The sequence below is a fragment of the Trachypithecus francoisi genome, unplaced genomic scaffold, assembly GCF_009764315.1.
Source record: "Trachypithecus francoisi isolate TF-2019V2 unplaced genomic scaffold, Tfra_2.0 Lachesis_group0, whole genome shotgun sequence".
Classification (NCBI taxonomy): Eukaryota; Metazoa; Chordata; class Mammalia; order Primates; family Cercopithecidae; genus Trachypithecus; species Trachypithecus francoisi.
The window spans coordinates 192,669,408-192,740,824 of record NW_022681453.1 but is presented as its reverse complement, the minus strand read 5'-3'; the positions used below and the strand labels follow the sequence as shown (position 1 = coordinate 192,740,824).

The 71,417-nt window shown below is 47.6% G+C and overlaps 1 long non-coding RNA gene across 2 annotated transcripts; it reads left to right on the top strand.

The window, feature by feature from the left end:
• Positions 1-33,090: 33,090 nt before the first annotated feature.
• On the top strand, positions 33,091-61,571 carry LOC117084403. Of its 2 annotated transcripts, none has more exons than XR_004437436.1 (3): positions 33,091-33,175; positions 52,021-52,103; positions 61,526-61,571. It is a non-coding gene; the product is annotated as an uncharacterized LOC117084403 (long non-coding RNA). The 2 variants fall into 2 exon arrangements; XR_004437435.1 differs by lacking the exon at positions 33,091-33,175 and adding an exon at positions 46,112-46,288 and having other exon boundaries at positions 61,526-61,570.
• The last annotated feature ends 9,846 nt before the right edge of the window (positions 61,572-71,417 follow it).

The following is a 71,417-nucleotide window of genomic DNA, read 5'->3' as shown; positions in this document are numbered from 1 at the left end:
CACATATTTGCATAAGATCTGGCTGGCACGTGCTCACCCGCCTCTGGACTTTTGGTTTTTCTTTCGCTCAATTTTGTATTATAGTCCCTGCAGGTGCAGGTGTGTCATCCTCGTCACTTTGCTGAGGACAGGATGTGGTACCTTCATCTCGGAATCCCCTGACATGCAGAGCAGTAGACGGCAGTCTGGACAGTACTGAACTAGTATCAGAGGGTGCGTTAGATCTTGGAGGAGTCACTTTGTCTCTCAGGTCCTCAGTTTTCACCTCTGTGAAGTGGATATAATGATGTGTATCCATCCTCCTTCCTAAGGTTTCAGAGACACCAGTTCCAGCTACGTACTCACACTAACTGGGTCTTTTCTTCCTCTCAGCCACCCTGTTACGGAGGTGAGACTGGCAATGTGGCCCCCGCGCCAGCAGCGTAATGTCACCTGGGGATATGTTTGAAATGCAGACTCTCAGGCCCCATACCAGAGCTGCTGAATCGGGGTCTGCATCTTTCCAAGCTCCCCAGGAAATTCGTGTGCACATTGAGAAGCACTTTTCTAGACTGGAAATTTGCACACATTTAACCTAAGTTGAGTGAATGAGTGTCAGCCTGTGATGTGGATCTCATTTGTTAAATGGGAGTAGTCATAGTTGTCCTTTCCTCTTGGAGGGATGCTTTGAGGATCAAGTAGTTTATAATTATAAAGGTATTTTATCCAGACACTCATTAATTTATGCAATAAACTTTGCCCAACAGCTACAACAAGACAGGTTTGGGGTTTGCAAAATATATTCTCTCTTTAGAAATAATTTGAAGTATTCTAGAAATCTGACGTTTAAAAGGGCTAAGTATAGTAAAACATGGCAAGTGCTGTCCAATAGCCACACTTAAAAGAGGAGATGATTAGAGAAAAAACAACTGTGATTGTGAAGTTCAGGGCTGTGTAGGCTATGGGAGGCTTCACTGAGGTGGTGGCATTGAGCTCATGCAGGAATGAATGAGGTAGAGAAGGTCCTTCTAGACAGAGAACAACATCAACAAAGGCTCTGAGGCATGGGATGGAGGGATTGGGGTGGCTGCTAGTCCAGGGTCTAACAAGAACAAACGGAGTGACAGTATATTCCCAGGTGGCCTCATAACATGACTAGTAAGTACAGACCAGAGAGGTCTTCTGCCTGTTTCGTTTATTTGGGGCTCATTGCCCGGGTTATTTTGGTTCCAGTCCTGTGGTTGGAGCCATCAGTCCAAAAGTCATTGCTGTGCTTACACTGCCAACCACCTGAGAGTTTGGTTTGTTTGTTTTTGTTCTTCATGTGCTCTGGTGGGTGAGGTTTATTGCCACCACCAATGTCTTACTTCCTAAGATTTTAACATCGGTCGAGTTAAGGAGGGGAAGTCAATTTCCAGGTAGGTCATTTGTTTTATCAACCAGTTGGAAAGGCGAGTTGGCCCCTGTAGTGACTGAAAATGGACATGTCTGCGTATTTAAAAGATGGCTAGAGCCCTTGTCCAGCACCATCTGAGATCTGTCACTGTCTGCTCCCCTCTGGTTGCCTGAGCATGTCCACAGCAGTGGTGGACACAGGCTTGGGGCATGTGGTGCTCAGCCAATGGGCAGACAACAGCAGTGAAGATGCCACTGAGGGCCCAGAGAACAGACACTTTGGTACATCTGGGAGAGGCCACTCCCCTCCTGAGCCAGCCAGCAGAGTGGGAGCTGTTCCTCTTGAAAGCCATCATGATGTGGCATCTCTGCCTGGTCACAGTGGGTGAGACCAAAAGTGGGGGTGGGTGGCACCCATAGGAGTATGTGCAGTAGCAAAATCACTTCCTGGAATGGCTGTCTGAGCAGGCAGAGGGTGCGAACACAGCCCTGCACCTTAGGGAATCTTTAGTTTGATGTGAGGACTGTGCTCTCCCTTGCTTCTCCAGGCTGCGGAGGCGTTGTGCTGCCTTATTGCAATGCTGTAATGGTGAGGGAAAGGGACTCTGCACCCGGGGGTATGGGAGGACCGCAGGAGGGTAGACGCTTAGTTCTGAGCTCCCAAACTAAAGCCAAGGACTTTGTCTTGCTTGTATTGAACAGCGCCCTTGGGTGCTGAGTTAATATTTTCCCAGCTTGCAAATAAGGGTTATCTGTTTGTCTCTGGCAAGGGCATGGGGGCAAATGGCTTTCTGCACCGCCGCTCTTGGTATGAGTGCTCAGTCTCTACGGGCAAAGGAAAGGGAAGAGATGGAGCCTTATCACCGCTCTTTTTTAGTTCGTTCATGGAGGTGGCTAACTTTCTGCAAAATGATCCCAGGGGACTGTGGCCCTGGGTGAATCTTTACTCTGAACTTAGGAAGCAGCTTGATGCAGTAGAAATAACCTGAGATTTGCAGTCAGCTAGGAGTGCATTCGAATTTCTCCACTTCCTAGTTGTGGTACTTCGGGCAGTACCTTCGCCTCTTAAAGCTTCAGTTTCCCCATCAGTGTGGCAGGCATGAACTGTTCTCGTTGCTGGGTCATGAGGTATGAAGGGGACAGTGCAGTGATGGCTCCTGTGATTGCTGGTTGGCTCTGAGTTTAGATGTGACACAGCTCTCAGTAGTCTAGAGATTGAGAATCGAAAAGCTTTCGGTTCATGAAAAACCATCTCAACGTCAGAGCTGGGGGCAAGCAGAGGAAGCCAGGGTCAACCCCTTCATTGGCCAGAAGAGGAAACTACATGCTGCCCTGCAGGGCCCTGTGGCCACCACACCTGTCCTCAAACTTGCACGAACACCACAGAATGGGGACTCCCAGTGCCCCCAGGCTTTCCGGACCTGTCCTCAGCATCCTCCTCCCCACCACCTGACCTGGCACTTACTCTCCCGGCTACATTTCGCCTTTCCTTTCGGACTTGGCCCTTGCTAGTTCCCAGCTCTGGCCTCAGGTCCACTCAGCAGTGACTCTGATCACATGCGTGGTGCCTTGCTGCTGGCTACCTCGGGTGCACACACCTCGCATTGCAGTGGGGTCAGGAGCTTAGTGCTTCAGAAGAAGGCTTTCCTCTCTCCCCTCTTTTCCTGGGTGATGTGTTGGTTTCTCTCCTCCCTCTCTCTCTCCTTTTGATTGCTTTTATAGTTATGGGGAGCAGTCTTTAAACATTGTTGGTGAACACACCATACGCCTGCTTCATCAAGCAGTAGGTATCTGCCAGAAGAAAATGATGTCCTTGATGTGAAAAAATAAAAAAAAGAGCTCTCAGCCCCTCCTTCAGTAGGCAGAGGGAAGACTCAGGCCAGCTCCTGATAGCACTGACTGAGTCTGGCTCCTCTAGACACTGTGGAGTGTCTTGAAGAATTCATCTCCCTATCCCAGCCTTAGTTTCCTTTTTTGTAAAATGGGGGTAATAATGATTCTAATCCAGGCAACCTCATTGAGTTGCTTTGGGACCACAGCAGACACTGGATATGAAAATAATACGTGGTAAACTCATGGCCATTTTCAGCTCCCTTCTGGGCTGAGGCCTGTCTATCTTCAACTGGATGGGTCAGAGTTGTGTGAAATAGCTTCCTGTGAAGGCCCCTCAGTTTCCAGGACTAGAGAAGAACAGCAACTAGTTGCCTCGGATTCCCTCTCCCCAGGCCCTTCTCTCTGGACTGTGCCTTGTGGGTGGTGGAGAGGCTCAAGGGATCCTCCAGCGTCACTTTGCTGGGAATGTGACTCTCCTGATGGCAGACACACCCGATCCAAGAGCCCCAACTCCCAGAATCTTCAGTTACAGGTGGCAGGGAGAGGTGGTGTCCAGGGAGAGGTGGTGTCCAGGGAGCGGTGGTGTCCAGGGAGAGGTGTGGGGCTTGCATGGGTGACATTGCATTCCTGGATAGGCAGGGAGAAAAGTCATAAAGGACAGCCATCCCTACTGTTCAGGTGTAACGGGGCCACCAGTGGCATCTGTATAAAGCATTTACATTCACCTTAAAGGTACCAGGAGACTTGTCTAGGCTTTCCCGAGGGAGTGCAGCTCCAGTTCGGATGTATTTACTAGTCCATTCATTTGTTCACAGATTTGTTTGGCTATTTCTTTAGTCATGGCATATTTATCAAGTACTTACGATGTATCGGAGCCATGCAAAGGCTCCTGCATACATCATGTCTTGTATTAGAATAGGTTAGGTAATGCTGTGGTAACAAACAATCTCAGAATCTCAGTGGCTGGAGGCAACAGGCATTTGTCTCTCACTGATGTTACATCCTCTGAACAGCTCTTCAGGAGAGGGATGTGCTGATGGCTGCCAATCCAAAGGGTGCTGTACCATCTGACGATGCCACCTTCTCAATACGGGAGCTGTTTTCTTTCCTGGCTGTTGCTGCAGCCAGGAAAGAGAGCACAGGAACTGTGCACCAACTCTGAAATGCTTCTGCCTGGAGGTGACACTCGTGACTTCTGCTCACATGGCCAGAGGATGTCACATGAGCTCACCTAACTTCAAGCGGGACAGAGAAGTGTAATATTTCCTTGGGACGGGAAAGGACATCCGGGAATGATGTGAACCCCACGAATCTCTATCACATTGTAATCCCTACAACAAACTTGCCATGTGGTTATGATCCTGATGTGATACACGAAGAAACTGAGGATAAGCAGCTCCTTCACACTCACACAGCTGGTAAGAGGGAGAGGTGGGATTTAACCTTGGGAAAGTCTGACTGCCAAGCTTTTGCTATTTCCCTGGTATCACCCTTGCCATGCTCACAAAATGGCTGTATCGTAAGGCAGAAAAACTGCAGCCTATCAGTCGAAGAAGGATGGATAACGTGTTGTGTAGTTTTAGAGGAGGAGAGATCACCCCCAGTTAGAGACATCCAGGAAGACTTCATTGAGGAGTAGCTATTGCCTCTGGATCTTGAAGAATAGGACAGATTTGGACATTCAGAGATGCTGATTCTTTCGATCTGTCAGTTATTCCTTCTGTGTGCAAGGTGGGTGGCTTCTGACGTCTGGAAAATCATTTGCAAAGTCCATTTAGTTCAGGCTTTTAGTTTAGTTCACACTCTTCCCTCACTAGAGAAGTCCTAGCGTGATGGTGAGAGGGAAGGGAAGTAGTTATGAACTGGGTTTCACCAAGGAGCTTTCCTGGAAGAGGCCCTGGGGAGAAATCTGAGGCAGTGGGCCGAATAAGAATGGAGTTTTATTGCAGATTTATTGCAGCCTTCCTTCCTTTCTCCCTCCCTTCCTCCCCTCTTCCTTCTCCTTTCCCTTCCATTCCTGCCTCCCTCTCTCCGTCATTTCCTTAGTGCCTGCTGTCTGCCTGGGGCAATGCTGAGTGCTGGGGCAGGGGAGGAGGGAGACCAAGCTTTTGGCTCCCTGGGACTCTCACACAGTTTAATGATGGGAGGGATAAGGTTGCAGGGCCCCAGAGCCCCAGTGTTTGCCTAGAAACTCAGGAAGAAACCTCCAGTGAGAGGCAGAGTGACCCCATTGAGGTGTGTAGGTCACTGGCGCAAAAAAAAAAAAAAAAAAAAAAGCCAGCCACACGGAGTACAGAGTCCCCACTGCCCTGTGGTCAGTGAGCACTGCTCCCTAGCTTGGGCTGGGCAGCTGGACCCTCTGGACTCACTCAGGCCGACTGCACCTGGCCTTGCTCACAGCTGTGCTCCACTGAGCTGGTCCACACCAGCCAGCAACCAGTTCTTATCAGTGCAGCTAGAGCAGACCGTGGCTGCCTGCCTGATTCTCCTCCATCTCTTCTCCCCAACCCAGGGAGAACTTGCAGTCTGGGGACAGAATCTGTACATCAGGGATGGTTTTGACAAACTGAGGAGGGAGAGGAGCTGGAAGACATCCTTGCACCCATGCTGAGGCCTGCCTGTACACGTTTCCCTTCCAGAATTCACAGGCTGCCAGCAAAGAGCTTAAGGTTTCAGCTCTGTGGAAACTATTATGAAGTGCCTTTTTGGGGTCCCGGGATCAATGCACCCCCATTTAACCATGTCTGTGTATCTTCTACCTTTAGATCTCTGTTCCTACTCACAGGACCAGAGTATTTCAGTGCTAGAAGTGATCTCCCAGTGTATTTAGGCCAGTGGTTGCTAAACCTGATTGTCCTCCGGGAAGCTTTTAAAAATACACATTCCTAGGCTCTGAGCCCAGAAGTTCTGACTCCGTAGGTCTGGCCCTTGTCCCTTCCAGTTATTGATTCTGCAGGTCCCACGCTCAGAGGGGGTAGGCCCCCCGGGCCAAGGAAGCCGGGGGAGTGCGTCAGTTGCTTTTGCTTGGCGACCACCTTTCCTCGTGTGAATTTATTATTCTCATTAAGGAGATGGGTCCCCAAACTTGCTGAGAGGACCCACACTTGTGTATTGTGCTCTGTGAGTGTCTGTGGGCTCCCTGAATGCAGGTCTGGGTTTCTGTGCTGGCTCTGTTCCATTTCATCAAGGAGAAGGAGCCCTTCCCAGGGGCGGGTGAGCATTGTTTTCAAGCCACGGTTGCCCTCCCAAGGCTTCCCCGGAGCCAGGGGAACTGATCAGCCAAGAAGGCGCTCACTAGGGCTCAGGTCTGCTCTGGCTGCCTGATGGAGAGGAGGGGCTGCAGGGGAACACTGCTGACCTATACACACACACACACACACACACACACACACACACACAGACACCAGACCTGGCTGAAGAGCACACTGTCACCTGGAGGGACTGAGAACCTGGGCATTTCTCTGGGAAAGCACCTTTCATTTCCAAATTCCAAGAAGTGCTTCCAAAAAAGATAATAGTTTTGCTGTGTGTCCAAGACTTTGCAGGATCTCACGTGCTCCTTGCAGCTGCCCCGGGAGGTGGAGAGGACAGGGCTTATCCTTCTTGTGCTCTAACTGAGCAAACTGAGCTTGGAAAGGACATCTGATGCTGAGTATTTAGCACTAGAGGGCTATGCTGTGTGAAATGTATCCTCAAATTGTTCAGGAAATAATTCTGTACGTGTGTAGTCAGAGAGTGCATGATGCACACACAACGGATAAATCACATGGGGTAAAATGGGAGCAATAGTGAATCATCTGGGTAAAACATATACAGGTGTTCTTTGTACTATTTTTATTTTTGTAATTTTTTGAAATTTAAAATATATTTCCAAATAAAACAATGTTAAGGGGGTATGGTTTATTCGAGGACATGGAGCAGGTTCCTTGTCTGTGGAAGGCCGACTTTTCACTTCTTACCATCTCTAGACTTCTTTCTTTCTCCTTCCTTCCTTCCTTCCTTCCTTCCTTCCTTCCTTCCTTCCTCCCTCCTCCCTCTCTCTCTTTCTCTCTTTCTCTCTTTCTTTCTTGACAAAGTTTTGCTCTTATTGCCCAGACTGGAGTACAGTAGTGTGATCTCGGCTCACTGCAACCTCCACCTCCTGGGCTCCAGCAGTTCTTCTGCCTCAGCCTCCTGAGTAGCTGGGATTACAGGTGCATGTCACTATGCCTGGCTGATTTTTGTATTTTTAGTAGGGACGGCGTTTCACCATGTTGGCCAGGCTGGCCTCGAACTCCTGACCTCAGGTGATCTGCCCGCCTTGGCCTCCCAAAGTGCTGGATCAGGTGTGAGCCACCACGCTCGGCCGATTGATATATTTCTTAGTCTCAGTTTAAATGCCAGTTTCTTTGCTCCACCTTCCCTGGCCTCTTACACTAGATCATGTGCCCTGATCGCATGTACTTTTCCTTCCACTTATCCCTACAGGTGGGACTGAATTATTTAAAATTTAATGTCAGTTTCTCCTGCTGGACTGTAAGCTCTATGAAGGCAGGACCTCTACTGTCTTGCTCCTGGATGTATCCCAAGGGCGTAGCACAGTGACTGGAACGTAGTAGGTGCTCAGTGAACGTCTTCTGAAGGAGTTAATGAATGGAGTGGATGCATGCCAGTGCACGGGCCACAGATGCTCACAGGGGACACACTCATGCACACGTGCTCGTGCTCTGTTTTCTTAGTGAGATTGCTCTGCCACAGGCAGGCTGGGGATGCCAAAATTTGGAGGACAGCTGGCGGGGTGGCATCATGCCTCTGGAAATGACATTCTGGGAACAAATGACATCCTTTGGGAAGCTAGAATGATGCCCCTTCCCAGCCAGTGCTCCCCTCCCCTCCCCACCTCAGGCCCAGAGGCTCTTCCGGGGGAGAAATGATGCTCTTGCAGCAGGTGGCGAAGGGATCCCAGAGCCAGTGGGCTGTCAGTGGGGGCAGGGATGCTGAGTGGAAACTGCTGTCTTTCCGGAGACAAAAGGGCCCTTTAGAGTCACTTGATATCATGTCTTCCTGCCTGGGCCTCTGCCAAGCCTCCCTCTTCCTACTGTGGAACAGCAGGAACAACAGCGAACTGACCTGTTCCTGCTCCTTCTGGGGCACTGCCATGGGGAGCCAGGGCAAGCGCTGAGCAGGGACAGAGGTGCCTGGGCAGGCTACACGTGCCAAGGTGTGCCCATTAACTGAACTTCTGATTTTAATTTTTGAATAAGTGATACATCCACATATTCACAATTCAAAAAGTGTAAACATACATGCTATGAAAGGTCTTCCTCCCAACCCGCCCTCCATCCATCCAGTTTCCCCGCCAATGTTCTGTTTCTTAAGAATCCTACAGATAGTCTGTGCCTGTATCGCCCAATATGTATATTTCCTGTAGTGGCAGAATTCCATATACACTGTTTGTATCTTGCCTTTTTCACTTTGTGATATGTCTTGGTGCTCTTTCTATGGGTCCATAAAAGAGTGTCCTTGGTGTTTTGGTGTTTAGCTACATGGCATTCCATGGCGTCAATGTTTCATGTGTCTAAGGAGCATTTTGTGGGAACCTTTTGTTCCTGTAGGAAGTGAAGAGTATTGAGGAGTGATAGAGATGCCAAAAACCTGAGGCCTGCACTACCCAGTACAGGAACCCCTGCCTCCAAATGGCTACTGAGCACTTGAAATGCGGCTAACCAGGCTGGGTGCAGTGGCTCACGCCTGTATGCCCAGTACTTTGGGAGGTCAAGGAGGGTGGATCACCTGAGGTCAGGAGTTAAAGACCATCCTGGGCAACACGGTGAAACCCTGTCTCTACTAAAATACAAAAATAAGCTGGGTATGGTGACATGCACCTGTAGTCCCAGCTACTTGGGAGACTGAGGCAGGAATTGCTTGAACCCGGGAGACGGAGTTTGCAATGATCAGAGATCGCACCATTGCACTCTGGCCTGGGGGACACAGCAAAACTCTGTCTCAAAAAAAAAAAAAAGTGACTAACTGAATGGAGTCATGCTCTAAAGGCAAAATAGGCACTGGGATTTGAAGATTTAGTTCAAACATATAAAATATATTATTAATTAATAATCGTTATTACAAGTTGGAATGATAATATTTGGAATATGTGGGTTAAATAAAATATATCATTGAAATGAATTTCACATGTTTCTATTTCATTTTTAAAAAATGTGGCCAGTAGGAAATGTGAAATGCTCATGTGACTTGCATTTGTGCCCAGTATATTTCTTTTTTGAGACGGAGTCTCACTCTGTCACCCAGGCTGGAGTGCAGTGGCCGCGATCTCGGCTCACTGCAACATTTGCCTCCCCGGTTCAAGCAATTTTCCTGCCTCAGCCTCCCGAGATTACAGGCGCACGCTACCACGCCCAGCTAATTTTTGTATTTTTAGTAGAGACGGGGTTTCACCATCTTGGCCAGGCTGATCTTGAACTCCTGACCTTGTGATCCACCTACCTCGGGCTCCCAAAGTGCTGAGATTACAGGCGTGAGCCACCGCGCCCGGCCTGTGGCCAGTGTATTTCAATTGGAGCATGTTTCCCTAGAGACTTGGAGCCCAGGGATGGAGTTGACGGTGGGAGGGGTTAAACAGAGCAGGAAGGGAGAAGACAGAAAAGCAGGAAGGAGGCAGCAGCGGTGGCCTGGCCATGCTCAGCAGGCTGGCTGTCGGGAGGACTAGGTCCCCGCCTGCCTCACACTGCCACGCTGGGGGATCCTAGGACCAGCCCCCTTCCTTCTCAGCCTCATTTCCTCTTGCGTGCAAGACAAGCAATAGGATTAGAGGCTGTGGCCTTCAGGGCGTCTGCTCTGTTCATGCCTCTGTGCCTACAGCATGGTGCACAGAGTCGATGCTCGCCGGGTGAATGAAGGAAAGTAGAAAATGAAATGGAAAATGAGAGGTTTTCTTTCCGGTAAAGTGTTAGACTCCATCTAAGTACCAGGACTTAGATCCTACAGATCGCAGGCTGCCTCTCACTACGAAGCCAAGACTCCGAATGCAGACATGGCTTGCCCAAGGTCACTTTGGGTGTGGATGGCAGAACCAGGGCCACCTATAGTTTTTTTCACGCCCATGATCAAAGAGCCACCCAGAAAAAAAATGCTGTTGTAGATTAGCATCCACTCTTGGAAATGCCCACTCCAAGCGCAGCGTGGCCACATCAGCCCTCCTTCCCTCCCACCTCTATGAGGGCACATGGTGACATTTCTGTCCAGCGCGTCCTGCTCCCACGGGGCAGAAAGCCTGAGGGAGGGTGGGCCCAACAGCAACCCAGCAAACCAAGGGCTCAGCGTTTCCCAAGGCCCTTGCTCCACCCGAGAGCCCTAGGCAGAGGCCCGCTCATCTCCCTCCGCCTCCGGGCTCAAGGGCCCCTCTTCCACCCTGGGACGGGGACGAGCCGGCAGGCTGGACTTAGTGCTGAGTGGTCTCTAAATCACTCCTGCCGAGGTGGGAGAGGCCGTGGCGCTGGAGGGGATTTTCATAGATTATACTGAAAGAATTACAATGGTGAGGGAAAGGGGTCCGGTTCCCACAGTGTACGGTCACTCCTATGGGGGGCTGCGGGAGCCGGCCCTGGCCGCCTCTTTCTCCCTGGGCAGCAGCACACACAGTTTTTAATAATTAAGTAACTTTAATTGTCCTGGGAAAGCCGAGCTCGCCTTGGGGCACACTGCACAAACTCATAATTAATGTTACCAACAGAGATTAGCAAAGGAGAACTGAGAAATGATTCACTTTTTAAAAAGCGCCTCACTGTTAAGACTTATTATCCTAAGTTTGGAACCTCATTTATCTGCGTTGAAGAAGAAAAAAAAAAAAAAAAGACCCAAGACCCAGAAACAAATGCATGTGAAATTAAAACTCCATGCCTTTTAATGTAGTTTAAAAACATCAGACAGGAAAATGTTGCCGTTTATCGATTCCGCCCTGGTGACTGAGGGAAGATTTCAGACAGAGGAATATAATTAATAAATAATAATAATACATTAATAGAAACTCAAGCTTTTTACTGCCATCTTGTTGCTTAGAAGTTATTTCATTTTAGGATTCTTTAGAGTAACTTTTCCTTTTTAGTTCTTATGAAGGATATACCAAACTGTGCAATTTTCAATGATTATTCATATGCAGTGACACTAGTAAAGCGTCTCGCGTGGGAGTGCTCAGTAAACATCTGATTAATTAATAAACACATCAATAAGCGAGGGAAGGACCTCAAAAAGGAAAGAGTATCCCAGCATAAATATGCGTGGTCAATATGAAGGCAAGCCCAGTCCGGCCTGGAAGAGATTTGTGATGGTGCCAGAAGGAGGGTGGACAGAAAAATGGGGAATAAGGGCCCAGCGCAGCGACTGTAATCCCAGTACTTTGGGAGGCCGAGGTGGGCAGATCACCTGAGGTCAGGAGTTCAAGACCAGACTGACGAACATGCTGAATGAAACCCTGCCTCTACTGAAAAAAAAAAAAGAAAAGCTGGGCGTGGTGGCACACGCCGGTAATCCCTGCTACTTAGGGGGCTGAGGCAGGAGAAACGCTTGAATCCAGGGGGTGGAGGTTGCAGTGAGCCGAGATCACACCATTACACTCCAGCCTGGGTGACACAGGAAGACTCTGTCTCAAAAAGAAAAAGAAAGATGGGGAATTAAAATATGGTGGTGGTGGTGATATGGCTGGGAGAGGGAGGTGGGAGGGAGAAGCCTTGAGACTTAGGAGAGGATGTCAGAGTAAGACAGTGAAACAAAGCAAAGAACTCGGGCCGAGTGTGATCCTCATGTATCATTAATCGTCTATAAACAATATTACCTGATTACCTTAAACTAGTGGGTGTGTTTCCTCAGAACGTCCTAGTGTCCCCATAGCACTGCCCTGTTCTTTCTTCCATGCAGACAACAAATCTTTATATCCTAAATCATGAGGGTCCCAATCTTTCCAAGCACCATAGTAGATTTTCCTCCATGTAGTCAACTCACATTGACTGGATGCTGCTACTAGTAGTTCCAGATGCCAGTTGACACGGACATGGATGGAAACAGCTGGAATGCAGGCAGGACACTTGGGCTCTAAACCGAGGTACATAATTCCTTTCTCCTCTCTGAGCCTGTTTCCTGGTCCGTACGATGGAAACATGTGCATAGATGTGAACTCCTTGGGAGGTGAAAAATGATATTAGGAGTTCCTAAAGCAACTTTTCCAGGTGACTTGAGGGATGGTGGATGGACTCAGTCCTACCCAGGGGCGCTGTTCTCACCACAGGTCGACCAGATATGGCTCAGATGGTTCCTCCTCCCTGGGCCCAGGGAGCAGTTTGTCCCCTGCAGCCGTCTGGAGGGCAGGCGAGCAATCCGGCCCTGTCCTGAGATCTTTGCTGTTCCCTGGGTGTGAGTTAATACCCAAGGAGGGGCTGGTGGGTAAATAATGAGGTGGTGACTGATTGAGCTCAAGGTGTGATTCCTCTCAGGGGTCTTTATGTGTGAGCAGACAACTCACAAAGAATGGGAACTTTAAGACACAGAGGCATGAAGCATTTTCTTTCTGGGGCTGTCCCTTTGTGACCTCAGGCAAGCTTCGAAGCTGGGCCTCCGTTGTCTGACACTAGGGGAAGGGGGAGTAGGGGGTACCAAGGGGCCCCTCCCAGAGCTTTGCTTACACAGAGGTTCCTGAGCACCTGGACATTCAGGCATGGAGATGCACCGGGGTGGAGGAGGGCTACAGGGAAACGGGGCTGGCCAGGCTCAGTGGCCACGAGTTACAGGCACTCTTGGAAGCTCGACTCGGCACGGGTTGGAAAATGCGCTCTGATAATAACTCGCATGGCTAGTGCCAGTCCTTGCACCCCTTTGGAACACTAAGTGTTAGGGAGTATGTGTGTGTGTCCCTCCACATGGTAGTGCACCATACGTACTGTCTCCATAAGTGCTTTCTTGCTCTTAAAAACCATTTAAGAGCATTTTGGGAGGCTGAGGCAGGTGGATCACCTGAGATCAGGAGTTCAAGACCAGCCTGGCCAACATGGTGAAACCCCGTCTCTACTAAAAATACAAAAATTAGCTGGGCATGGTGGAGCACGCCTGTAATCCCAGCTACCTGGGAGGCTGAGGCAGAGAATCGCTTGAACCTGGGAGGCGGAGGTTGCAGTGAACCAAGATCACACCATTGCACTCCTGCCTGGATGACAAGACCGAAACTCCATCTCAACAATGGAAAGCAAATAATAATAACAACAACAACAGCAGCAACAGAACGCATATCCTGGAGATAGCTCCATATCGGAATGTAAAGCGGTAACAATCTTTTTTAGATGGATGGTTAGCATTTCATTTTATTTGACCACAATTTTCTAAAGTACTTGCTTGCTGCTGGACAATGGGTAGTTTTCACTATGTTGCCATTCACAGTCAAGCCTTTAACATTACCTATTAATGTAATTTGGTGCAGTGAAAATTGCCGGGGACAAAAAACTGAGATGAAATTCTATCCTAAGTCTGTTTGCATTAGGTTTGACTCTAGGCAAGTGTCACTGCCTTTGTGGGCCTCGGTTTTAGCACCTGTCATATAGGGACATAAGACTCTATCTAGTACCTGGTGTCCCTCCCAGGATGTCTATCTCTGACGCCTTGAGTCTCCCCAAACCGCAGAAGCAGCAGAGCAGCCCACAGAGGGTCAGCCCCAGCTGGGGCTGTGGGTGAGGTCAGCAGAGCCTAGTGGCTGGGCAAGCCTCTCCTTCGCAGATCTCGGTGATGCAATGTTGTACTCAGGCAAGTTTGGCCTTGCCCTCCCCTGGACCCAGCATGACTCAGGGCCTGTAGCGCGGCTTCCCCCTCCAGCAAATGAGCTGCAAGACACCTTTCTTGGCAATGGGCTTAACGAGGGCTCCCGGAATGTCTGATTACTCATCTGTTTTGCAACGGCAGCAAACTCCCAGTGAGAAGAGGCAGCTAGCGTGGCTTCCTTCCTGAATTAATGACTTAAGCATTATGAATGACTAATCAGTTCAGCCCTGAGCAGAATTGGGTGGTTAAGTTGGGGTTGGGGGTGGCAGTGAGGCAGATGCTGCTGGTGTGTGGTGTGCTTTCACCTCTGCTTGAATGCTTCCGGGCCTTGATGCTCTCCTTTTGGGAGTCAGAATTGGGGCTGGATGTCCCCTCCAGACACTGACCTCCCGCTTCTCCTAGGGCCTGTCTACCTGCCACTCCTCACTGTCAGCTGATGACTAGCTTCCCTTCCAGCCTAAGGTTGGGTCATGCAGAAGGAAATCTAAATGCTTATAGGGAAATCCCAGAGTGAAACCCAGGGTGAGAGGGCCAAATGCATTTTGTATGCTATACTCTGCTGTGTACCCAAGAGGGATTTTTGAAATTAGTCTTTTATTTTATTTTAATTCATTAATTTATTTATTTTGAGACGGAGTTTCACTCTGTCTCCTAGGCTGGAGTAAAAGTAGCATGATCTCGGCTCACTGCAACCTCTGCCTCCCAGGTTGAAGCGATTCTCCTGCCTCAGTCTCCTGAGTAGCCGGGACTACAGGCGTTGCCACTATGCCTGGCTAATTTTTGTATTTTTAGTAGAGATGGGGTTTCACCATATTGGCCAGTCTGGTCTCGATCTCCTGACCTCAGGCAATCCACCCACCTCAGCCTCCCAAAGTGCTGGGATTACAGGCGTGAGCCACCCCGCCCGACTGAAATTAGTCTTTTACTGGGAGAAAGGCATAAAGGTGGTGGGCAGCTTTCTTTCATTGCCACACATTTGGGATAAGAACTACAGATCAAGAACTTCCAGGAATTTTGCAGCTCTTCTCTGGCTGATTTCTTTGTCCCTCTTATCTCAGACAGCTTATTGCAGACTCTAGGATTAGTGGGGAGCAGGAGGGAATGTGTCTCCTTTAAGGCAAAGTCTCTGGTTTCACTTCCCAAACATCTGCCTCGCTCTTGGGGAGGTCCTCTCTGACCCTCTCTGAGCATATAAAGTTAATTTGTTCAGGGATTCCTGGAGAAAGGCCAACTAGAGTGAATTATTAATGATTCTGTCTTAAGAGATGATTTCCACAGAGGCCGACCCTATCCCCATCTCTTAGGTTGGGAAGCTGATGACCTTGTAAGCAACAAGGCCCCTCTGAAGAGATGCCCCTCTTTACTACCATTGTTCCAAAGAAGGTTTTCCTGCCTCCCTCTGTTTCTTTTCTCAAGGTTCCCCTTTCGGGTCTGCCCCAGCCCGGCCCTCTGCTTTCCAGCAATTAGGCGGCAATTCTTTGTGGTGGCTTGAGGGCATGTCCAGATGGTCACTGTGCAGCGCAAGTCTCACCTGGGCCTCATGCCGCTGGCCTCACTTGGTCCCTGTCCCAGAGACCCTGACACAAATGCCTTTGTTCTGGGCGCTGGGTCCCACCAGGCATTCCCTCCCCTTGGCCCAGGCTCAGGTGAAGAGCTCTCCCCGTGTCCCCAGCTCCTCAGAGAAGAGGGTCCTTTCCTGTTGGCTCCTTCCCCATGGCTTCATTTGGAAACTGCTCTCCTGATGGACACGTGGGATGTGCTGCCTCAGCCTGTGCCATTTTGGGCTTGGCCCAGAGGAAGTTCTCTGAGCACCCAGGGTGTCCTGGACTACCTGCCTCCACCACCACGTGCTGGGCCTTGCCTCTGGGGTTGGTATTGAGATGCTTTCATGGCTCCACCATGGTCAGTCCACTCACACTCACCGTGGGCTCTCCGAATTTCCTGAGCTTCCCATCGTGTCTCCTTTCCAGGGCTTTGTGGGCTTACACGCCCTCTCGAGGTTGAAGGGAATCGCCATTTAATACAGGGCTCTGGCCAACATAAACATTCAGTTGTTGAATGGATGGATGGGTGCATGGCTGTTATCTTGGGCATGCCCACATTGTCTTAAGAACTTTAAAATTGCCTTTTGCTACATCTGCCTGGACCAGCCCCTCAATCCTCAATGGCTTTCCTGGGCACAGGTTCGCCTTCTTTGGAACAGTGGGAGCAAAGTTCATCTCATCAGAGGGCCCTTACTGCTTACAAGGTCATCAGCTTCCCAACCTGAGAGAGGAGAATAGAGTTGGCCTTTGTGGAAATCGTCTCTTAAGACAGAAACTTTAATGATTCAGGACAAGTCGCCCTGGTTGGCTTTTCTCCAGGAATTCTTTCATAAATTTACTTTTAATGCTCAGAGCAGATCAGAGAGGGCCTCCCCAAGAGTGAGGTAGATCTTTGGGAAGCAGGACTTCCCAAATATGAGGTCAAATGTATTTTTTCTCTTCCAAATTCAGAGTCCCTTAGCATCGGGATAAAACTAAGTCCCAGTGTAAAATGCTCCAAAGAGAGAAACCCTGTGTTTCTCTCCTCTGCCCAATGCTTCTCTGGGCCTTGGGCTTTTGCCCCTTTCCCCATTTACTATCCCCCAATCCACGGCCTAGGGGAGCACAGGCTCTGCTCTTAGTGCAGAAATCATGCCTTTTTAAGCAGAGCATGAACACGTCTGTTTCTGGAGACTAGAGACAAAGCTAATGCACTGTCCACTTTAAGATCAACAATCTATTTGACTAAAGAGGATTTTTTTCTTTTCTGTTCTTTACCCTATCACCTTCCTTTGGGTGCTTTTCACACTAAGTGCCTGAAATCACAGGGCATGGGCAGTATTTTTCTCTTTAGAAATCCTTTTCAGGCAACTATGTCAAGAATGCTTTCCCACTTTGGCCTGGATGGGGGTGGGGAGCAGAAGAAAGAGGATTAATCCCCCACCATGGGTATTTCTCTGAAAACAGACATGCAAATGTTGGGCTTGTCAGACTCTAAAATGTTTTCTTTATTCTTGAGAATTATGGCATCCCGCCTGCTGAGCCTGGGAGGCCTGACACACTGAGCACAGGAGCCCCAGTAGCAAAGCAGCAGAGTGTGGGAACTGGAGGCAGAGGCACGCGCTGGGTAATCGGGACAGGGAGGGACAACTGCCTTCCACATCAAGCCACCCCTCCCTTGCACCGTGAGGTTGTAGCTGCCCTTCCAGGAACCGGAGATGGGGAACGGGGAACTGTCAGATGCCAGTTCACAGACATCCTCATGATCACTCTGTAGGTTGGGGACCAGCTGGTGTCACTTGGATCCTTGGGCCAGCTGGCTGAAGCTTATTCCTGTCAACTTGAGTATAACAATAGAACCTTCCAGAGACTGTCTTTCATGGGATAGCCACCTGAGACTTCTGGAGAGGACTCTGTAGGGTTCTCTCCCACTAAAAGACTGGGATAGGTGAGGGAGTTGGATTTAGGAAGTGCTTCCCAAGGGCTGCTAAATAATTGCAAAGTTCCTCCCTAGGTCTTGCTCTGGGGGCCTCCTGAGTAAGACCCGCTACCCCTAGGTGATGAGTTCACAGCTTTGTGGGAGAGAGAGACAGGAAAACATGGAGCTAACAGCCTGGGCTAAATGCAAAAAGAGAAGCGCAAACACGCTCCTCACCCTCCTCCACCCCCAAATATGGTGAAAACGTTTATACCAGGTGAGAACACGGGATAAATATGTTACTGCATCTGCAGTGCTAGAGAAGAGCCATTTAATTGTGTGTGTGTGTCTTTTTTTTTTTTTTTTTTTAGTTTTTGTTTTCTTATTCTTAACCCGAAAGGATGGAAACAGAACAGGAGGTGACCTGCTGTGCATGACTGAGGTGCTTGGATTGGGCACAGGGTTTCACTGTGGGCACAAGAAGGCCCATGGAGGGGCTGCTCTCTGCCCCATCCCTGGATTGTTGTTGTGAGGATCAAGTCGAATAAGGGTTATGCTTAACTTTATATGTTACAAATCAATAAATAACTAAAACGTAGCATTATTTTCTTGAGAATTGCAGGCTTGAGAGCTCAAAAGATGTTTTCAATTTATTGCATACCTGTGTTCCCGGGACTGCCTATGGACTTCCCACATGTTAGACCCAACTAAAATCCAAGCTTGATGAGGGTAGGGAGTTAGCCTTGTGCCAGTCACAGCTGGTGAGACTTCAACAATTTTTTTCTAAATGGTAGAAAAAGTGATTTCTAATCCTGACTGCCCCCGAGGGCATTAGCCTTGCTGTACAGATGGGAGTATGGAGGCTCAGAACGGTTGAGTGACCTGCTCTAGGTCTCATCACTAGCTAGTTAGCGAGTTGGGGCAGGAGCTCAACTTCTCCTTCTGTGAACTTCAGGCTCTTCCCATGATGCCCAAGCTGACCTGGAGCTTTACTGGGCTTAGATGTCCTTGACAGAGCAGGCTGCTGTGCCCGGAGCATGTGGGATCCTAGGGACAGTTTCAGGGACAAGCAGGTTCTCCCTTCCTGGCTCCAAGGACAGTGTAAAAAGTCAACCCTGATTAACTGTGTATATGATGAGCTCTTCTTTTCAAAGAAGGGCAGAACAGTATCTGTGGCAGGCAGAATAATGGTAACTAAAAAGACATCCACATCCCAATCCCTACAACTGATGAATATGTTATGTTATGTTATTGGCAAAAAGGAATTAAGATTGCAGGCAGAATTAAGTTGGCTAATCAGCTGACCTCGAGATGGGGAAACTATCCTGGATTATTAAGGTGGCCCAATGTAATCACAAGGGTCCTTATAATAAAAGAGGGAGGCAGAAGAGGCAGAGTGATGTAATGTGAGAAAGACGCAAGTGGCCATTGCTGGCTTTGAAGACAGAGAAAGGGGCCACAAACCAAGAAGTGCGGGCAGCTTCTAGAGGCTGGAAAAGGCAAGAAAACAGATTCTTTCCTGGATCCTCCAGAAAGGAAATACAGCCTGGCCAATACCTTAATTTTAGCGCAGTGAGACCTGTGTTGGACTTCTGACCCCAGTACTGTAGAATAATATATTAATGTTGTTTTAAGCCACTGATTTTCTGGTAATTTCTTAAAGCAGCAATCAGAAACTAATACAGATTTGGCAAGCAGCAGGTCTCACGCAGGCTTAGCCTGTGCCCTGGACTCCAGGGAGAGACATGGTAGAAGCAGACACAACACTCCAAAGCTTTCTGGAAAGCCCCTCTTCAGGCTGCCTCTTACTCCAGCCAGAATACAGAACCCAGGGGGTCACAGACTTTGAATAGCTTCACGGATGTGCAGTGGCAGCACCTTAACCTGGGCCCGTACTGCATACCTCTCACTTCCTGTCTGGGCCTTTCTGCCCCTATGACATTGACACCACTGTGCATCCTAGAACTGTGCAGTGTTATCATCCATGGAGCCACCCTTGACCAACAGAGGGCAGGAACCGATGACCAAGTGCTTTCCTCTTTCAACTGACGAGTGGGCAGTTCTGAGGTGTGTTCCACACGTTCTTTAGAAGCTTCCAAGGAATTGAGCACTTGTTTCTCCTGTGGTAGCTACATCAGGAATGCATCCTTTTATTGGCTCTCCCTTCTTCCTGGTTTCCTCTTAAACTGTAACTCACTCCTGCTCCTTGGGGTCACCACCTGAATAAACACCCCCTGTAAGTGAACCTTTGCCTCCAGCCCTCCTTTAGGAGGAAGCCGTGCTTGAGTACAACAGCTGCTCATCTAGTAGTTGCCTGAAACGATATCCCCTGTCCATTCTCACATTGCTGTGGGAAGCTCACGAGGGGTTCTGGTGGCAGTGAGCCCTCGGGCTTGTGAAGAGCTGCACGTCCCTGAACGAGCTTCCGTCCTGAGGTCTTGGCTGAGGGCTCAGAGGAGACTTGCTGGTCTAGTTCAAGATGGTTGGATAAGGTCCCAAGGGGTAGTTTTGAGGCTCTTGGGAACATCAAGAGTCCTGGTTGCTTAGTCACCCAAGTCCCCCGACTGGCGAGCTTCTCTCAGAGTATACCCATACTTCTCTCAGAACAGTGTGCCTATCATTCAGAACAGATGCTTTCTGATGAACTTAATTGCATCATTAGCAGCCAGGCTACAAAATGGGTGATTTGAGTGTTGCTGGGAAGCGGGGAGCCTCCTGGCCCCACGGCTGGGCAGCTGTTCCCAGGACTGGCTGAACATGCCTTTGCAGTGGGCTCTTACCCTGCCCCCTCCCTGGGCTGGCCTTTCGAATCCTGAGGCTTTCTCACCAGCCGTGCCCAGAGCAGATGGAAACAGATCTCTTGGGCATCTCCAGCTGATGTGGATTTCACAGCAGGCGGAAGAGAGTGAGGGCAGCAGACAGCCCAGCCCTTCCCACGGCCACTTGGGAGGCCACACTGGTTGTCCAGCTGTCCACCCTCACTCCTTGTGAAAGGGGTAGGACTGGGGGATCCGTTGCAGGTGGCAGGGAAAAGGACTAGAAATACAAAATGTTCCAGTTCCTTACAGTTTTTAAACCTGAGCTCCACGGAGCTGGGGGCGGGAGGGTGGGGGCGGAGGGCACAGAACAAGGTAGCAGGGACCCTTAGCATTAATGCTTCGGCCAGAGCAGAGCTTCTTCCCAGCTTCTTGTACAGCAGTGCTGCTGTGTAAAAGGCTGGACTTGTCCCTGTCCCCAGACACCTCCTCTCCTTCCCTCCACTTCCTGCCCGCCAGCCTCTGCTCTTTGCTCTCATCCCAGTCTCCTTTCTACATAGGCACATCCACCCGATCCCTCCAGGCCTGCCTCAGATGCTCCACTTTCTCCAGGAAGCTGTCCCCTCCTGCTTCCTCCCCTACTAATTTTAGCAGTGACCCATCCCTTTTCTCTGAAGTTTCCAAGGGCTCCATCTGCATTGCTCAAATGGAACAGATCACTTTATGTCTGGAGTTATAATTACTTCTGTACTTGGTCATTTCTCACACTGTGTTGGTTCCCCCTGAGAGCAGAGACTGACTCTTTCTTGGTCCCGTAGTTCCCATGGGAAGTACTTGGTAAAATCTCTTTTTTTGGTTTTTAAAAAAATCTTTAATGAGTGCGTGTGAAAAAGCTGATGTCAAAAACTGCTGCTTTCAAAGATTCTAGTTTAGTTAGCTCAGGCTGTTGTAACAAAATATCCTAGCTTAAACAGCAAACATTTATTTCTGATGGTTCTGGAGGCAAGAAGGTCCCAGATCAAGGTGCTAATTTGGTGTTGGAGGAGGGGTCTCTTCCTGGTGTGCAGAAAGCTGCGTTCTTACTGTGTCCTCACATAGCAGAGAGACGGAGGGTCTGGTCTCTTCCTCCTCTTATAAGAGCACTCACCCTATCGCGGGAGCTCTAGCCTCAAGAACTCATTTAAACCTGGCAACCTCCCAAAGGCCCCGCCTGCAAATGTCATCTCACTGGGGATTAGGCTTCAACATATGAGGGGGACATAAACATTCAGTCCATAGGAAACTCCATCTTATGATCATAACAACCTCTGAATTAAATGTTAGGGATTTGGTTCAAAACAACCTTCTTTTGGGCACCTGCTGTGTGACTGGCATTCAGCTGGGAGTTGGAGGGAGGGAGGTATTCAATGATAGGTAAAGCCAGTCTCTGTGCCCTGGGAGCTCACAGTCTAGCAGAGCTGCTGTGCACAAGCCTTGTCATCAGTGCCAGGGTGGGGGCTACTCAGGGGTGTGCACGCCAGGGTGTGCTGGAGGGGGAGAGGCATCCCTGTGGGGGCACGGGTGGCTACCTCAGGGTAGGCTCTACCACCAGCTCTGGGCAGATGCTAATAGACTTTGAAAATACAGTCCTGGGTGGTCTCCAAGTGAGAGTGAGGAGGCCTCTTCCTCTTTTGAGTTGGTTTGTCTGTTGTCTTATTTAGATTTTTCAAGGCTTTATCAAGTCCCCAAATACCTTAAGTTTTACACATTTTTTTTTAGATGATGAGGATGAGTTTAGAGCTATGGTGTCTGTCACAGTGGCAACCAGAAGACACGTGCAGCCGTTTAAATTTGTTTAAATTAGTTAGAATGTAATAAAATGAATTCAATTCTTCAGCGGCAGTAGCCATAGCCATATTCCAAGCGCCCTGTAGCCACCTAGCTACCCTAGGGCTGGTAATCCTTACCCTCTTGTCCCTCAAGCCACTGTGAGAGCAAATGAAAGGGTTTTAAGCCGGCCAGATGAAAAAGTGGCCAAGAGGCCAAGGTAATAATGGTCTTTTTGTACCTAGGGAAAGCCTGTCCTTCCCCAGGATGGGTCACACTAACTGGTGCTTCTTCCTCATGTAGAGGATGCAAAGGAAGCCCAGGTTTTTGGGAGCCAGCTTCTTGAGTCCAGCCCAATGCTATAAAACACAGCACCTATCCAATGAGAGAGAACACCAAGATAAGCTTCTCCTTACTTATAAGCATATTATTGTGATAGTAAATTTATATTATACTTTTCCTCTAGATAAGTGTAATTCCCTTTTCCCATTTACTAGTATCTTTATCTTTCTGATATTCCAAGAGTGATGGGGGCCTCTTTGCTGTGACAGCCAATGCAGCGTACGGGCCATTTTGCACACGTGCCACGTGCATGCAACACCCCTGCTGTACCATGTGGAGAATGTCACTCATCTCAGGGTATCGGAGTGCCACACTGACAGGCGTTCTGGGGGCAGTCACTATATACACCAGCCCCTATGCTGAGGGCCAGGTGACAGACCCAGGAGGAAGACCTCAGTGTGTGACATCATCCATTCCTTCCCTCAAACTTCATTGGTGTGTACACCCTGTCACTGTGCTAGTAGTAGGCATAAAGAGATGATAGAACTGTGTTCTTGTCCTCCGGGAGTAGAACTCATTACCTAGAACTCAGGGAAGGGACTGGTTTGCTGAAATAAAACTCTCAGGTTTATGCGAAAGTGATGCACTGAGGCACCCAGTGAGAACAAGCTTCCTTCTCCCTGCCGTATCGTTAAAGTCAGATGTTGGCTTAATAAACATTCACTGAACTCCTCTTGTGTGGGGCCCAGGCTTGCTGCTGGCCCTGGGAGGGATGCCGGGATCATCAGCGAGGGCCGTGGTCCAGGGAGTTCCCAGTCTATGGTGGACAAGTGGCTTGCATTCATTTGCAAAGCAGACTGTGCTCAGCCCTCTGAGTTGAGCCCCACAGACAAGTACCACAGGGGAAGGATGCAGACTCGCCAAAGTACCATCGGGGCAGAGCTGGCAAAGCGCCTCTGGGGGTTTCCTCTCTCCAGTGGGTTGGTCTGACCTTCTCCGAGTGGCCTTCATTGCTGGTATTTCATAGGCATGGGTGGGGAGGCCACTTCTGCTCACTTGGTACTCTATGTTCCTCTGTTTCCTGGGTCAGAAGAAAAAACCGTTTCTCATGGTCTCAGTGAATGCCAGCCCTGGAAACGGCTCCAGAGTAGGTTTAGTACAATTTCCCTCATTTAGGGAAACTGAGGCCCTTGGAAGGAAGGCGGCCCCCTTTAGAGCCCCATGCAGCCAAGCATTGACTCGGCCTGTCATGTAGACCCCAGGCTTTGCATTCAAGTTCTTAAGGTATCCGAAGAAGAACAGAGAGGGAGGGGTGCCCTGCTGCCTACACCACATTCACAGAGATAATCTGTCAAGGGAAGGAAGAAAAAAACTCAACGGCAAACAAGCCATCTATTCTTGTCTGCGCCATTTTCCCATGTCAGGGGCAGACTGTGCTGAAAAATTTAGGTTTCTCCTTTCATGTTTCCTTTCACTGCACTCTGGACAAAATGCCTTTCTTCTCCCGCTTTTCTTTGGCAGGATCCTGACCAAGGCTGTAGAAAAAGAATCTTTTAAGAACATATATATCTATCTATCGATATACATTCAGCCCCTGACAGTGACACGGAACTGTAGTGCCTCTTAATTACCCAGGAAGTGACAGGGTCAAGAGGTGTCTGAAAGCTGCCTTGTGGTTCTGGGCATTGATTTCTCACCATTGTCGCTCCTTCACAGGCTGGAGTGGGAGCCACGGTTGCCTTGTTTTTGTCCACTGTTTGGATTTCTTCCTTTCTTCCTCCCTCACGCTCTCTCTCCCCCTCTTTTTAATTTGAAAAGAAACTTCTGGCATTTTGGGTATTGATTGGAAATTCATAAAAGCCGGACACATTTTTGGTTGGCTGACCACTCTTAATTGCTGCTTGGGCACTGGGGGAAGAGAACCAGTTCTTGCAGAGATGCCCTCCCGTGTGCCCCCATTCTCTGGCTACTTTTCTGCTTTCTTCCTATAATCTGTGAATTTGTGAGGGGAAAGTAACAATCTAAAAAACTGTTTAGTGCCCATGAGTAGTTGCTAGCTGCATTTATGATGCATAGGTAACCTGTGCCCTTTGTTATTCAGAGTTTCGAGACAGATATTAGTTTTTTTTTCTCTTTTTCTTTTTCGAGACGGAGTTTTACTCTTTTTTTTTTTTTGAGACGGAGTCTGGCTGTGTCGCCCAGGCTGGAGTGCAGTGGTGTGATCTCGGCTCACTGCAAGCTCCGCCTCTCGGGTTCATGCCATTCTCCCGCCTCAGCCTCCGAGTAGCTGGGACTACAGGCACCTGCCACCACGCCCGGCTAATTTTTTGTATTTTTAGTAGAGACGGGGTTTCACCATGTTAGCCAAGATGGTCTCGATCTCCTGACCTCGTGATCCGCCCGTCTCGGCCTCCCAAAGTGCTGGGATTACAGACTTGAGCCACCGCGCCCGGCCGGAGTTTTACTCTTGTTGCCCAGGCTGGAGTGCAGTGGCATGATCTGGGCTTACTGCAACCTCTGCCTCCCGGGTTCAAGCGATTCTCCCGAGTAGCGCGGATTTCAGGGGCCCGCCACCATGCCCGACTAATTTTTGCATTTTTGATAGAGACGCGGTTTCACCATGTTGGCCAGACTGGTCTCAAACTCCTGATTTCAGGTGATCCACCCCGTTCGGCCTCCCAAAGTGCTGGGATTACAGGCGGGAGCCACTGTGCCTAGGCTGATAATGGTATTTTTTAAAGGAGTAAGCTAAGGTTTTGAACCATGGTCATCAAGAAATTATAATACACAAACAGAACCGTAGGTATTTCTGGAAACCTTGGATCAAAGAAATTTTAGAAATTTCTGGAAAGTGTTTTTGAGTTGTATTTTGGGACAGAGAAGTCAGAGCTAGGGTGTCAGATAAATTAGTCGTGCACAGAGGTTTTGTGGGCATTTTGTTCTTCCATAAATCTGTGGAAAGTAGTTACATCAGCAGAGCAGAGAAAGGGTTAATTCTTGGTTTGGTGCTAGAGGAGTTCTTCAAGCTGTTGCCACGAGAGGAGTTCTTCAAGCTGTTGCCACGTCCTACCGGACCTTAGAAGTTTTGCTAAGAAGGGAAGTCAGAACCAACACCACAAAAGTCTTCAATTCTTCTTTTCCCAAATCAAAGCAGAGCTAACTGTGGAAATACAATTCTAGAATGTTCCAGAGGCCCTTGGAAGGAGTCAGGGGCATAGCGGTTTTCTCTTCATTGTACAAATGAGACCTTGGAACGTGAAGGTCTTATACGTAATGATGTAAAACAAAGAAAGAATCTATAATACAGAAATCTTACCTCTCTCCAGAGAAGTCTTGGATTTTCTTCCCAACTTCTCTGCTTTTCATCAAAGTTTGAAACATATCTATAATGGATAAGCCAGCTCTTTGACTTTAAGTTTTAAGGTGTCAAGGACAGAGCAAGGAGTTGAGAGTCAAAACCCAGAGTTTTAATCTCCCTCTACCTCTGACCTTGGGCAAGCCACATTCCCTCTCCAGACCTTGCTCTCCTCTTCTGAAATATGAGCAGTTGGACTAGTTGACCTTCCACTCAGCTGGGAACCAAAAAACAGAAACAAGAAATATATTGACGTCCACTTTTGAATACTAGTAAAAACTCACCAGGCTTCACCTTGGGAACAAATTAAAATGTATTTAGCTCTTCGTTATCCATAAACATTGACTGAACACGATTTAGGATTGAGCCTGAATTAAATATTCCCAAATGCCTGTCCACTGCATCAGACATAGATTGGGGATGGATGGAAAAGAAAAAAAAAAACTACTGAATAAACATTGAACAAGTAAATATATTAACACGATGCTGAAACTCCAAGTATGAGTATGTCTTATATAATAGCTCTAGAAAATGTTGCCTGCCTGTTATCTATCTATTCACTCAACAATTCATATACATTTCATGCATGTGTGGCTGAGTCTATCCATCCATCCATCCCTCCATCCCTCCACCCATTCATCCATCCCTCCATCCCTCCATTCCTCCAACCATTCACCCATCCCTCCCTCTATCCAGCTACCCATCAACTCAACAACTTCCCAGCCTATGTACAAGGGAGGGAGACAGGGATGGTGTCACAACAAAGAGGCTTAGAAAAGTGGCATAGGGCTCAGAGGAGGGGAGAGCACACTTCTCACGGGAGACATGGGGAAGGCTTCATGGAGGAGCTGGCCTTTGAGCTGAGTTCTGAAGGGCAGATACTGTGTGAAGGATAAGGGGATACGGGGCAGACAGCAGGAGCAACGCACAGAGACAAGAAAGTACTGTTTCCAGTTCCCCGGTACTGTTGCCTGGGGAACACCGAAGAGTCAAACAAGAAGGACAGGTCGGGTGTGTTGGCTCATGTCTGTAATTCCAGCACTTTGGGAGGCTGAGGCAGGAGGATCCTTTGAGCTAGGAGTTCGAGACCAGCCTGGGCAACCTAGTACAACCCTGTCTCTACAAAAAAAATAAAAAGATTAGCCAGATGTGGTGGCATGCTCCTGTAGTCCTAGCTACTCATGAGCTCTAAGGTGGGGGGATCACGTGAGCCCAGGACGTCCAGGCTATAGTGAGCTATGATGGCACCACTGCACTCCCGCCTGGGCAGCAGAGTGAGACCCTGCCTCAAATAAGAAGACTGAAGGCACATTAACTCTGAGGAGCAAGGCAATTAAGGAGAGCGGCTCGAAATGTTTTGGAGGGCCTTGGAAGCAGCCATTTTTCTGGCAGAAAGTGTGAAGGAGAATGAAGTTACGGGGGTGGGAGGAGTGGGGAGCGGCTGGAGAATGACTGGCACATGTTGTTACAGGAAAGTGTGTGTGAATAAAATACGGAAAGGCAAAAGGAAACTCTGTGTATTATGTGAAGTTTTATAAGTGCCTCACACTTGGTCTCCAAGAGTTCCACAAGTAATTCTTTATAAAACTTTGAAAAGTCAAGGAGACTTTATGTTCATAAGAGACTAATTAAAGGGTGGGAGGTAGAAGGGTGTGAAAGGAATTTTACTGTTTTTGTGTGAGACAACAGCCTTTCGACCTTCCTGCACCTGGCCCTCTGTGCTATTTTTCTAGAATTGCAGAGATGGAAACGTGAGTAGGTGGAGTCCGCTGCAGTGCCCTGGGCCAGCTGGCTTTCCACCTGGGAAAGCACCGAGCTGAGTAAAGAGCAGAGACCCAGGCTGGGATCCTGGCTTTGCTCCTCATTCCGTGCAGGACTTGGGAGAGCGGCACCCCTTCTTTAGAATGGCCTGAAAATGCTTATAGTGACGATTAATTACAATAAAATATAAAAAGAGAAACTAGCCATAAACTTGAAATCCCTCAAACTGGCTGATGTTTTCACAGGTTCTCGTTTTATCCCTAAAATAGACTGCTGAGAATTATTTCCCTTGTTTTGCACATTTAAAAAAAGTGAGGCTCGGAGAGTGAGTAAGTGAAAGTCAACACACGAGGTAACCTTTGACAAGTTACTAACCCATTTTTGTGCTTGAGTGACTAGCAGAACTCTTGGAATCAGGGGTTCCTGACTGCCCTGGGCTATTAAATCATTAGCATATCGCTCTTTAAGGGTATTTAAGTAGAAGAGGGATGGAAGGTTGTGGATGAGGGTAGAAGGAGTGGAGGAAAACAGGAGAAACTGAAGGTAACTGGGGACGGAGTAACTTTGCAAGTTTCTCAAAAATGGCTTCCTCGACAATAGAGGAGAGGATGGAGGAATGAGAGTGGGCTGTGGGCAGGACCAGGCCAGGCTGACCTCAGTGCCCTCTGCCTGCTCAGCCCATACTCTGTCCTGTGGCTGGAGACCTGGTAACCACAGTGGCCAAGAAAGCAAATAATGCTTTGTTGGTTTTGCTAAAAGAAAGTAAGAGGAATACAGCTTACTCCCTGAGCCCATGGGCTGAAGCAGTGGTTTTGCAGTCCCTAAGCTGGTCTGTGATCCTCTGCTTCTAAGTTATCTTGAGTATCCAAGTAAAGGGAAATCCAGGTTTTTTAGGTGTGATGCCTTTTTCTTTTACACGCATAATTTATATACAGGGAAATGCTCCGATCGTAAGGATTCCATTTGGATCAAGGCATATTAAGGCCCAGAACATTTCTATCACCTCAGAAAGTCCTTCTTTCCCAGTCAACGCCCACCACCACCCGGCAACCATGATCTGGTTTCTATCACCATTGGTTAGTTTCAGCTATTCCAGGTTTCCTATAAAGACAAACGGGACGCGCTTCTCATGTTTGCCTTCCGTCACACAGCTTGGCATTTTTGAGATTCACCTGAGTTGCTGCATGCCTCCGTAGATCCTTCACTCCTGTTGCTAAGTAGTATCCCATTGTGCAAATATATCTGTTCTCTTGTGATGGTCACCTAGGTTGTTTCCAGTTTGGAGCTATGAGTAAAGCTGCTACAAACATTCTTGTAGGAGACGTTTTGTGGACATGTGCTTTCATTTCTCTTAGGTAAATGCCTATGAATCAGTAGGTTGCTAGGTTGTGGAGCAGATATAATGGTGTGCTGGAGTGGACCAGGACAAGTGAGGAAGAGCCACTTGTGATCATCTCTTCCCAGTGCTGCAAAATCAGGCTTTGTAGCATTTGCTTTTCTTCTGGAGAGTCCATTAGTATTTTATTTTATTTATTTTACTTTATTTTTTAGTCAGGGTTTCCCTCTGTCACCTGGCTGGAGTACAGTGGCATAATCACAGCTCACTACAGCCTCAACTTCCCTGTGGAGAGGTCATTGTTAAAAATTTACCAGTATCCCACTGGGTCAGTATATATTCACCTTTTAAAGAAACTCTCAGTTTTCTAAAGTGACTGTACCATTTAACACTCTTATTAGTGAGGTATGAGAGTTCCAGTTGCTCCACATTCTCTCCAATACCTGGCGTTGTCAGTTTTTAATTCTAGCCATTCTAGCAGGTGTGTAGGGGTGTCTTGTAGTTTTAATTTGCATTCTCTGGTGACTGATGATGTTGAGTGCTTCACATGTGCTTATTGCGGTTATTTGTATATCTTCTTTTGTAAAGTGTCTTTTCAGTCTTTGGCTGTTAAAAAAAAACTAGATTGTCTTCTACTATTGAGTGACAGAAGTTCTTTATATGTTTTATATGTATGCCCTTTGTCAGACACATGTTTTGTGAATATTTTCTCCTGGTTTATGGTTTATCTGTTTGTTTTCTTGATGGTGTATTTTTTGCAAGCAGACATTTTACATTTTGATGACATAAAATTCTCAGTTTTTAATTTACGGTTCATGTTTTCTGTGTCCTTTCTAAGGTGTTGTATTGTGTTTCCTCTACTTGCAGTGACCTTCCCCATTACCTTCATCTGGAGAACTATTCATTCTCCAAGGGTGCCATAGTTTCAATGTGTTCCCCAGAAAGCATGTGTTGGAAACTAAATCCCAAAGCCAACAGTGTTGGGAAGTGGGCCTAATGAGAGGTAATGAGGCCATGAAGGTGGAGTGAATGGATTAATGCTATTATCACTGGAGTAGGTTTGTTACAAATGGCGAAGTTCAGCCCCCTTTTATCCTCTCTTTCTCTCTCTCTCTCCCTCCCCTCTTCCTCCTCTCTTTGCCCTTCTGACATGGGATGATGCAGCAAGAGGGCCCTCGGCAGATGTCAGCTCCTGGATCTTGGACTTCCCAGCCTCTAGAACTATGAGTCAATAAATTCCTACTTATTAAATTATCCAAAGCAGGTGGGGTGTAGTGGCTCACTCCAGTAATCCCAGCACTTTTGGAGGCCGAGACAGATGCATCACCTGAGGTCAGGAGTTCCAGACCAGCCTGGCCAACATGGTGAAACCCCCTCTCTACTAAAAATACAAATACTCTGGGTGTGGTGGCGTGTGCCTGTAATCCCAGCTACTTGTGAGGCTGAGGCAGAAGAATCGCTTGAACCCAGGAGGTGGATACTGCAGTGAGCCAAGATCGCACCACTGTACTCCAGCCTGGGCAACAGAGTGAGACTCCATCTCAAAAAACAAAAAAAATTATCCAAAGCAGGGCATGGTATTGCATGCCTGTGGTTCCAGGCTCAGGAGTTTGAGGCTGTGGTGAGCTATGAATGTGCCTGTGAATGGTCACTGCACTCCAGCCTGGGCAACACAGTGGGACTCTGTCATTAAAAATAAGTAAATATTTTTTCTGAAAGATTTTATGTATAAATAAATAAATAAAATTGATAGATACCCAGTCTGTGATATTCTGTTATAAGAGCACAAAATGAACTAAGATAAAGACCCAACATAAATGTCATCTGTTTAGAGAACCCTTCCTCTAGGTGCATTCTCATCTCTATTCTGCCACTTCGTTTATTTGTCTCTTAGCAGACTATGATCTAATTGTCTCTTTATGAATCTTTCCAATCCGAGTGATTGGGAGCCCCAAGTGGGGCATGTGGGTCTTCTGGATTGTTTTATCCTTTTTATCTCCTCTACATCCTTCTCTTTTCCTAGTCCCCTTTCTCATCTCCATGAGCACCCATGTTATGTGTCTGGTAATAGTAGGTTCACAGTGAATGCTAATCGACTGAGTTACCTTGAATGTGACCAGCTGGTCATGAATCTCCAGGGCTGACATCTTTGTCTTTTGATTATGTTGTAATGATTGGAGAACATATTGATTATGGAGTCAGAGGGTGGAGGTAGTTTACTTCACAGACCAAAAGTGAGTTTGAAAAGTTCTACCAGGTTCTACCAAAGTCAGAGCCATTGAGGATCCAAGTGAGATTCTCTTAATACTTGGAGAAAGTAAAGGTCGGGCAGGTCTGTGTGTGTGCATGTGCTATGAGGGGGTGAGAGGAGAGGGTGTGTATGCGGAATGTAATCTGAATTACATCTAAACTTTGAGACCTGGTTGACAAAGCACTGGCTGGTGGTTAGGCAAACGTGAGGTCAAGTACATTTATAGCTCTGTGACCTCAGGCAAGTGATTTCACCTCTTCAAATCTCAGTACTCTTAGCTATAAGCCAGGGCAATAATACCACCCATCTCATTAGGGTGTTGTGAGAATGAAAGGCAATGAATGTAAGGCAGTTCCTACATCACAGTGTTTCTAGAGCCCTTCCTGTGCCCTGGGGTCTGGGCAGCTTCTTTGCGGGATGATTTGCCGGTTCCTCGGTTTGTGGGATTTGGAGTGAAGAGTCCTCGTTTCAGTGTAGTCTCTGCCCTGGGCAGTTAGATGCAGTAATGGAGTGGAAGGTCCTGAGGAGTCACACAAAAACCCAAGGGAAGCAGAATACAGGAATGGTGCCATCTCATAGGAACAGATCTCCACCCCAGAATCAGAAGGTCTATTTTCTTTTAAAAGCAGTTTTCAAATTGTTTTTGTTTCTGTCAAATGGTTGCCAGAATGGGCTTTGATCAAGGTTTCCATTGCCCGTCAGTGAACGGAGAGTTGTGGGGAGGAGTCCTGCCAGAGACTGGCAAACGCCCTCATCACAGACTCGGAGGCGAATGGGTGATTTCTGAGCACAGGTGATGCTCCCTCACACCAGGCTGTGGGCTGGAGTCCAGGCATGAGTGCTGTCTTGACTCCCGCTGGGCCTGCCACGGCCAGTGGTGGAAGGGGGGATGATGGGGAATGTCCCCCCTTCCCCATCTCTTTGACGGCTCCTATCTGAATCTAGAAGTGCAAAGCCACCCCTATCAAGCCACTTCTCCTAGTCGTTTTCCCCATTGTAAACTGCGGGTGCTAACATCCCTCCTCATTCAGGGTCCTTTCAAGAATGTACAGAGTGGCCAGGCACAGTGGCTCACGCCTGTAATCCCAGCACTTTGAGAGGCTGAGGTAGGCGAATGACCTGACAGGGTCAGGAGTTGGAGACCAGCCTGGCCAACATGGCGAAACCCCGTCTCTACTGAAAATATAAAAATTAGCCGGGCGTGGTGGTGGGAGCCTGGCACGAGAATCGCTTGAACCCAGGAGGCAGAGGTTGCAGTGATCGCGCCACTGCACTCCAGCCTGGGCGACAGAGAGCCTCTGTCTCAAAAAACAACAGCAAAGAATGTATAGAGTGGGAGTCAGGAGCTTTGGAACGTGTATTGGCCAGTTGTTGCATAGGTACATTGTGTGAGCGTGCCAGGAAGGGCTCCCTATAGCATGTGTGTGCGCGTCCGTTCATTTGTTCATTCATTCATGCATGCATGCATGCATTCATTCGTGCATTCGACATTTATTCAGCACCTGGGTGAGACACACGCTGAGATTCAATAAACTGCTGCTCAAAGTTGTGCCTAGACGTCCAAGGGTTAAGCCGCCGGCGCGGGCCCCTCTGCGTCCTCCTCCGCCCCCGCCGGGCGTGGGGAAGGCGGGAAGGCGGCGCGGCGGGTGCCAAAGTCGGAACCTGCTCGTCGGCAGCTCCCGGCGCTGCCTTGACTCGCGGCCAGGCCTGGCGCGGCCGCCGGCTGTGGAATGTGTGAGCGCCATGTGTCACCGCCCCAGACTGTGGGAAAACGTTGCTCCGCTCACCTCCCAGCAGCTGCCCCGCGCCCGCCCGGGCGGGAGCCGGGAAACAGGAGCCGCCTGCCGCGGAGGCCGCCCGGGGGCACTTCCGAGCGCGCGCCGCGTCTCCCCGCCCACACCCCGCTGCCACCCGGCCCCGGGCGCCACCCGCGGAGCAGGCTGCGGGAGGGACAGCCCGGCACGGCCCCTTTCCTGCCCTTCACACCCCTTCTGCTTCTCAGGGGACGCTCGTTCACAGACCGAGGCCCCGTTGCGCGCCGCCGCCTTCGGAGCGCCGCCCTCCTCCCGAAACGGGCCGGGGCGAGTGGCTGCAAGAAGCTGCGGTTTGGCCCGCGGGAGAGGGGGGCTTCCCCACTGGGGTTGACTGACGCGAACGCCTTCCTGGCCCCAGCCGGGGCCCCTGAGGTCAGGCCCAGTGGTGAGAGAGCTCTGAACAGGAGGCCCCACGCTGCCTGCTCCCCCAAATCAGAAGTAGTCTCCCCCGGGGCGAGGCAAGGGATCTGCACCACCCCACGCGCTCCCGCCTGCCGGCTGCCTAGAGCCTGGTGTGAGCGGGAATCACGTGTGTTCATACATCACGCAGGCAAGGTCTTTGAAGCCCAGCCATGTGGGCAGATGTATTCAAGGTCACCCTGCTGGGTGGCGGCAGAGCTCCTGTTGGAATCCACGCTCAGCGCACCTTCTGCCGAGTCCCAGCCCCAAAGGCATGGTGCCCTTTCTCTGCAGCCTGGTGCCCCTCGTTAAGTTCCTGCCTCACAGAGAAGTTGGGAATGGGGCAGACGGGGGTGGGGGCAAATCATGGGTCCTGGGACCTCGATAGCTTTACCTAAACTCAGCCTCATGCTGCGAGAGGTCCCAGTGCGTCACCTCAGCCTGATTTTCTGAGGGTGCCCCGCCTGAGAGGTCTGGTTAGTGAAGCCCCCATTGTATCCAGCCCTCTACCAGCACCTGTCATTTGTGCACCTTGTTCCGGCTTGCCACCTCCTCTGTGGAAGCCTCAGATTGGCCCAATCATTGCTTCCCGGTTCTCCGGCAGCCTTTGACTGTGGTTCCTGTTTATGGCACTTGTGGCCCCCTGTAACTCATGGCCTACTTGTCCTCTCCTCCCTCCCGGAGTTTCCTGAGGACAGAGACTGTGTTGCTCTCCTTTTTATATTCCACAGAAATAGTAATTTGAGGGCTCTGCTTGAGGCGGCTGCTCTGTTTGTTGGCTGAAGGTTATGCAATTTACCACTGGCTAGGAATCTCACCAGATGTGTGACCTTGGGCAAGTTACTTAATCTAAGCTTCAGTTTTCTCATCTGTAAAATGGAGATCAACTGCTATTGCGTCTAAAGTGACTTGTATAGTGGCTGGCACAAAGCAGATGCTGTGTGTGTGTGTGTGGTGTGTGTGTGTGTGTATGAATGATTGCTAAAGTTCCGTAGACTGGTGACTTAAACAACAGTCATTTATTTTCTCCTGACTCTGGAGGCTGGGAAATCCAAGATCAAGATGATGGTGGATTAGGTTGTTAGTGAGGGTGCTCTTCCTGGCTTGCAGAAGGCTGTCTGCTCACTGTGTTGCCGTGTGACCACAGAGAGAGAGCAAGTCTGTTCTTATGAAGACACGAATCCTATCAGATTAGGACCCCACCCTTATGATCTGTTAACCTTTATTACTTCTATAAAGGCCATGTCTCCAAATACAGTCACACGGGGAGCTAGGGCTTCAACCTATGGCTTTTGGGGGGCACAGTTCAGTCCATAGCAGTAGGGGGAAAGGATGTGACTCAGCCTCGGGAGACTCAAGGAGGGAATGCTTAGATAGGAGCGTGGAGGGCGTGCCTGGTGAAGGGAACAGCATTGCACAGCTTCAGAGGCAGGGGTGAGCCAGCAGCAAGAGGCTGGGTATGGCCGGTACAAAAAGCATGTGCTGGGTAGGAAATAGGTGTGAGAAGCTTGTGGGTATCGCCAGATTATGGAGGATTCTGAATGCTGGGTGTGTCTGAAGGGTTTTGAATGCTGAGTTTTTACTTGATGTGCCTGGAAGTAGTTGCTGAAGGTGGCTTGGGAGTGGAGGAATACATCCTTTAAAAAACAATTTAATTTATTTTAATTTTTAATTTTTGGGGCTACATAGTAGGTGGTATATATTTATGGAGTACATGAGGTATTTTGATACAGGCATGCAATGCATAATAATCACATCAGGGTAAATGGAGTATTCATCACAGCAAGCATTTCGCCTTTGTGTTAGAAACAATCCAATTATACTCTTTTAGTTATTTTTAAATGTATGATTAAATTATTTTTTACGAGACCAGGGTGGTGACTCAGGCGTGTAATCCCAACGCTTTGGGAGGCCAAGGTGGGCGAATCACCTGAGGTTGGGAGTTCAAGACCAGTCTGACCAACATGGAGAAACCCTGTCTCTACTAAAAATACAAAATTAGCCGGGCATGGTGGTGCATGCCTGTAATCCCAGCCACTCCGGAGGCTCAGGCAGGAGAATTTCTTGAACCTGGGAGGCGGAGACTGCAGTGAGCTGAGATTGTGCCATTGCACTCCAGCCTGGGCAACAAGTGCAAAACTCCATCTCAAAAAAAAAAAAAAAAAAAAAAATATATATATATATATATATAGTCACTCTGTTATGCTCACAGATACTAGGTATTATTCATTCTTCCTATTCTTTTGTACCCATGAACCATCCCCACTCTCCTATCAACACCCTCATTACCCTTTTCAGCCTCTAATAACTATCTGTATATTTTCTCTCTCTATGAGTTCAATTATTTTAAATTTTAGCTCCCACAAATAAGTGAGAATGTGAAGTTTGTCTTTCTGTGCCTGGCTTATTTCACTTAACATAATGTCCTCCAGTTCCATTCATGTTGCTGGAAATGACAGGATCTCTTTCTTTTTCACGGCAGAATAGTATTCGGTTGCATATATGTGCCATATTTTGTTTATCCATTTAGCCATGACGGACACTTAGGTTGCCTCCAAAGCTTAGCTATTGTAACTAGTGCTGCAATAAACATGTGCGTGCAGATGTCTCTTTGATAGACTTATTTCCTTTATTTTGGGTACATACCTAAGAGTGGGATTGCTGAATCATATAATAGCTCTATTTTTAGCTTTTTGAGGAACCTAAACTGTTGTCCAAAGTAGTTGTACTAATTTACATTCCCACAAACAGTGTACTAAGATTCCCTTTTCTCCACATCCTCGCCAGCATTTGTTATTGCCTGACTTTTGGATAAAAGCCAATTTAACTGGGGTGAGATGAAATCTCATTGTAGTCTTGATTTGTTCCTTTGCTGTGCAGAAGCTTTTAATGTGATGTGATTCCATTTGTCCATTTTTGCTTTGGTTGCCTTGTTTGTGAGGTATTAGTCAAGAAATCTTTGCCCAGTCCAGTGTCTTGGAGAGCTTCCCCCATGTTTCCTTTTGGTAGTTTCATAGTTTGAGGCCTTAGATTTAAGTCTTTAATCCATTTTGTTTGATTTTTGTATATGGTAAGAGACAAGGGTCTAGTTTCTTTTGCATATGGATGTCCAGTTTTCCCAGCACCATTTATTGAAGAGAATATCCTTTCCCTAATGTATGTTCTTAGCACCTTTGTCAAAAATGAGTTCACTGTGTATGTATGGATTTGTTTCTGGGTTCTCTGTTCTGTTCCATTGGTCTATGTGTGTCTGTTTTTAGGCCAGTACCATGCTGTTTTGGTTAATATAGCTCTGTAGTATAATTTAAAGTCAGGTAAAGTTACTCCTCCAGTTTAGTTCTTTTTGCTAAGGATAGCTTTGGCTATTCTGGGTCTTTTGTGGTTCCATATAAATTTTAGAATTGTTCTTTCTGTTTCTGCAAAGAATGTCATTGGTATGTTTATAGGGATTGTCTTAAGTCTGTAGATTGCTTCGGATAGTATGGACATTTTAACAATATAGAGTCTTCCCATCAACGAACATGGAATATCTTTCCATTTTTTGTGTGTCTTCTTCAATTTCTTGCATCAATGTTTTACAGTTTTCATTATAGAGATCTTTCACTACTTTAGTTAATTCCTAGGTGTTTTATTTTATTTGTAGCTATTGTAAATGGGATTACTTTCTTGATTTTTTTTTCAAATTGTTTCCTGTTGGCATATAGAAATATTACTGATTTTTGCATGTTGATTTTGTATCCTGCCACTTTACTAAATTTGTTGATCAGTTCTAAAAGTTTTTTGATGGAGTCTTCAGTTTTTCCAAATATAAGATCATATCTGCAAACAGGGATGGTTTGACATGATCCCTTCCAATTGGAAACTCTATATTTCTTCCTTCTGTCTGATTGATCTAGCTAACACTTCCAGGGCTATGTTGAATAACAGTAGTGAAAGTGGGTATCCTTGTCATGTTCCCAATCTTAGAGGGAAGGCTCTCAGTTTCTTCCCATTCAGTGTGGGTCTGTTGTGTACGGTTTTTATTATGTTGAAGTATGTTCCTTCTACACCCAGTTTTTTGTGTTTTTTTTTTTTGAGGGTTTTTATCATGAAGAGATGTTGAATTTTATCAAATGATTTTTCAGTACCAGTTGAAATGATTGCATGGCTTTTGTCCTTCTTTCTGGTGATACATGATGTATCACATTAATGGATTTGTGTATGTTGAACCATCCTTGCATCCCAGAGATAAATCCCACTTGGTCATCATGAATGATATTTTTAATTTGTTGTTGAATTTGCTTTTCTAGTATTTTGTTAAGGATTTTTACACCAATATTCATCAGAAATATTGGTCTTCTGTTTTCTTTTTTCAATGTGTTTTTGTCTGGCTTTTGGTATCAGGGTTATACTGGCCTCACAGAATGAGTTTGGAAGTATTCCCCCCTCCCCTATTTTTTGGAATAGTTTGAGTAGGAATGGTATTAGTTCTTCTTTAAATGTTTGGTAGAATTCAGCTGTGAATCCATCAGATCCTGGGCTTTTCTTTGCTGGGAGACTTTTTATACAGCTTCGATCTCATTGTTTGTGGTTGGTCTGTTCAGGTTTTGGATTTCTTCATGGTTCAGTCTTGGTGGGTTGTATGTGTCTAGGAATTTATCCATTTCTTCTAGATTTTCCAATTTATTGGCATATAGTTGCTCATAGTAGCCACTAATGATCCTTTCAATTTCTGAGGTAACAGTTATAAGTAAATCCTTTACAATGACATGGCAATAGTAAGGCTTTGAAAATGCTTCTCATGGGTGCAAGATATAGGAAATTCAACTCTAGTTTTCAGATGAGGGTACTGAGGTTGGGAAAATCAAGTGACCAGCCCAAAGTCACACCGCAGGTTAATGGGGACCAGGATCAGATAGAGCACTTTCTGTCTTCACAGTGGACCCCCCCAACCCCACCTTCCATTGCCCCCCTTGGCCTTTGAGTACTAGGTGGAGAAAGGAGCTCAAGGAAGGTTCACTTGTTGGAGCTGTGGCCAGTGGACTACAGGGCATGAGAGCAGAAGCAAAAGCCACCTGGAGCCTACAGCAACATCCAGATGAGAACCCTGACCCCACTGGGACAGGATCAGTCCACAGGAACCTGTTGGGGGACAGTGAGTAGTGGATATGAATGGAGTCCTGAGGCATTACAATACATGGGCAGGAAGAAATAAGAATATTTTATATCTGTTCGGGTATTTTGGTTACCATTATCATGGCTGTTTAAGATGCTCCCTGAACCATACGTTTAAGTTAATGTTTTAAATAGTAATGCATCAAATTTGACCAAAACCTGAAGTACTACAAACAATATGACAGCACAGACAGAATGGCTGGAAGATATTAAGTGTCTAGGAGCACTGGTTTTGCTGATAAGACAAGCTCTATGGAGCTGACTTATTGGTTAACTAGCCATTGTCTAGATGAAGAAACTGAGGCTTGGAAAGAATACAAACTGCCTGAAGCCACACAGACGGTAAGTGGCAGAGCTGGTTGACTGCAGTTCCATCGGGCTTCAATGTCTGTACTCTTCCCACCCCTGACGCTGACACTGGGTCTGTGTGACACTTGGATATCGGGTATCCATGTGGTAGCTATAATTTCCAAGCCCCAAATAGGGACACATGGTCTGACAAGTGTGAAGGTACTTATGGGGCAAGAGACTAGAAGGTTTTAAATTAGGCCCGTCCCAGCAAATCCAGGACATCTGGTCATCATAGATATCTAGGGGCTGCCCACACCCCTGGCACGAGGCAAGCTTTTGCCATTTAATACTCTTTCCCATCTTGAATGCCCGAGGTCTATTTTTTGGTTTAAGCACATGCCACAGACAAGTGAGGGACATTTACAAAGATCAAACAGCTGGAGAGAAATTGCAAGAGACATTCTTTTTAGGGAAGTCATAGCAGGGGAGAGGGCAGGAGAGGGCAAGGAAGCGGCAGAGGGTCAGAAGAATAACGCACGGGTTCTAAATCTCAGGAGGTATAGGGCATTGTGAGCTGAGGTCAGGTTAAGGCTGGGGACTTTTCGTCAGTATCAGGCCCATAGCTACCCACTTCTCTCCCTTCCTCTTTCCCCATCCCTTCTCCTTGTTCTTTTCTCATTGTGAACTCTAACTACTCCCTCCGGACTCTGGCTTAGAGCAGAAGGAGCTGCAGCTGGTCCGAGGCACCTCAAGGAGGGGGTGGCTGCTTTCTGTACAGTGGAGACAACTTCCTGAAGAGCTATGTGACTGCGCTGAACCCGCTTCTGTAAAATGGGTCCACCGATAACAGGTTACTGTAGAATTGGAGAGGATAGGATGTAAAACTGTCCTATAAACGGTAAAGAATTGGACACATGTGGTGCTCAGTTTTGTATTCAGTGGGAGTTGGTGTCGCTGTTATGTTGATATTGTTAGAATAACTACCAGTCTTAGGAGCATTTATCAGCAATAATGTGAGGTTGTGTGTTTGCTTCATTTGAAATGGTACAGTTGCCTGCTACTTCACAAACATAGGGAGAAGAAAGGAGAAGTGAGGTGCAAGGTGGGTACGTGTGCATGTTTCAATGTGTGTGTGTGTGTGTGTAGAGAGAGAGAGAGAGAGAAAGGGAGGTACGATTTGGCATTTGTTAGGAATCGCGCAATCATAGAATATTAGGGACGGGCCTTAAAGAATCTGTCCTCTTCATTCCTTCTATGGATAGGGACACAAAAACTCAGACAGAAAACAGCTAATTTTCTAAGGTCAGTCACTAGTCAGTCGGGGTCCACACGGGGCATGGTCTCCAGGTCTTCTGGTCCAAGTCCAAGGCTTCCACTGTCAGACCATGCTCAGCCCCTATCATACAAACCACGATATACAAGGAGCAGTTGTGGGGGTCAGAGGGACAGATGTGACCTTTTGTGTCAGGGTTTCCCAGATTATTTGGGAAGGCCACACTTACAACCGTGACCCAATCAAAGAGCCTGAAACAGTATTGACTGGGATGTGAGAGCCAGGCATACAGCTTAGGGACCTGGAAGAATGTAGGTGCAGAAACAGCCCTCCAGGCCTGGGTGTTTGGGGAAGGCTTGAGGAAATAGCTGAAGGAGTGGACATGGACAGTTAGAATAATAAAAAGCAAAGAATTAAGTAATATTTCCTTCAAATGATGCTTTTTGCTCCAATTCTTGCCTTGAGGTGATGGTTGGGGATTTTACCAGCATCTCTCTTTGGAATTCAAACGTATCAGTATTTCGCTTTCCCTGAAAAGCCTACGTTACAAATTGATAGCTTCTAAAACCTCTCTGCAGAGGGTTAAATGTCTGTGTTGGAAAAGAGAAACTCATCAGTTAATACCTACTTCTTCATCAGCCCAAGGTGCTGAAAAAAAAGGCCATTTACCAAGTGGTTAGCAAAGCTAATTTGTCATTCTGGCATTTTGACCTACTGTGCTTTTAAGGCATTATTCTTCCACACCGTTTCAAAACTATTATTCTTCCACACTGTAGTTTCTCTTGGAGAGAACCAATTACATCTTTCCCTACCATGTGCAATGGGATGTCCTTGACATTACTTATTGGGTTTCCTTCTTAGCTGGAAACTTGGTTGGAAACTCTGGAGTAGCGGGGGACCTTCATTTATTCATCCCTCCACCCTTCGTAGCACCTCCTATGAATCCTTGCCCAGGGCTGGCTCTGAGGAACCTTTTGTTGGATTTGAAATGATGATCATATCGGGTTAATTTCTGACATTAGCCATAAAAATTGGCTAGAGTTCAAAGCTGGTGGCATGTTCAAGGTACTGCCAAACCTCTTGCTCATTCCCTCCCACCCCCCAGCCTCAAGTTGTGAGCAACTGAATGTATCAGCTGTGAAACTGGTTGCGCTAATACCTCAGATGAATCTTCAATATAAGCTATATCCCCGCTGGGGCTTCTTGAGGAAGGTGACTGGGTCTCACCCATCTTGGAACCTTTATGCTTAGTCCAGTGACTGCCTGGTACGTAGAAAGCGCTCAGTACATGTTTATTGGCTTAGACAGAAATTTTCTAATGCCTTAGAACTTAGAAAAAACATTTTCATTAGGTTACTTTTCCCCTCAAACTCAGACTACATATCATTATAGAAAAGAGAAAGGCGAGGGGGTGGGGACAGAAAACACTTCCTGCTCTGGAAACGATACCATTAGCTCCTTTTTTCAAGCCGGCATTTGTGATCTGATACCTGTATTTCACACAAGAAATGACAACTTCCCTGATACTTCAGAGTCCTTTCTCTTACCTAGGCTGATTTTTTTTTTAATTTAATTTTTTAAAGCACAGACCCATCTTTGATCTATGCAGGGCAATGTATTTGGGTTGACAAGATGGTTTCCCTGTTTCTTCCTTTAGGAACACTTTCATCAGTATGTTCCTGTCTTGGTTTAGTCCTCAGATGATTTTTTTTTGGCCCAGAGTTTATCATGGACATTTATATTAGAGAGTATTTCTGCATCTTTCTGTGATTTTCATCTTTAGTTTATTAGAATAAGTCCCCCTGCCTTCTTTGGATGTTAATTTTATTTAAGAACATGATCTGGGGCTGCATATTCATTCATGTGAATATTAACTAATCCAGATGAACTTTACTGGAATGTAAATACTGTAGCTGGAAGGCAAGATCAAAACCATTCCCCAAACAGAAATGTTAATCTTTCTATGGCCAAGGGGAAATGCAGCAGTTTAACATGCAAGCAATTTCATGCATTTTTACATTAAGTCATTAAGCAGAATCTTTTGTCTGTTTTGTTGAAATTATTTATGAGTAACGGGTAAAGGCCAAAGGTCCCCAGCGTTGCTTGACCTGTTTGAATATCAGTCCATACCAAAGATGTTTGGAGAAATCACTGTTCTGACCACAGTGTCAACTAACACCAAAGGTGGTGTTTCATCCACCTTAAACATGTCACCAGAGGTTGAGTGAAACTACATACTCGCTTCCATGTATATACATGGTCATTCACCACTTAAGGATGGGGATACATCCTGGGGAAATGCGTTGCTAGGTGATTTCATCGTTGTGTGAACACACCGTAGAGGGCACGTACACCTACCTAGATGGTATGGCCTACTACACACCTAGGCTATATGGTATAGCCTATTGCTCCCAGGCCACAAACTTGTACAGCATGTCATCTACTGAATGCTACAGACACTTATAACTCAATGGTAAGTATTTGTGTATCTTTTTTTTTTTTTTTTTGAGACGGAGTCTTGCTCTGCCGCCCAGGCTGGAGTGCAGTGGCCGGCTCTCAGCTCACTGCAAGCTCCGCCTCCCAGGTTCACGCCATTCTCCTGTCTCAGCCTCCCTAGTAGCTGGGACTACAGGCGCCCGCCTCGTCGCCCGGCTAGTTTTTTGTATTTTTTAGTAGAGACGGGGTTTCACCGTATTAGCCAGGGTGGTCTCGATCTCCTGACCTCGTGATCCGCCCGTCTCGGCCTCCCAAAGTGCTGGGAGTATTTGTGTATCTTAACATATGTAAACATAGAAAAGGTACACTAAAAATATGGTGTTACAATCTTATGGGACTGTCATCATATATGAAGTTCGTCGTTGACTGCAACGGTGTTATGCACCACATGACACTGTGTGTGTGGGTGTGTGTGTATGAGTACATGTATATGCATATGTAAAATCCAAGACTTCAGTGCAGTGTGTATGTGGGGCGTGTGTGTGCATGATGTGGTAGTGGGGAGATGGGTCTCGTAGGTTCATGCAAACTAGCAAAGCAGAAGCTTAAGTTTAATGAATATTTAAAATATTATAGGCATTTACTTACAAAACAAATTATAGATTTCTTCTGTCTATCAAGAAATCAGTAGATCTTTCTATAAAGGAAAACTAAATCTTTTGATTGATAAGAGTGGGCTTTCCCTGAATACTGATGTCACTGAATCACATTTAGATGGAGTGCCTTGGAAAGTCTGACATCTCTCGTAGATGCCAACATGAGAGACTAATCGTACACAAAATAGCCTAGAGCCATTGGGGATTCAAATGGCTCCGGCCTGACCTCTTACCCTGACTTTCATACTTCTACCACCTCCAGCTCAGACCAGTCTCTTAGGCTAGGTCTAACACACAAGCCAGTTCCAAAGAACGGGTATTACCCCTGGGTTAAATAAATATGTCATGTGATTTCTTTCACTTGGCCAATCAATTATTGGATCAGATTGACCTAGAACCTTCTGGTTATTATAGTACTATTCTGTCTCTGTTCCTTAGGAAAGGATCAGCAACAACACACACACACACACACACACACACACACACACCACGCTCTTTCTTACAGCATTTCGAAGCTTTGGTGAGACACCTTAACTTATTTAAACAAAATATACAATTAAATAAGTGAAAACTCACATCTGTTTTGAGATTGACTCTGGTAGCACTAGTCTTACTGGATTTTATTAAAAGGAATTCCAGTTATGGTAACTACATTTATAAAAGCACAACTGGGGTGGATGAAATTGGAGTCGTTCACTAGGTTAGATCAATATTCAACCCTGGCTACACATTTGCCTGGGGAGCTTTTGAAAAATACTGAGGCCTGGGCCACACTTCAAGCCAATTAAAGCACAGTCTCTGGCTGTGAGGCCTGGGCATCTGTATTTTTAAAAGCTACTCCAGGAGATTTTAATGTTGAGAACCACAGAGTTAGATGAATGGAACCAGGGAGTCAGGAAAGGGGTGATTAATACTATGCCATGCCAGTGACGGACCAAAGAGGCTAAGCATTTTTTTTTTGTTAGATGGAGTTTTGCTCTCGTCACCTAGGCTGGAGTGCAATGGTGCGATCTCGCCTCACCGCAACTTCTGCCTCCCAGGTTCAAGTGATTCTCCCACCTCAGCCTCCTGAGTAGCTGGGATTATAGGCGCCCGCCACCATGCCCAGCTAATTTTTGTATTTTTAGTAGAAACGGGGTTTCACCATGTTGGCCAGGCTGGTCTCAAATTCCTGACCTCAGGTGATCCACCTGCCTTGGCCTTCCAGAGTGCTGGGATTACAGGCATGAGCCACCACGCCCGGCCTGAGCCTAAGCTTTTCATTTAGAGTAAGTCTCTGGATGTCAGAGCTGGATATATGCCTTAAATATATGTCTCATTTTGGAGGTGGGAAAACTGAGGCTCAGAGGCTTAGTAATGCTATATAGTATTATTCTGGCCAGAAAGTGCCTTTCACTGTGTGCCTCTCCCCTAAAGAGCAACCTTGAGAATTGAAAGAACAAACTCCTGTCTATGTATCTAACCATCTATTTATTTAGTAATATTTAAACAGTGGAAATGGTTTATGGTGGTGTTATCAGCACAGCTTTGTAGCTCTCAGATATAAAGGCTGTGTCTCTTATTAGCTACTGCTTATTTTTTCTAAGCCTGTCTTCTTATCTGGCAAATAAGAATTAAGAATAACTACTCCCCAAGTGTTATCACAAATGAGATGACAGCAGGTAAAGCATGTAGTATGTGCTTGGAAAACTAAACGGAATTATAATTATTAACTGCATTATAAAAAATCTTGGGATTTATGTAGAAATAGCTGCAGAGGGGATAAAAAGAGCTTCTTGGAGCTTCTTTGCACGAAATACCATAACCCTGCAAAGGCTGTTTTTGGTTTCCGTTGATTGAAAACACAAATAAACCCCAACTGAAGCTCATCTTATGAAGGAATGAATGGATTTCCAATCTGTGTTTTCTTGTTTACTGTGGAAAATATGCAATCCAAGGAAAACACAGGTGGTTAAACTGTTCAGTGCCTCTATTTTTATAGGCAGAGGGCTCTAAGCATTCAAACCCAAATATTTTACTTAATAGAAAATGAAGACGAACTTCTCAAGGTTAACTGGCTGCAGGTTTCCTGTGGCCAAATTTAGATTTTCTCTTTCAGCCATCAGTTGAAATTCCAAAACAATAATAAAAAGCTCACAATTAGCATTTTTAAAGAAGCATTTTCTTTTCATTTAGGAGCTTTTTCTTTTTTGGCATCCCTTTTGTTTTGCAAAAATAAAATCCTAGGAGGGAGAGGAAAGCCACTTCCCCGCGTTGGATGCTTGCGAGATGAAGATGGGAGCCGGCTCCGCAGGGCCCTGAAGAAGGTGGCGCCCCTCCCCGTGCCCCCCTACCCCCCGCCCCCATTACCCACCTTCTCTCCCCGCTGCCCGCCCCGCCCCGGGGGCTTGTGCGGACGTGTCTCGGGCGTGACCTTTGAGCAGCTGCGCCACCGGCTCAGCCTCGCGGCGGGGGAAACCCGAGCTCCCAACAAAACAGTTCCATCTTTGGCTAGGCCTGTGGTATTTCCAGGCGCTGCCGGTGGGGAGAGATGCCGCGTGCCTGAGAGGCTCTGGGAGGTCGCCGCGGCTTTCGCTTCCCGGGTTTTACATTTCCGAAGGGGCTGAGCGTCTGCAGAGGAACCCGAGCTGATGCTGGGGCTGGGGCCGGGGCGGGAATCTAACGAATGCACCTCTGGGGAGGCTAGAGGGAGCGTGGCTCATCCTCCTCCCGGGATGGGTCCTTCAGCGCTCTTTCCTTATTTTTTCCTTTTTGCAGATTTATGTGGTCAACAGGGACTGAGACTCTTTAAGCCCTTACTTACATCTCTAAGGGCTAAATCTCCTTCCTAATGTTCATCCCTCCTCCAAAGCGGTAACAGTTTTCACATGGTTCAGTTGCCTCTACCTGCCTGAAGGACTGGAGTGCAAAGTTGAACTTGACTCCGGCAAGTGAATTGATCCTTCCCTGGGGAAAAAAGTTTAGCCATCACTAATAGTAGCTAACTTTTGAGTGCTTCCTCTGTGCTAAGCACGGTTTTAATCACTTAAATGTAATAACTCATTTAATCATCACAATTGTATGACATAGGAATTATTATTTCTGCTTTACAGACCCCAGAGAAGGCCAGGAGAGGTTTAACAACTTCTTCAGAATCACACAGCTTGCAAATGGTTGGGCTGGGTTTACATTTAGGCGGTCTTGCTCCAGAGTCAGTGCTCCTAACCATTGCAAGCAACAAATCTCAACAAAGTGGAGAAGGAAACGCTGGGGAAATTTGGAAGTCAGACATGGCAGGTGAGGACTTTCTTTTTTCTTTCTCTCTCTCTCTTTTTTTTTTTTTTTTTTTTTGAGATGGAGTTTTGCTCTTGTTGCCCAGACTGGAGTGCAGTGGCGCGATCTTGGCTCCACAACCTCTGCCTCCCCGGTTCAAGTGATTCTCCTGCCTCAGCCTCCCCAGCAGCTGGGATTACAGACATGCACCACCACGCTCGGCTAATTTTTTTTGTATTAGTAGAGACAGGGTTTCTTCATGTTGGTCAGGCTGTTCTCAAACTCCCAACCTCAGGTGATCTGCCCGCCTCGGCCTCCCAAAGTGCTGGGATACAGGCATGAGCCATCGCGCCCAGCCAGGACCTTCTTTTTTTTTTTTTTTTTGAGACGGAGTCTCGCTCTGTCGCCCAGGCTGGAGTGCAGTGGCCGGATCTCAGCTCACTGCAAGCTCCGCCTCCCGGGTTCACGCCATTCTCCTGCCTCAGCCTCCCGAGTAGCTGGGACTACAGGCGCCCGCCACCTCGCCCGGCTAGTTTTTTCTATTTTTTTTAGTAGAGACGGGGTTTCACTGTGTTAGCCAGGATGGTCTCGATCTCCTGACCTCGTGATCCGCCCGTCTCGGCCTCCCAAAGTGCTGGGATTACAGGCTTGAGCCACCGCGCCCGGCCACCAGGACCTTCTTAAATGCTCTGTTTTGGTCAGAAAGTGCTGGGACCCCGAGGCAGCACACCCAGCACTCACTAGGAATTAAGTACCTGCTGCCCGTTTTGGACACGTGCTGGCAGCTTGTTAATTCTCATGCCACCATTCTCAAGAGGGGCTCCCTGGCAATCTGATCTATTGCCTGTTGGAAAGGGACAGGGCAGGCAGGGACAGGAGATGCCGACGGCAGGCGGTTGGCTCCCAGGGTCGGTCTGAAGAGAGAGGAGAGAAGTGTGAGAAAGAGAGGGACCCACGGCATGAGGGCCGAGGCAGGGGCCAGGTCTTGCCTTCGATGCCCCAGGAAGTATGCCAGGCACTTGGGGGAACTCCTGTCCTGAAATGGTGACGTCTGCATCCAGCAGGCCAATTTGTTGATGAACAAGTTTGGCTGGACTGTCAAGGAGTCAGAATTTGTCCCTTTCCAGTTTGTTCCGCTGTATGGAGGTAAGAGCACAGAATGAGTCCTTAGAGGATGCTTCTGGGGAGAGAGCAGTGAAGACCAAAGTTCTAGGATGGTTTGAGAGCTCCCTTCTCTGGCATATGGAAGAGCAAGATGTGTGCCCTCCCCGAAACACGTGCCACACCAGGTTCGCTTCCCGCTGGTCTGAATGTCTCCCTTGGCTAATTCTTACTCTTGGATTCCATTACCTTTGAGCTAACAGCTCCTACAGTGCAAATTTTTTTTTTTTTTTTTTGAGGCGGAGTCTCGCTCTGTCGCCCGGGCTGGAGTGCAGTGGCCGGATCTCAGCTCACTGCAAGCTCCGCCTCCCGGGTTCACGCCATTCTCCTGCCTCAGCCTCCCGAGTAGCTGGGACTACAGGCGCCTGCCACCTCGCCCGGCTAGTTTTTGTATTTTTTTTTTAGTAGAGACGAGGTTTCACTGTGTCAGCCAGGATGGTCTCGATCTGCTGACCTCGTGATCCGCCCGTCTCGGCCTCCCAAAGTGCTGGGATTACAGGCTTGAGCCACCGCGCCCGGCCTACAGTGCAATTTTATATCAGCAAAAAGTACCCAGCACAGTTGCCTGAGTCAGGCAGGAAAGGCTTTGTGCCCCTCCCGCTGCCCACTCAGTACCTACCCACACAGCACACAGCAGGAGTACTGAAAATGCACCCAGGCCGGGCGCTGTGGCTCACGCCTGTAATCCCAGCACTTTTGAGAAGCCGAGGTGGGCGGATCACAAGGTCAAGAGATCGAGACCATCCTGGCCAACATGGTGAAACCCTGTCTCCACTGAAAATACAAAAGTTAGCTGGGCCTGGTGGCACACGCCTGTAGTCCCAGCTACTTGGGAGGCTGAGGCAGGAGAATCGCTTGAACCCGAAAGGCAGAGGTTGCAGTGAACTGAGATTGTGCCACTGCACTCCAGCCTGGCAACAGAGCGATACTCTGTCTCACAAAAAAAAAAAAAAAAAAAAAGGAAGTACACCCACAGGGTGTCCTGGAGGTACCCCTGCGTCACCCTAACTGTCTGAGTGTCCCCAGGCCAAGTTTCAGAGTACAATATTTCTTCAGGCAGATAAACTGGTATGGTGAGACCCTTTGTGGGTTCCTGTATGGCTCTGCCACTTACTTGCTGTGTGACCTTGGGCAAGTTACTTAACTTTTCTATGCTTCAGTCTTGTCATCAGCAAAATGGTGATAATACTAATACCTACTTCAAAAGGTGTTGTAAGAACTTAAATGAGTTAGCAAAAAAGTCTAAAATGCCTGGCCCATGGCAAGTGCTCAATAAATATTAGTTTCTGCTTTTACTGTTGTCACAACTATTATTAGGTTGGTGCAAAAGTAATCATGGTTTTTGCCATTGAAAGTAATGCCAAAACGCGATGACTTTTGCACTAACCTAATATTATTATGCAACTCTAGGCAACTAACTTTACCTCTCTGAATCTCATTGTCTTCACGATAAGATGAGTGTAATAGTATCTGTTTTACAGGATTGTTGTGAGAATTCAACAGTGTTAATTACTATTGTAAAGTTTGCAATAAATAATTATTATTTATGTGTTGCTTTAGCCTGGTTTATCTCCCGGGAGATGACTTTATTTCTAAATATACAGGGGTTTCTTAGAAGAGCTTCAGAATACTAATCATCGCTAGTGAGGGCACTTGGACACTTTGCTTAACCTCAGCCAGCACCTCTTTTCCCAGCTGTAAAATGGTATGATAATAAGCACCCCTAGGAATCTCAAGGATGTTATGAGGGGAAAATATACAATAATATACAAAGCACTTTGAGCTTCTCTGAAGAGCGACGCATATAAATGGAAGGTGGTATTAGAAGGTGGGGTAATCACTGTTTACCTCCCCCCCTTTTTTATTTAATTAGGAGAAAACTAGTAATTAGGAAGCATGGCCTTGTTAAAGCTGTGGCCTGGGAAATAGTTCTCTTGGCACTTAATCAGAACCGTGACATGGCGCAAGGTTTCGCAAAATGTGGGCAGCAGGGGACCTTCCCCCAGGCTCAGATTGTGAGAAATTTGCTGTCTAGGGGCCAGATCCTGAGGTGGCTCAGCTGGCTGGGGAGCCTCCTAAGAAGATCTTCACTCAGGTCTGCAAAGGGACTCTGCCCTGCCTCAGTAGCCCTAATCTCTGGGGGCCTCACAGTCATTCTCATCTGCAGGTTACAGCTTGCTGCAGGCCCAGAACCAAGCTTTTCTACCACATTGAACCCACTGGGACGACTTCAGGCTTCTGAAAAGCAACTCAGATCTAGTCTGGTCTCTGATTCAGTAGCAGAGACAAAGAAATCCCCTGCCTATTCCCCTTAAAATGGGCCATTGTGAAGTAGGTGCTGGGGCCCTAGCTTGCTCCCCACTGTGCCTTTGTTAGAGCAGTAGCCTCCAGCAGAACCCACTGTCTCTCTCCCTGCGTGTCCCAGTTTGCCCGTTCTCCTGGACTCTGCTTAAAGGCCGCCTCTGCCAGGAGACCTTCCCAGGTCTTCCCAGTTACCGTCACTCTCTTCCTCCTCTAGCCTCTGTGTTTGGTACAGTGTGGCTTTTGTGTTTGTCCTGTCTTCTCTCACATTTGACTCTGAGCCACTGGAAGAAAGGGAAGGAAAGTAAGTCAGAGAAATGAAATGTTCCCATCCTCAGGCACCTGACCAGATGTTGCAGACAGACTGACCAGCACAATTGTATTGATTCTCCCTCAATACACTGAAAAAGCAAACGGGAGGAATCTGGAAAATCTTGAGATAGGCAGTTCCATTTTCAATGATGAATCTCTTAAAATACACAGAAACGGTATAACAATCATGTATCCACCACTTAGACTACCAGTTGTTACTCTTTTGTCATACTCATTTTAAATGTATTTTTATTATGTATTTAAAAGAAGTGAAACTTGTAGATACAGCTAGGGTTCCCCGTGTCCACTCACTGAAGTCCCTTCCCTCTCCCTTCTAGGGTCCACACTTTCCTTGTGATTTGATAAAGGACCCTGCATCCATGGATGGACAGAAGGATTTGCTAAAGTGCTGAGTTATGAGTGAAATTCTACGTGTGCATCTTTCTTACACATGCCACGTCCATTGCAGAGCTGCTCTTGACTCAACCTTCCAGCGGTCTCCACTGCAACCACTCTGGCCCAGGCCACCATTTTCTATTCTTTTTTTTCTCTCTCGCCAGGTTTGGAGTGCAGTGATGTGATCCAGGCTCACTGCAACCTCTGTCTCCAGAGTTCAAGCGATTCTCCTGCCTCAGCCTCCCGAGTAGCGGAGATTATAGGCCCACACCACCACACCCAGCTAATTTTTGTATTTCTTAGTAGAGATGGGGTTTCACCATGTCAGCCATGCTGGTCTTGAACTCCTGACCTGGTGATCCACCCGCTTCAGCCTCCCAAAGTGCTGGGATTACAGGTGTGAGCCACTGCACCTGACCCAGGCTACCATTTTCTGACATTTAAATCTTTTGCTCCCCGTAGCAGCCTCAGACAGACATTCTAAAGTCTTAGATCATATTTCCCCTTTGCTCAAAGTCCACTCATGGTTTTAGATTTCACTCAGTAAAATTCCTATGTGGTATGTGTCTCCCGACCTCTGCCCCTCTGACCTCATCTCTCTCACTGAGGCAGCCTTCCTCCCACGTCCCGAGGTCCAGCCATTCTGCTCTTTTCGCTTGTCTTCATTCACACTGAGCGTGGCCCCAGGCTGTTCACGCTCTTGCTGCTGCGCTCTTTCCCCAGTTGACCACATGATGAAACCTCTTATGTTCTTTGGTTCTTTGCTCACATTCACTTCTCAGTGAAGATTCCCTGACACATCCTGTTTAAAAATGTGGCATCATTCCCACCGGTCTCTCTCTTACCCTGTTGTAATTCTCCTTTTTCCGTAGCACTCTTTATTGAGACAGGGTCTCACTCTGTTGCCCAGGCTGGAGTATAGTGGAGTGATCATGGCTTACTGCGGCCTCAACCTCCTGGGCTCAAGTGATCCTCCTACCTCAACTTCCCGGGTGGCTGGGACTATAGGCATATTCTACCATGCCTGGCTAATTCTTTGTATTTTTTTTCTTTGTAGAGATGGGTTTTTGCCATGTTGTCCAGGCTGGTCTCGAACTCCTGGGTTCAAGTGATCTGCCCGCCTTGGCCTCCCAAAGTGCTAGGATTACAGGTGTGCACCACCATGCCTGGCCCATAGCACTTGTTTTCTAGCAAATTATGTATTTGACTTATTTATTACATTCATTTTTTATTGCCTGTTTTTCTCTGTTACAATATAAGCTCCACGAGAGCAGGAAATTCTCTCTGTTTGTCCACTGATGTTTCTGAGTCCCTGCAATAGTGCCTGGCACGTAGGTGCTCCATAAATATTTACTGAATGATTACATAAATCAATGGATGAATGGATATGAGCATTTCTCACTGGAGAGGGTCCAGAACTTTCATTAGATTTTCCAAGGTGTCTGTGACACAAAAAAGGGTAGGAACCATTGATATAGTAACCCATCAAAAAGTTTGCTGGAAATTCTTTGCTTGCTGGGAAATCTGCCTAATGAAGCAGGAGATCCTGAGGGATTTTTCTCCTTTTTTGATTTGTGTCTTTCCAGAGAGCTAATGCTGGCAGCTATTGGGACATCCTCTTCCAGGACTGGTGATGAGTTTCCTGGTATCCAGCCCTGGCCGGACTGAGGTAGGGAACCAGGGAGACATTGACGGAGACCGTGGGCAGGAGCCCTGGCAGTGGGCCAGCTCCAGAGAAGCTGTAATTTTCCTTGCTCCTTTTGTGGAGTCTGTCTGGGAGCAGAGGCTGAATGTGGCCACAGCCTCCTGAGCTTCCTTGGGGAGCTAGGCAAAATGCCCAGACCAGCAGGAGCTGCTTCCTGCCTTACAGGCTCCAAGCATAGGCAAGGAGTAAGATCAGGACTTCTTGTAGGAACCTTAGCCTGGGTGACCAGACAGTGGCCTGTGATGCAGAGAGAGATAATAGTCAAGTAGGGGGAGCTTGGAAACAAAAGACACCAAAGGCCATCTGGAGTGGATAGTGGAGTGAATTGGAGGTGAGTCAGCCAGCTCACAGGGCAGTTAAAAAGACAAGTGGGTAATTGTGGGTGCAGTCCGCCGGTCATACACCGAAAATGAGGAACAAGTGGTTAATTGGGCCCACAAGCCCAGGATCCCGCCTATAATTAGCAAATTGCAGGGCTTTGATATTTGCTTTGGTAACAACTTGTGTAGTAAATTGCAGGGAGGAAAACTGTGCCCCCAGCCTGGGGGGTGCCTCTGTGTCACCATTCTCTCACAAACACTTGTAGGCAGCACACACATGAATATACTCCCAGCAATGGCAGTGGGACTTGCACCTTTCTGCAGGCTGACAGCCTCCTGTGATGCTTTCTGTTTCCGTTTTCCCTTGCTTAAGTTTTTGCCAATCAGGGCTGAAGCTGAGGGCTGGTTTCCTGGTGCGTGCTCCCATTGTTCACACACTGATTTTCATGTTCCCTTAAGCTGCAGCCCTTGGGGAGGAGAGACCTTCTGGCCAGAGATGTGACCAGGAGTGGCCATGTGGTAATGGCCATGGGTAATTCCCATGCAAGTTCTATAGTGGGGGAAGGGGAAGAGACACAATTGAGTTCTGTTTCAGGATTGTCAAAATTTTGTCTATGAGGATGGTCAGTGCTTGTTCCTGATCAGAGACTGGCCTTTGTAGTTTCATATGTGTGGCTACCTCTGCAGGCTTCTCAGCCATTGTAACCAAAGTGCAGACCAGAAGCATAGGAAAATTGCACTGGGATTGTCATGGGAAAACCCTATAAATGTCCGCACATGCAGAGAGACTGGTGAGCACAGGCAATGAAGAGAGCACTAAATGGCAGTGCCAGGAGACCTGGGTTTGAATTTGCGCTCCCTACTGATGGTCTTGTCAAGTTGCTTAAATACTCGTACATCATCTCTGTCGTTTATAGGTCTGTTTCTATTGAGTGATTTTTCTCTTGATTATGGGTCACCATTTTTCTGCTTCTTTATATGTCTAGTAATTTTTTGGTAGATGGTAGACATTGTAATATTCTATCATTAAGTATTTGGACTTTGTTGTCTTCTTTTTTTAAAAAAAAGAAAAAATCTTGGTTTTGGCTTTGTTTGGGCTTTATTTCAGCAGACAGTTAAGTTACACGTGGATCAGTTTGACATCTTTGAATCCTGGCTTTACATTTTGCTGTGGAGAGTCTAGAGTAACCTTCACTCCAGGAATAAGTCAGCCTTTTTACTCAAGTGTGATTTATCTGGGCTCTTCACTGAATGTCCCAAGGGATCACCAAGGACTCTCCACTTTGGCTGGTTGATGCACAGTTATGGCCTTACATTTTGAGAGCTCTGGATTGTTCAGCTTACAACTCTTCTGTCATTTATCTTCCCTGGTCATGTAGAGTTTCACTTTAGACATATATAGTTGAATACTCAGCAAAGATTCAGGAAAAGAGTAGACTTATGGTGTTATTTTTCTGTGTATCTCCCTCCTTTCAAAAATTGTGACCCTCAACTCCTAGCTGCCTCAGGTCTGTAGACTGATCTCTGTCTCCTCAACTTAGTGAAGCTACTGGGCTGTGCTCGTGGACTGCAAATTGCCTCCAAGCATAAAGCTAGGGTTATTTCAGGTCTCAACTCATTGGTGCATTCTCTCACAGATTACAGTTTTGCACTACCTATTTCCCAGTGTCTGAGAACAGTAGTAATTCTGTCAAGACTGGAAGTTGAAGTCTTCTCAAGTTAATAAAACTTGTCTTCCCAAATGTAGAGGCAGAATGTAATAGTATTTTCCTCAAAAGTTAGTCATGATAACTCAACTATGTAATGGTTCTGAAAACACCTATAATCATGCATGAAAGAAGCAATGGAGCATAAAATTAGAATAGTTAATAAATTATAGTATTATTTTTCTTTTGCTTTGACAGCAATAGAATAAATGGATTTATCATTTTCACAAAATTGTAGAATTTTAGGACTGCAAGGGACTTATCTCAAGAAGATAAAATTGGATTGCTCCAAATACCTCATTTTACAGATGAGTAGACTGAAGCTTAGTGAGGGAAAGTAATTTTCCCAAGCCCCCATGGCCTATTAGTAGAAGAATGAGACTGGAACTCAGGTGTCTTGGCTTCCAGCCTATGGGGCATCCATTCATTCAGCTCACCTTTATTGAGTATCTATTAAGTTCAGAACACTGAACTAATTGCTATATTGCCTCTCTATAATATCTTAGTTTGCGGAAATGTTAAAAAATCAATTTTGGAACATTATGGTAAGTTCAATAAATCAGCATATAATTTTGGACTTCTCTGGAGTGAGTAAGTCTGATTGACATTAATTGGAGCAGCCTCCATTGTCCAGTGCAAAAATGCAAAGTGCTTCCAGCATTCAGATCTCCTGGGATATTTTATTATAGTGCTTCAGACATATGAACATGTCAGGTAATTACTGTGGTTTTATGGCCCTGTCAGTTATGGTTATAGGGAAGCTAAGGATTTACTCTGCATGCAGCCCTTCCAGCCACTCAATGCAAAAATGGATGATAAAACTTTAAGAGGAGTGTGCAGCATGTTGCAAGATGTGAACAGAACACCATATAAGATGTCAGGAGGCCTGGATTCTAGACTTGGCTTGTTACTTCCATTTTCTGTGCCTAGGTTTTTCTAACTGTAAGATGAGGACAATAGCCTATGATCTACAATGTCCATTCCAACTCAGAGAATCTTCACATCTGGAGATCTACAGCAGGGCTATCCCTAGTGACATGCATGAAGAAGCTTGGAAATGGGGCTGGGTAGGAGCTGAGTCTGTAGAATGTGGAAAGGCATTCGAAACCAAAGGAAGAACACAAGTAAAGATGATGAAGCAGGGATATGGCTAAAATGAAATTTGTGATCTGATCCACATACAAGTACAGTGTACTACAGCTGGAATATAGAGAAGAACTTGAGAACCCGTGAGCAACTATCCCTGTACTCTTGGAGTCTCTGCAACCACAGTTTGAGAAACTCTGCATTAAAAGTTAAAAACCGTCACCTGAATAGTTAATAACATCAAAGATTGTGAAAGCAAGTATAAATAACACAGAGATTAAAATAATGAGGCAGGATCAGAAAGTGAGTGTCGTATTTATCTATTTTTTCCTTTATCACTGAAACATAAACATAACATTTCAACATCATTACGTAGAACTCCTCTCCTCTTCCAGAACAATGCTCAGAGCTTTGTAGACTCTGGTTTGCAAAAAACAAAACAAAACAAAAACAAACAAACAAACAAAAACGTCGTGAAAGGGAGTAGTGGTAGATAAGATGAGAAATGTTGATCAGGAGGAGTCAGGAGGAGATCACGGAAAGCCTTGAACACCAGTCACTTATTCTGCAGGCTGTAGGGTTGTAGGGAGTCAGTGATACTTTATGAGCAAAAGGCTTGTTATGCTCAGGTCTGTGTTTCAGCTTTCTTTGGTTACAGTGTGAGGGATGGACTACAGGGGTAGAACAGAGGACTTGTCAGGAGGCTGGCTCAGTAGCCCAGGATGAAGGGATGAAGGATGAAAGTCTGAGGACCCTGACACAGGGCGAGTGATGGAGGAAGGCTGAGGATGAAAAAAGAATGAGACCTGTTCGTTGACCGATATGGAGGTCAGGGTGAAGGGCCACGTTACTAGGTTTCTAGGCCATGTGATGGGGTGAGTGGTGATTGCACAGTCACCCCAGAGGCAGGGCAGCGACTCCAAACAGGATGAGAGAGAGCGAGAGAGAGAGAGAGAGAGAGAGAGAGAGAGAGAGAGAGAGATAAATCCGCCAGAGGCAGGGCAGCGACTCAAAACAGGATGAGAGAGAGAGAGAGAGAGAGAGAGAGAGAGAGAGAGAGAGAGAGAGAGAGAGAGAGAGAGAGAAATCCGCCAGAGGCAGGGCAGCGACTCAAAACAGGATGAGAGAGAGCGAGAGAGAGCGAGAGAGAGAGAGAGAGAGAGAAATCCGCCAGAGGCAGGGCAGCGATTCAAAACAGGATTTGAGAGAGAGAGATAAATCCGGGCTTTTATTTGATTCATTCTGTTTCTTTCCATGTTTGACAAAAAAAAAGAAAAAAAAAAAGGATAAATGCATCTATTCCTTAGAGTTTTGTAAGGACTGATGAATTAGCATATATGAAAGCACGTAGGACATGTCAGCTACATAGTACCTTCCCAATACGTGTTAATTCTATCCATCCATTTATTATTTATGTAAGTTTGCAAGTTTGGAGGGAAATAATTAGTTTGATTAGGACCGTATCAAACATTTCAAACTCATTCTGAGTAAAGAGCTCGTTAGCCAAGGGGCTCTCTGTAGGGTCAGATCCCTTCCAGTCACTAGATTGGGCCATAGTTCAAGGCCAGAGGCTTGTTTCCCCAAGCCTTAGGCCCTTTCTCTTCCTTTCATGACCAACTCCCTGCCCCACTATCATCCTTTTCTAGATCTCTTATGTGTTAAATGCAAAAAAAAAAAAAAAAAAGAAAGGTGCACAAACATTACATGAAAAGCATATTCAATTGAACCAATGAGTTTATTCAGTTGACTCTTCTGAGGACATACCCTGTGCCAGGCCATGGTACATATATGTGTGAGAGACTGTGGCATTCGCCTCTTCTCCATGATTGGACAGTACCGTCAGCATTGAGGCTCACAGAGTTGCCTCACCTTGGGAGATGCAGGCTTCGGTGAGAAGGCCCCATGGAGCCTGACCTCAGTTGCAGGCCTTCAATGGGATGAGCAACACCAGGCACTCAACCAAACTCTCCCACACTGGCCTCCTCCCTCTTTCTTCCAGGAGTTCCAGGAGACCAGCATCCCCGAGCAAGGGAAACACTGCTCAGCTGCTTTCATCATGATAGCCAGCGCTGAGTGCAGAGCTGTCAGGAAGCCAGACTGTGTGGGCAGCCGGCAGCACAGGCCAGAGAGCAGGGTGGTGCTGCAGCAGGTGCCTGGGTGTCCCTGTGAGCTCAGTGGGACAAGAGATCTTCTGTCGAATCCAGTGTGGACTTGGTTTGGCTTTCCAACAATTTTAGCCCAACCAGATCCCTCCCTTTAGAATTCCTTCCCTTGGACAAAGCAACTGCAACTGTAACTTCAGATTCAGAGGAAGCCTGCAAGCTCTGGCTTCCCTTCTTTGCTTCCTTTTTTTTTTTTTTTTTTTGAGATGGAGTTTCACTCTTGCTGCCCAGGCTGGAGTTCAGTGGTGCAGTTTCAGCTCACTTCAACCTCTGCCTCCTGGGCCCAAGCGATTCTCCTGCCTCAGAGTAGCTGGAATTATAGGTGTCTGCTACTATGCCTGGCTAATTTTTTGTATTTTTAGTAGAGACGGGGTTTCGCCATGTTGGCCAGGCTGGTCTTGAACTCCTGACCGCAGGTGACCCGGCTACCTCAGCCTCCCAAGTGCTGTGATGACAGGTGTGAGCCACCATGCCTGGCCCCTTCTTTGCTTCTAACCCAATCTGGATGTTGTACTTTTACACACTCCTACCACTGAGAGGTTGGATCTAAGTCCCTTTCCCTTGAGTCTGGTTGGCCTTGTGACCACTTTCACAAGCAGCACAGCAGAAGTGACTCTGTGTGATCTCAAAGCCAGGTCATAAAAAACCACGTGGCTTCCAGGTTGTTCACTGTGCATTTGTTTTTGGAGCACTGAGCTGCTGTGTAAGAGGTCCAACCGCCCTGAGGCCACCAGGCTGGGACCATGTATGGATAGGTTCTCTGATCAACAGTCCCCATCAAGCCCAGCCTTCTAGCCATGTCCACCAATGTGCCTGACATGTGAGTGAAGCCATCACAGACCCTTCAGACCGCCCATCTGCCAGCTGAATACTTGTGAATAACCTTGGTTGATGCTTTGTGGAACAGAATCTCTCAGCCAAGCCCTGCCTGAATTCCTGACTCTCACATTCAGGTGATTTATTATGCAGCAATAGATAACTAGAACACTGGACATAAATGGAAGAAGCTTTGCGGTCAGCTTTTAATAAGTTTAGGCTGATTTCATGTGATTTACCCCATCCATCTGCCCCTGCTTGTGATAATTCCATCTTGTTCAAAACTTGGATGGAGTTACCTCTTAACTGAGCCGAAACTTTACCTGGGTTTGCCGACAGCTCCCTGAGTCTTGACAACACTTTCAGGTTTCCCAGCTATGGTTTGGTTGTCAGTAAAATTTCACATCCAGCCACACACTCACACTTACCCCAACACAATAGCTGCATGTTACCTTAATCCAAATGATTTGCAAAAATTGCCAAAAGTTGGGACTGTGCTTGTAAAAGCTGTTTTCTATGGATCTGGATAAACAATGTACAGCTAACACTTTCTCAGCAACTCCACGTACCGGAAAGGGTAGCTTCCTATTTCTTGGCTTGCACTTCAGGCCCACGTGGAGTATAAGATTTCCACTTGGGGCCAGGTGCTGTGGCTCATGTCTATAATCCCAACACTTTGGGAGGCCGAGGCGGGCCGATCACCTGAGGTCAGGAGTTTGAGTCCAGCCTGACCAACATGGAGAAACCCCGTCTCTACTAAAAATAGAAAATTAGCCGGGCGTGGAGGCGCAGGCCTGTAATCCCAGTTACTCGGGAGGCTGAGACAGGAGAAAATCCCGGTTTCCTGAGTGGGGCGGAGGTGGGAGTCAAGGTGAGCAGTGTCCCTGGGATCCAGTGACATGCTTATGTGTGCAATTCTCTCAGTATGCTACAAGGACAGGTGCGGTGGTACAGAGGGATGTGAGGTCAAGCCCGAGGACAATCACATGCTTGCTATGTGACCTCAGACCAGATAATTAGTCTGAGTCTTAGTTTTCTCATGAGTCAAATGGGTACAATATTAATCCAGTCACAGGAAATAGGGGGATATCTTAGTTTGAGTTTTGTCAGAAGCAGCCCCTGAGACAAGGATGTGAGTGCAAGTTTACTGGGGAGGAGGTAAACCAGGGAGAGCCCGGGAGAGGGGTGGGCAGTGGGGAGGAGGTAAGCCAGGGAGAGCCCGGGAGAGGGGTGGGCAGTGGGGAGGAGGTAAGCCAGGGAGAGCCCGGGAGAGGGGTGGGCAGTGGGGAGGAGGTAAGCCAGGGAGAACCCGGGAGAGGGGTGGGCAGTGGGGAGGAGGTAAGCCAGGGAGAGCCCGGGAGAGGGGTGGGTGGTGATAAGGGGAGGGGAAGCAACCGGTAAAGGGGCTGTGGTCAGCCAGTCACCACAATGGGCAGCTGCAGCTTCGTCCCAAGGGGGAAGCTGTTGGAAGAGTGTCAAACGCGCACCTCAAAAACAATCCTCCCAGGGGCGGGGCTGGGGTGTGGACACTCCAACTCCTCTTGCACCTTTTCGGGGACACCCAGGGAGGTGAGGTGGTGAGCTCAGACAGTGGCTGGAATGTATGGGGCCAGTGCAGCCCCTCTTCCCACCCTCGTGGTAGGAAGGGGAAGCATGATACATTTCCTCCTGGGTAAACATCTTCACAGGAAGCATTTATCAAATGTCAACAGGGCCAGCAGAGGAGTCTGGGATCAGCCAGGCGGGATCAGCTTCCCCTCCTCTCGCAGGCACAGGCTGTGGGTTTTCTCCGGTGCATTCACACCTTCTTCTGTCTTGAGTCCCATCTTCTCTCAGGCAGCTGAGCAGAGGGACAGGAGGACATATCCTAAAACAACCCAAATTGGTTTTTGTTTTTGTTTTTGAATTATTGATTCATTCTATTTTTAAAAGTTATAGTATTATTTATAACAATCAAAACCGAAAACAACCTAAACATCTAACAATGGGGAAAGTTAAGTAAATTATAACATATGGTAGGACTCTTATGCAGCCATTAAAATACCTGTATTCAAAGTTGTTAGAACATGACAAATACTTGTGTTATTAAGTGAAAATGGCAAGACAGAAAACTTCATCCACATGATGAGATCAAGTAGATATTTTTAAATACATAAAAACAGGGCCAGGAAAGATGGGTTAAAAAATTATTAGTAGGGCGACCAGGTGCGGTGGCTTATGACTGTAATTTCAGCACTTTGGCTGGCCGAGGCGGGAGGATCTCCTGGGGCCAGGAGTTCGTGACCAGCCTGGCCAACGTGGTGAAACCCTATCTCGACTAAAAATACAAAAAATCAGCCAGGTGTGGTGGGGGGTGCCTGTAATCCCAGCTTTTCAGGAAACAGAGGTAGGAGAATTGCTTGAACCCAGGAGGCGGAGGTTGCAGTGAGCTGAGAACGAGCCATTGCACTCCAGCCTGGGCGACAAGAGTGAAACTCCGTCTCAAAAAAAAAAAAAAAAGAAAGGCAGCAGCTGTGGCAGCTCATGGGAAGGGAATGCAGAAACAACTGCAGCTAGATGGAACATAGAAAGAGCAGAGCAGAAAGCAGCATTCTTCAGGGGAAGGACAGGTCATTTCCAGTTGGGGGCTTGAAGAATGACTCTGGAAAGGCTTCCTGGAGGAGGTGGTATTTGGGCTGTGCTTTGAAGAAAGGGAAGGACTTGGGTGGGTCATGTGGAGGTGGGAAAGAGGGACCCGCCCCAGCTGTCAGCTTATTGCCAAGGCAAAGGATACCACTTGAGCCCAAGAACAGAAGACTCTTGGCCTCTAGGCTATCAGTTAATTGTGCAGACATTTCAAGCTTCCATTGCATTGTCAATAATAGTCATGGGCCATTTTTTGCATCTATGATGTTGTTTGAATTTCACAAAAATTGCATGAGTCAGACAGAGCACGAATTATTATGTTCACTTTCCAGATGAGCAAACTGTGGCCCAGAGAGGTGAAGGGGTTTGACTTAGTCCATGAAGGTGGCCAGTGGGAAGGAGGGTACTGCACTTAGGTCTCTGGGCTCCAAGAGACCTCCAAGATAAGATTGACCCTCTTCTGTCTACTCCACCCACAGGCTGTTAAAGGTGGTCTTTGGAACCAGAGGAACTTCAAGCTGGTGCCTTGGCCTCAATTGATGCTCCATTCACAATTGCCAGGACTCTGCAATAGCATCTCTAGAGATCCCCTGCTCCCATCTGACGGCTTCTAATCCATCCTTTCTAATCCATCTTCTACACAGAGTAACTTTTTTTTTTTTTTTTGACAGAGTCTCGCTCTATCACCCAGGCTGGAGTGCAGTCGTGCGATCTCGGCTCACCACCACAACCTCCGCCTCCTGGATTCAAGTGATTCCTCTGCCTCAGCCTCCCGAATAGTTGGGATTACAGGCGCCTGCCACCACGCCCAGCTATTTTGTATTTTTAGTAAAGAAGGGGTTTCACCATGTTGGCCAGTCTGGTCTCAAACTCATGACCTCAAGAGATCTGCCTGCCTCGGCCTCCCAAGGTGCTGGGATTATAGGCGTGAGTCACTGCGCCCAGCCCACAGTAACCTTTCTAAAGCCTAAATCTGATCACCCCATGCTCTTGCTTAAAAACCTCCAGTAGCTGCCCTGCCTCTTTTGGGTACCGTTCCTTACCCAAACCTCTTTACCTGTTCTTCTAGGCCCTCCAGGATCCTTCCTGCCCTCTTGGCCCCCTTCCTTGCCTGCCTTCCCAGTGCTTCCTTTGAGTGGGACACTGAGTATCTTGCAGTTCCCAAAGTGCTCCAAGATGTCTCATCATAGCTTTGTGCACACATGGATTCTAGAGCCAGACTACCTGGGTTTAAAATTCATACCCACCGCTTAAGTAGCTGTGAGACTGAGAATAAGATCCTTAGCATCACTGTGTCTCAGCTTTCTTATCTGTAAAATGGGGATAATACTAGGACCCAGTTTGTGGTGGTGTTGAACAGACTCATTGACTTCATATAACAGATCTAAGCCTGGTACATAGTAGGTGCTTAATCAATATTGTTGTGGCTGTTCCCTCTGCAAGATCAGCTCTCCCTGATCTGGTGAACTTAGGCAGGTTCTCTCAGGCTCCCTTCTCTGGTTGCGGCCTCCAGGAAGCCCACCCTAACTGCCTGAGGCAATTACTTCCTCTCTCTGTCCTGCCTTCACAGAGGCCTGCATGCCTCCTAGGCAGAGAACTTGTCATTTTTGAGAGCTGGGCCCTGTCTGAGTCCTTGTGATGCTTGTCACGTAGCCCCGCCCTGACACATCCTAGGTCCTAATGTGAAGCTGTGGAGGGAGTGAATGGCCTGCAGCGCTGCACGGAGGACCTCTCTGTGGCACGGCACCAACGTGTGTTGGGTGACTGACCACAGAGACTCCTTTACTCCTTCGTTTCCCAGAAATAAAACAGACAACTGGCCTCCTAGTCTGATGGGGTAGCCCAGACAAGGCAAGACCCTGGAAAGTGGGGCATGTTTTAGCAAGATTCTGAGCTCAGATTATTAACCTGTTGGCCAGAGCAAGTTCACGCCAGAACCCCTCACTTCAGGCTCCTTCCCAGGCCCAGGACCTCAAGTTGTATTTGTCATGTCGTGTTCTTTTTCTTAAAGACAGCCCTCCCAACTGTGCAAGCTTCAGGGCCCCCTCAATCCTGATATGCCCCGGAGTGAATGCCCCCATCCCCTGCCCTCATCAGCTTCCTCGTGCTGTTGGTTTCCCAGCCCTTTTCTCTCTTTGCCCTTCATATCTGCCCCTGAGTCGGGGAGGAGGACCAGGAGAGGAGGTCCCGGCACACTCTGTCCTCTCCTGGTTTCTCCACGCTCCTGGGATGCCTGAAGAACAGCTGTGAGGAGTTGCCTGGTGTTGCCAAATCTCATGCAGATCACCTCCCATCACCCACATCCCTGTTCTTCCCACAGGGTCTCTCTGGTCCTTAAAACCTCCCTCTTGGTTTTGGCCCTGAACAACGCCCCATCCCTCCCATACACTCTCTACCCTCTCTGCCTCGGGTTCAGCCTCCTTGAATGAAGTTCCTTGGACTTTGGGCTTTCAAGTCTCCTCCTTGCAGGATGTGGCCTCTGTTTCCATAAACTCTGACTATGGGCAACAGCTCCTGCCAGCCTGCAAGGCAGGCCTGTGACTCAGAAGGCCAGGCCTGTCCCTTGATCAGGTCACTTGTGTGGGAGGAGGGCAGTGGGGTGGGGTGGGGCGGTGTTAGACACATTCAAACCATTTCCTTAGGGAGGAAATGTAATTTTCATAAATATGCTATTTGAGGGCTACCTATATACACCCTTCGAGGTGCAGTTCTCAACCCTGGCTGCACTTGGGAATCACTTGTGGAGGTTTATAATATACGGATGCCTTGGTCCTATCCCAGAAATGCTGTTTTAATTGGTGTGGGGTGCAGCCCAGGTAGCAGGCATTTTTAAAGCTCCCCAGGCGATTCTAACGTGCAGCCAAGATTGGAAACTACTGCTTCCGGGAGCACCTCCTGTAAACGGAACGCAGATAGAGGTCTTGGAGCAACGTGGGTTTCGGTGTGAGTGCATGGCAATGCCTGATTCCTTTGCCTCCCTGATTGGACTTGAAGAGACAGACCTCTGCTGGGCTCCTGCGCCTATCCACTGGAGGGGACGCAGGCCCAAAGCACCTCACGATGGGTCACCACCCTGGCTCAGCTCTCCCCCCACCTGCCACCCAACACCCCTGGGAGGACCGTTTTAGGGCAGACACAGCAACTGTTAGGGAGCAGGGCCACGTCTTCGTTCTGGCACACTCTAGGCCCGAGTCAGAGGTCTCGTTCCTGCCAGGCACCTGAGAACAGGGTTCGGGTTCATGTTCCAGCCAAGCCCCTGGCACTGCTCCCACACCTGCCCCTCCTCTTGCCTCTTTAGCTCAGTGAATTGCACCCCCTTGGCTGTTTGGCTTCCAAAAATCACTCCCCGCTGGACTCTGCCCTACTTCCCTCCAAATCCAGTCAGTCACCATGTTCTGTGCACGTGTCCACTGAACATGCTCTAAACCCGCCTTCCTCCCCAGTCACACTGCCCCGGCAGTGGAATTTTCATAAATATGCTATTTGAGGGCTACCTACATTCTTCTCCTTCTTCCTTTCTTCTTCCGTAGTGTAGTGGCAGCGCCTGCATGCGCTTCTGGACTGCTCTGCACTGTGATTTTCTTTCTCTATGCCAGATCAATCTTCCTGTCCTACTGAAGTTCCTCCCCACTCTCTCTCTCTCTCTCTCTCTGTATGTTTCTCCAAGTGATTCAAATCTGAAACTTCCTGGGATTTCCTTCTGCCTAGCACAGTGGTTCTTAAAGTGTCTTGGGAAGGCCAGAAGCATCATGATCACTTGGGAACTTGTGAGAAATGCACATTCCCAGGTCCCACGCAGACCCACGGAATCTGGGACTCTGAGGGTGGGCCCGGCAGCCTGTGTTCAAGCCCTCTAGGTGAGTCTGATGTGTGTGAGAGCTTGGAAGTCACTGGGCTGGACAGTTCCGCCCACACTCCCATGTGAATTGAAAGCTTCCCGCAGGCTGGTCCCAATTTGCCTGTTCTGTCCCATTCCCAACGGTCCCACCTCCCATATCCCTTCCTATGGGACACTGCTCACACGGTTCCCTCTCCTGGAAAGCCGTTTGCCACTTCGAAGTATTGAAACCTTCAAGATCCAGCTCAAGCATCATTTGTTTTGATGGATCCCAAGATTCATCTTACAAGAACAATTTTCCTCCCTCCAGCCTCCACAGTATTATTTTTTGCATCTTGCTCTGTCTAACTCTTTCTCTCTCTCTGGAGGGGTTTAGCCTTTAATAAGCAGGGCTTCGTTCAACTGTGACTACACATGAGAGTCACTCAAGGAACTCTGAATACTTATACCCAGGCTACACGCCGGAGCAATCAGACCGGAATTTCAGGAGGCCTGTCATTGTATTTCAAAAGTTCCCTTGGACAGGTTTGATGTGCCTCAGAGATTAAGACCCTCTCTTCTAAAGCAACCAGAGGGAAAATCATAATGGGAAGAGATAAGAATTTAAAGTTAGGAGACAGATTCTGCTTAGGGCTCTGTCCCAAATGACCATTTAATCTGGGGCAAATCACTTCTCCCCTCTTGGTCTCTCTTTCCCAAACTGCAAAATGGGGCATTGTTTTAGCTCAGTGGCTCTCAAACCCAGCCAATGCCTAGATGTCAACCCTGGGGATTTCCGTGTAATCTGTCTGGGGAGCAGCCTGGATTGTAACTTGCGGCCAGGGGTGAGAGCCACTCTCTCAGGTCTTATCTAAGGGTCATGCAATTGTGTACAATGGTTTACTTTGGAGAGCAAGGATGTCTGTCTCTTCAAATACTTGAACTTCTTTGCCTCAGCATCTCTTAATCTTTCCTCCTCCCAAGAAGAAAACCTCAGACCTGCTCTCGGTGATGCTGGGGCACGTGAAGTTTCCTTATCTGATAGCATAAGAGCCAGGGATATTGTGAGCCTATCACAGGCAGCCTGGTTGTGTGTGTTTGGCCAGGGTGGCAGGAGGCGGATTAAGGATCAGATGAAAGTGCTCACCAGAGGCCTGGCAGAGGGTCACTGGGAGGGCTACTTCTGAGCTCCAAACACCGGCACGGGTAGGGGATGGGTTTTCTGTCAAGGTTGGGTCAGGCAGGGTCTTACGTAAAGGGCAGATGTAAAAAGAGACCTTGTAAAGTAGCAGAAGATGGAGATGCATCCAGGGAAGTTAAGTTCTGAAACTTCATAAGTCAGTCTGCAGCCCGGGGTAGGCAGGATGATCCAGTAGCGGTGAGGGGCCAGGGATAGGGGCAGAGGAAACAGCTGCTTATTTAAGGGGTGGGGGTGGGGAAGAGAAGTAGAATGTCTGCAGAAGCATTCTCTGTGATGAAGGTGTTACTGATCCCTGGAGACATCCAATAGCCGTCTACAACAGGCTTCTCTGTTTATCTGCACATCACACCATCCCGTTTCCCTAGAAATCAGAGACCAGAGCAGAGACCTTCCACCTCAGATCCAGGAGAGTGGAAAAGGTGCTCGCCCAAACCATCCTCCTCCCTCAACCTCCCAACGCCCCCACCCCCCAGCGCAAAATTAACTCTTTGCTTCTCTGTGCTGTGCTTTTCTGCCGCCTGCCCCGTAAGGATTTCTTCCCCTAAAGATGAGCTGGTTTCTAAGGCCAGCTGTCCCTGGAGGAGGGAGGGGGCTGTGTTTTGCAGTGGGAGCTGATGTTGGCTTAGAGAGGCCCGAGTTGTTTTGCAGATGGGAAAACAGTCCTGGGGGTGCGGTGTCTGGTCCAGGCCAGCCCAGGGCGCCAGGACAGAGGTCAAGCGTCTGTCTGGAGCTTGGAGCACTAGACCATGCTTCCTGATGACTTTACAGTCTAAGCCATTGAGGAAGAAAAAGCACATGGAAAAGGAGCTTTGTTTTGACCTCTTGACACTGGCAGGGGCCGGTTCTCCCTGCTGGGAAGATGAGAATGTCACACGGCTGTGGGTGTGATGTGTTTTCACCCCACACTCCCACCCTGGGAGGTGTCTGGGGAAGCCTGGGAGAAGGTAGTTTTCCAAGGTTAAGTCTCCTGGGGTTGCTCCAGGCAAATAAAGTTTTTGAGCTCGAATGTTGGTCAAATAAAGCTTTGTGGTCCCATGGAGGGAGAGAAGTTTCAACAGCCACCCACCTGGAAGGCTCGTCACGGCTTTGGAGGCGTCAGATCCCCTTTGCAAGGGCATTTGTTTGGTTGCCTTTGAGGTCAATGCATCAGAACAGTCTGAATTCCATCTGCCCTGGCACAGGTGAGGCGGGGGCAAAGGGTCACGTGAGGAAGAACAGGCACAAACGAGGTGGGAGCCGGTGCTGCACCTGAGGTTGGGTTTGATGTGGCCCCAGCACACCGGGCAGATGGGAGAAGGTAGAAGGGTGTTTTCAGACCCCCAAATTGTATAGTAGTCAGAGAATCACAACGTTGGAAGGGACCTTAGATTAACTGAGTTATCTATTCCATTCAGATGACCCAACCTGCTGGCTTTACAGACAAAGAGACCAAGGTCCTGGGATGTCTGGTGATGGGTTCACCGTCCTCCAGGGAGTGGAGACCGGCCTGGGATGAGCTCTCCAATGCTCAGGCCCAGGCACTTTCTTTGGGTCCCTGGCTGCTTCCAGTCTTGCAACAGGACTCTGTGCCCTTTGGCTTGCTCTTAATATCCCTGACCTCTGGAGAGCCAGCCCCAGCTCTGTGATTTTTGGCAAGTCTGTTAACCACGATGTCCCTCAATCCAACCCAGCTGGGAAGCCAGGCAGGACGCACGGCTCCTGGGAAGCCAGCTATGGCACCCTCTGGCCCTTCTCTGCCAAAAACCCCACAGCTGGGAAAGAACTGACTGGGGAGAGTTTGAGACGGCTTGGCAACACCCCGATAGAGGCTTGGCTGGTGCATACCCTACTCCCCCTACCCAAGAAAGCTCCCAAATAGGAGGACTCTAAAAAGAAAACATCCTAAATGATGAGCCTTCACAAGGAGATTTTCACTGGTTCCTTCCCACAGCAATTCATAGGATGGGTTTTCAGGAAAAAAAAAAAAAGTAGGAAAGGATTGTTATGAGGCCAGACATGGTGACTGACCCAGGAGAGAATGAGCCAAGAAACAATTGCCAATGGCAACAAGTAGGCTGCCCGTAGAAACTCACAGAACCCACAGTTTAACATGTTACTACTTTCCTTATTTCCTCCAGAAAAGTTTAGCGTGGCACACCCCTAAGGACTATTCTTTTCCTTAATAAAAGTGGGAAAATGTAGATTCAGAGTAGGGAGGCTGTTGTCTTGGGCCAAGCAGCAGGGAGGTGTGGGTGGGATAAGAGAAACTCCGCCCGGGTATGGTGGCTCACACCTGTAATCCCAGCACTCTGAGAGGCCGAGGCAGATGGATCACTTGAGGTCAGGAGTTCGAGACCAGCCTGGCCAACATGGCGAAACCCCCGTCTCTACTAAAAATACAAAATTAGCTGGGCATGGTGGTGGGTGCCTGTAATCCCGGCTACTTAGGAGGCAGGAGAATCGTTAGAGCCAGGGAGGCAGAGGTTGCAGTGAGCCAAGATTGCGCCACTGCGTTCCAGCTTGGGTGACAAAGTGAGACTCTGTCTCAAAAAAAAAAAAAAAAAGAAACTCCCGGTTCATCCCTCCTGTCTGGGGCTCAGCTGTGCCACGTAGGCTGTTTGCACAGGTGAAGATCAAGGCTGCATGTCTGTGTTGCTCAAGCAGCCTCTGATGGCAGCCTGCCAGGTGAAAGCATTGGCCAGACCCTTGGCTTGATACTGGGCTAGTAATGCACGTCTGTGGTTGATGGAGCATATTACCTTTTGAGCTCCAGTGGGGAGATGAGCAGAAGCCACCAGTCCCGAGATGTGATACAGTTCCGAGTCTCTCCAAGAGTCACCTGAAGTGAAGTGCACGAGGAGGAGAGAGCTCTGCCACCTGAGGCTCCCTTTAACATCCTGGAGACACCTCTTTTCAATGATGGAGCTCAGGCAGCTGGTGGGCAGGCTCAGGCAGAGCACCTGGGACTTATCAGGTGCACTGGGATGACACTCATGCCCAAGAGCGGCTTGGAAGCTGACTGGACAGAAAAGGTTCAGAAAGAGTGTGGCGAATACGTAGAGGTGATGGGTCACTCTGGCAGGTTGTCAGCATGAGACAGGTCCCAGCTGTGGAGGGGAAGGGCTGCAGGTACAAGAACGTATAGGCAGCTAGGGCTTCCTCTGCCCCACCCAGCAAGTGACCAATGTGCTCAGGGTCACAGACCTCAGAGATTAAGAATACAGGCTTTGCAGTCAGATGGGAGGTACTGACTCAACCCCTTTCTGGCAGTGTGAACATGGACAAGGTTATTTAACTCCTTTGAGCCTTAGTTTCCTTGTTAACTGGGTGGAGATTAAAGTACCTAACTCCCAGGTCATGGTGAGAACTCAGTACAACAACATATATCACATATTAATCATAGTGCCTAGCATTCAACATAAAATTATTATTCTCACTTTTTTTTCTTTCAGGGATTATTTGCAGACCTCACGAAGCTGCTAGCTTATAGAACAGGAGTCTTTTTGTTGGCAGCCAGGAGAGATGCAAGAGGGGGAGGACAGATTCTGCAGCTCCATTTCATGGGCCATCACCTGTCTTTGTTCCTTCTTCTTCAGTAGGGTACATGGGAGCAATAAGGCAAGGACACCTCAAGGGTGACCCTTGGTTACACGAAGTCTTATAAATGCTTCCAAAGCACAGAGGCTTCCTCCTTCTCAGGATGTGGGCTGGAGATGAGGTCCCCCATTCCCTGCTCTTGCTCAGGCCATTTTTACCAAGGTTCCCTCTCACACAGGTCCCTCACAGCTGGCCTCATCGTGTAGGAAGCGGCCCAGACATCTAAAGTTAGATCTGGCCAGGCAAAGCCTCGAGGTCCCAGAATGCCCTGCCCAGAGCCAAGTGTTTTCACAGTGAAGCCTTGGGCTTATAGACCTGAGTATTTCCCATGGGAGATACGTGGTCCCAGAGCTAACTCTTCAGAGGGGTCTATGGAGTCTCCCTCTGGCTGTGAGCTGTGTTGCACCTGTAGGTGCTGATTTACATGAGGATTAGGAAAATGCTACACTTTGAGGTAGCCTTAGGGAGGGGCTAGACATCTTCATCACCTTTGAAGATGGCTCGAGAATCAGAGTAAGGGTTTGAACAGTATTTCCACAGGTCAAGGGGCAACTCTTTTCCTCCCAATCCCCCCACAGATCTCAGTTTCACCTCAAAATAAGCACTGAACAAAGATTTCAAGAAGAACTGAAGGGAAGGGAGCAAATTATGGATCTTCCTGGGGCAATTGTAGGTCTCGGTCAGAACCTAACTCAATATGAGTCCTTAAAACAAACTATGGCAGAGACTACTAGCAGCCAAGGCCAGCTTGTTCTCATCTTCCTTGTCATCCATACAAAATATATTTCCCATACTCCCTTGCAGCTAGGCATGGTCATGTGACTGAGTTGTAGCCAATGGAACATGAGTAAGAGTGATGGACACCACCTCCAGGCCTGGTTCATTAAAACATCTCAGGTTCACTCCTTTGTGTTCTTTACTGTCTTAGACAAATAAGGATAATGCACAGGCTACCCTTAAAAGCCATGTGTTATAATGACACTGTTCATCCAGCCTTGATTCCTGGGGAGCTGAGTGGGGGAGAGCCCCTGGGCTGGCTCATTCACCAGCTCAAAAATTATATAAGACTAAGAAGTAAACATTCATTGGATTGTTATGAATTTTGGGGTCCATTTGCTATAGCAGTACACTTATAGTAACTCATATAGGATCACAACTTTGTTTGAGCTAGAGAGACAGCCCCTAATCCATGTCCTGTATAAGTCTGTAGAGTCTCTTCTATTTTTTTTTTTTTTTTGAGAAGGAGTCTCACACTGTTGCCCAGGCTGGAGTGCAGTGGCATGATCTTGGCTCACTAACACCTGACTCCCAGGTTCAAGTGATTCTCCTGCCTCAGCCTCCCAAGTAGCTGGGATTACAGGCACCTGCCACCACATCTGACTAATTTTTGTATTTTTAGTAGAGATGGGGTTTCACTGTGTTGGCCAGGCTAGTCTTGAACTCCTGACCTCAAGTGATCCACCCACCTCAGCCTCCCAAAGTGCTAGGATTACAGGCGTGAGCCACTGCACCCTGCTCGATTCTAATTATTTGCAGTAATTATATTCTATTATATAAAATGGCTATAAGCATTGAATTAGCAAAACTGAGCCATTGCTTCTAGAGGAAATACAGGCTTCAGTTTCTGTGAGCCACTAGTCAAAACATTTTTGTGAATGATCAATATACAAACTTGTTTTGTGGGTGTTTCTGCTTAAAGACACCATATTTAAATACACTATTGGTTCATTAACAATGAACTCATAGCCAACAGCATTATAACTCTGCCTGAATGCAACTTATCTAACACACATATGATTTCCTCCCTAAGGCACATCACAGCCTTCTTGCACTTAAAACACTAGATAACACATCACCAATCTGCTTGGGGACCATTTTAGACAGTTAAATCACCAAGAAAAGCATAAACATGCAAAAAACATGGCATGAAATGGACTGCAAAAAGGACACTTGTTTACAGTATGATAGA